Source organism: Triticum urartu, chromosome 4A, assembly GCF_056163025.1.
Source record: "Triticum urartu cultivar PI428250 chromosome 4A, HENAU_Tu73, whole genome shotgun sequence".
Classification (NCBI taxonomy): domain Eukaryota; kingdom Viridiplantae; phylum Streptophyta; class Magnoliopsida; order Poales; family Poaceae; genus Triticum; species Triticum urartu.
In genome coordinates, this window is record NC_141876.1 from 528,340,473 (window position 1) to 528,411,561 (window position 71,089).

The 71,089-nt window shown below is 43.9% G+C and overlaps 7 protein-coding genes across 9 annotated transcripts in view; 3 read left to right on the forward strand and 4 right to left on the reverse strand.

Moving 5' to 3' along the window:
- Positions 1-16,005: 16,005 nt before the first annotated feature.
- LOC125552523 (Tryptophan/tyrosine permease) lies at positions 16,006-24,171 on the reverse strand. Of its 3 annotated transcripts, none has more exons than XM_087518777.1 (3): positions 22,696-24,171; positions 21,270-21,366; positions 16,006-19,092 (listed from the first exon to the last, which is right to left on the reverse strand). In XM_087518777.1, exons 1-2 carry the CDS (start codon positions 24,060-24,062, stop codon positions 21,273-21,275), a joined length of 1,461 nt encoding a protein of 486 aa, XP_087374903.1. In that variant the 5' UTR covers positions 24,063-24,171; the 3' UTR covers positions 16,006-19,092; positions 21,270-21,272. The 3 variants fall into 3 exon arrangements, with proteins under 3 accessions (XP_087374903.1, XP_048572073.1, XP_048572074.1); XM_048716116.2 differs by lacking the exon at positions 16,006-19,092 and adding an exon at positions 19,115-19,543; XM_048716117.2 differs by lacking the exon at positions 16,006-19,092 and adding an exon at positions 19,554-20,677.
- Positions 24,172-27,817: 3,646 nt separating this feature from the next.
- Positions 27,818-28,482, reverse strand: LOC125552522 (trypsin/alpha-amylase inhibitor CMX1/CMX3). Its single transcript, XM_048716115.2, has one exon. It carries the CDS (start codon positions 28,422-28,424, stop codon positions 27,984-27,986), a length of 441 nt encoding a protein of 146 aa, XP_048572072.2. The 5' UTR covers positions 28,425-28,482; the 3' UTR covers positions 27,818-27,983.
- A 517-nt stretch (positions 28,483-28,999) lies between these two features.
- On the reverse strand, positions 29,000-40,413 carry LOC147976413 (sodium/hydrogen exchanger 1-like). Its single transcript, XM_087518778.1, has 5 exons — positions 39,942-40,413; positions 39,536-39,645; positions 36,703-36,849; positions 30,247-30,400; positions 29,000-29,489 (listed from the first exon to the last, which is right to left on the reverse strand). Exons 1-3 carry the CDS (start codon positions 40,063-40,065, stop codon positions 36,745-36,747), a joined length of 339 nt encoding a protein of 112 aa, XP_087374904.1. The 5' UTR covers positions 40,066-40,413; the 3' UTR covers positions 29,000-29,489; positions 30,247-30,400; positions 36,703-36,744.
- On the forward strand, positions 30,261-33,356 carry LOC147976414 (uncharacterized). The gene is made up of 11 exons (XM_087520851.1): positions 30,261-30,423; positions 30,516-30,665; positions 30,741-30,869; positions 30,953-31,018; positions 31,093-31,170; positions 31,259-32,197; positions 32,281-32,358; positions 32,448-32,525; positions 32,630-32,886; positions 32,975-33,226; positions 33,315-33,356. The coding sequence occupies exons 1-11, from the start codon at positions 30,261-30,263 to the stop codon at positions 33,354-33,356; spliced, it is 2,232 nt and encodes a 743-aa protein (XP_087376977.1).
- LOC147976415 (uncharacterized) lies at positions 34,373-36,079 on the forward strand. Its single transcript, XM_087520852.1, has one exon. The coding sequence runs from the start codon at positions 34,373-34,375 to the stop codon at positions 36,077-36,079; it is 1,707 nt and encodes a 568-aa protein (XP_087376978.1).
- A 584-nt stretch (positions 40,414-40,997) lies between the features above and the next one.
- LOC147976416 (uncharacterized) lies at positions 40,998-42,572 on the forward strand. Its single transcript, XM_087520853.1, has 7 exons — positions 40,998-41,054; positions 41,140-41,432; positions 41,517-41,703; positions 41,770-41,889; positions 41,960-42,186; positions 42,259-42,334; positions 42,417-42,572. The coding sequence occupies exons 1-7, from the start codon at positions 40,998-41,000 to the stop codon at positions 42,570-42,572; spliced, it is 1,116 nt and encodes a 371-aa protein (XP_087376979.1).
- A 28,347-nt stretch (positions 42,573-70,919) lies between these two features.
- The window catches only part of LOC125554077 (UDP-glucose flavonoid 3-O-glucosyltransferase 7-like), a 1,921-nt gene continuing 1,751 nt past the window's right edge, over positions 70,920-71,089 (reverse strand). The window contains exon 1 of the mRNA XM_048717689.2: positions 70,920-71,089. This exon is cut by the window's right edge and continues 1,751 nt beyond it. The gene's annotated coding sequence lies outside the window, so the exon portion shown is untranslated.

Here is a 71,089-nt window from a genome sequence, read left to right on the forward strand (position 1 = left end):
TCATATCATGCATACGCTGTCTTGCATTGCATAGTTTAGACATCATATACACAATATTCAACATCATATTCTTAGTTCAGACATCATATCGAATGCCCTCTGTTTAGCATATAAATCACATATGTGAATTAAATGATGTGATCCTGATTACTTAGATAACATGTAGGTGAATTATGTCATGCGATCCTGTTTAGTTATTCATCATATCTTTGAATTATGTTATGCTATACTATCCAGTTTAGATAGACATCATATATGTGAAATTATTTCATGCTATCCGTTTTAGTTAAACAATATACATGTCAACTATTTCATGCCCTCTTTTTTCCACACTATCTATTGCATCTGTCTCTCATACAATGTCTGTACATTCAACTATGTTTCCTGTTTATCAGCCATTTGAATTGGAGCGGGTGATGCCAGTATCTAGCGGACTAAAAATACGGTCTTCAAATAAAACAGTGCTACCTCTTGGTGGAGATAGCACCCCGGTTGTACATGCACAAGAACCAACCCTACCACACATAACCCAAACTCTCGTAGATTGTACCCCTACTGCGATGGACAGAGAACCAGCTTCACCCAATCTAACCCCAACCCCAGCCGATAGTAACCCAGTTCCTGTTGACACAGCACCATCTCCATCACAGAGCTCCCAAACAAGAGCAGTTAGTAAGGCAGCTCCAATGCCCAAAGGGCCAGTACTATCACCGCGAACCCCAACTCCACCAGTTAGTACGCCTATTCCTGTGGAGGAAGCACAACCAGCTAGTCGTAGTTTAGCATCTAGCGCATTTGATGTTGTTAAATCGTATGTGTGTATCTTCCCATCTTGGAAATATTATACTGAAGATGAAGGAAAATGCCAGTTGCAGGTGTTTGTCCAGGAGTTATGTGTAAGTAATGTTATTCATGGCAATTACTTTGCTTCGTCCCATACATCCTACCTCCATGATGGTTATAATACAACAAATTTTCCCATTTTTCTCTATAGAGAAGGGCCGATTTGGAAACTCAGGATGAGGTAACCTGTGCTAATACCTCTGCTTTGGAAACTCAGGATGAGGTAACCTGTGCTAATACCTCTGCTATCTTCAAGAATGCTTGGTGGCAGTATCGGAATTACCTGAAGAAAACGTACTTCACCGGCAAAGAAACTCATCAAATTCCCTTACGTTCTCCTGAGACACATTTACTGGACGATGACTAGGAACGCCTTGTTCTGTACTGGTCCTGAACTAAGAATGTGGTAAGGTCTATGAGCTCATTTTCTATTTTTAAGCATTATATTCTTGCGTCTTACTGTACTCTGTTCATGTAGAACAAGTGCATAAACCCGAAGAACAACTATTCTAATTTAAGATTCCATTGCTACCATAGGACATAGATATATGTTTGTTTGATGCTTTTATTATGTACTAGTACTTGGCAATAGAAGACTTGGTAGTTTAATCCTGTCCACCTTACTAATGAACTAGTTCACCGAAATGAGTTTCATATACTAGTACATGCTAAACTTGTTATGTGTCTGCTTGTTTCTTCTTTTAGAATGCTGACAGAATATTGGGGAAGAGTGCCTTATTAAGAAACGGTAAAGGAAGTAATGCAGATAAGGTTCAGGATAGTGACACATCCTGTCTTGGTTTAGTGTTGGAGTTACTGGCCACTACCGCTTGCACAAGCTATTCAAACTCACTGTCTGAATCAGTTCGATTTCTTGAGTCTCAACTACAAGCTGAAAGACATCGATCAGCTGTGCTGCGACAAGAAGCGGAAGGACTGCGGAAGTCCCTGGAGCATTCAGATGCATACTTTCTGGTGCAACAGCAAGCGTTGGAGGATTTTAGCGCCAAATACGACAAAGCTAATCAGCTTGCTAAGCTTATTGCCAGCATGGTGGATACCCAGGATAACATTTCTTGAGCTCTTCTGAAGTTGTTTCAGTTATGCTCTTGTTTTGCTGCCACGTTTATTTGCACTGGTGGCCAATTTTGATGGCAAGTGTATATGATATGCTGCTTTGTTCCCTATATTTGCACTGGTGGCGAACTTTGATGCCCAGTGGATGTAATATGTGTAATAGCCGTGATAGCCTAGCGTTAGTTGCTTGCTTATTTATTTTCTTGTTGTCTTGTTTATTCGTTTGCTTGTAGTCATTGCAGTTCTTTTTCCGCGGTTAACTAGTGGATGCAATAACCTATTTTTTAAAACTAGGCCACAATAATCATGGGCTAATATTTACTGTAGTGACACTGGGCCTCCTACGGGCCGTAGAAACAGTGGGCCTTCTACGGGCCATAGAAACAGTAGGCCTTCTATGGGCGCAGAAACAATGGGCCTTCTACGGGTCGTATCATCAATGGGCCTTATACGGTCCGTATGATCGATTGGCCAAACATGGGCCAATAACAGGCTGCATTATGGCCGTAAACGGGCTAGAGTTGGAATCGTCCATTCATGGGCCGACCGTAATGGGCCATCGTTAATAGGACGTATTTGATGACGCTGTGAAAATGGCGCAACGTATTAATGGACCACAAACGGGCCGACTGTAACCACGGGCTAAATTTGGCCCATAAGCAGAAAATGACAGTAACGGGCCGTAAGTAAATGAATGCTGGAAATGAGCCCAAGAATAAATGGGCTCTGAGAAGGCCGAAAGATAACATGGGCTGGAAACGGCCCAACGGAATAACAGGCCGTTAATAGGTATAAAGTGATACACTGTTCATTACGGGCCAGTTTCACCACGGACCGTTAACGGGTGTAAAGTGATACACTGTTCATTACGGGCCAGTTTCACCACGGGCCGTTAATAGGCCAAGAGTTACATAGGGCCTCATATGGGCCGAAAGACGTCATGGGCCATACATGGGCCAGAAGTGAAAACGGGCTGGAATCATATTAGATGGCCCAGATGACGCTACTGGGCCTAATTCGGATAGGGCGTAACGGGCCTTGGGTTAGCGGGCTGTAAATGGGCTATATGCGAACAGGCCGTTAACAGGCTTTCCATGGGCCGGCCCGCCACCTTTTGACCAAGTCAAACGGTCCGGCCTTTTCACAGGAATGGGTCTCTATTGGGCCATGCCATGTGTCGATGTATCATAGGCGCCTTCCGTCCAATGAGTGGTTGACATCTGTCCCAACGATGAGCCGACACGTGTTTCCTCCAGCCAATGATGATTTTACACGTGGAAAATCCCCATTGGTCAGGGCTGTTAACGGGTTATTGGATCCAAAACCCGACCCGATAACTTAACGGCGTTCCGTTACGGTGGATGCCACATGTTGGTCACCCTTGACGAAAGCACTTCTGTGACGCGCAATTTATCGTCATGGAAGTGGACACTTCCGTGATGATAATTTTGGTAATGTCATGGAACACTTCTACGACAACACAGGTATGACTATCTTGATTCTGTCATAAATTTGTCATGAATGTACATGCATGACAAAAAAGCGACCTACTCTGACAAACACGTATGTAGTGTATGAAGGTATAGTGGACTCATGTGGAATAACTTTGGGGTTTAAGGAGTTTGGATGCACAAGCAGTATTCCCGCTTAGTACAGGTGAAGGCTAGCAAAAGACTGGGAAGCGACCAACTAGAGAGCGACAACAGCCATGTACATGCATTAAAATTAATAAACATTGGGTGCAAGCATGAGTAGGATATAATCCACCATGAACATAAATATCGTGAAGGCTATGTTGATTTGTTTCAACTACATGCGTGAACATGTGCCAAGTCAAGTCACTTAAATCATTCAAAGGAGGATACCACCCCATCATACCACATCATAACCATCTCAATAGCATGTTGGCACGCAAGGTAAACTATTATAACTCATAGCTAATCAAGCATGGCACAAGCAACTATGATCTCTAATTGTCATTGCGAACATGTTTATTCATAACAAGCTGAATCAAGAACGATGAACTCATCATATTTACAAAAACAAAAGAGGTCGAGTTCATACCAGCTTTTCTCATCTCAGTCAGTCCATCATATATCATCATAATTGCCTTTCACTTGCACGACCGAACGATGTGAATAATAATAAGAGTGCACGTGCATTGGACTAAGCTGGAATCTGCGAGCATTCAATAAACAGGAAAAGACAGGGCAATATGGGCTCTTTTGTCAGATCAACAATAATGCATATAAGAGTCATTTCAACAATTTAATTATGGTCTTTTTCTATCGACCCCCAAAGAAAAGAAAATAAATAAAACCATTTACACAGGAAAGCTCCCAACAAGCAAAAGAAGAACGGGAAATATTTTTGGGGTTTTGTTTTTAATTATTACTACAGCAAGAAAAGTAAACTACTACTAATTTTTTTTGGATTTTCTTAAGATTTAACAAACACACAATAAGAAAGCATAAAAGGAAATAAACTAGCATGGATGATACAATGAAAAAGTATGAGCACCGACATCTAGCAATGAGTGTGTGTGAACATAAATGTAATGTCGGTGAGAAATACATACTCCCCCAAGCTTAGGCTTTTAGCCTAAGTTGGTTTATGGCCACGGCTGGCCTGGCTGATATCCATAATAATAGTTGTTGGGTCGTACTGTGATGTGGAAGAAGAAGGCTCCGATTGCCACTGGCTGGCAATCATCTTCAGATCCCACTGATAGTTAGACTGTCATGAAGGATCAAATTGTGGTTCCGGTTCTGGCTCCTCGGCTGGTGCAAGGTTCCGGTAGGCGTGAATAGCCGTCAATGGAAGAAGGTACGTGCCTACAGTCAAATCAAACAAAGAAGGAGCAGGAAAGGTAATAGTCTCAGGATGATGTTTATTAAAGAACAATTGATATTTAAGCTCTCCTGCCCTATTCTTAATAATAAAATCATGTGCCACCATACTTTTATAATCTAGATAAACATGAGGCAACACTTTTTCTTCCTTCTCAGCATGCCTAATAGGTATGTTAAAATGTGTAGCTAGGCGTGTAGCATAGATGCCTCCAAAGATGGGCCCTTTGTATGGTTCAGACTTAACCGTTTAGCAATAATACCGCCCATACTAAAAGTGTTATCACTGTATAAACCTTGGAGCAAAATAATAATATCAGGGATACTAAGGTTTCCACAGTTTCTGCGACCAATTAAGCAACGACTAGCAAATAATGCAAAGTAACGTAAGACAGGAAAATGTATGCTAGTGATTCATGCATCGGAAACCTTCCTAGTTTCCCCTACAGTGATAGTATCAATAAATCCCTCCACATCATCACGATCTGGTTCTTCTGTCTTGCCCTCAAAAGGGACTAAACAAATCCGACAAAAATCATAAAGTGACATCTCCTTATGCTCATCATATAAATGAAACTCCACCGTAGGTGGTGAGTTCCTAGAATGAAAATAAAAGTTTTACACAAAGGTATTTGTGAGTAAGAGATACTAATCGCATTGGTCGTGGAGGAAAGCGGTGAGGCCTGCATTATGAGCCAATTCATGAAAATCTTCATAAATCTCGGCTGCTCTCAAGAAATCCTCGGAAGGCCATTCACACGCCTGAACCTCTGCGGTGTGCGGCAAATTATACTTAGGCTTCGGTGCCTTTTCCTTCGAGCTTTGGCTCGATGAGCCCCTCAATAATCTCCTCATCATTTTCTGAAAAATTCTGAATTTTTTAGTAACTTCAAAATAAAAGTAAACCAAACTCAATAATATTGATAGCAACCACTCCTACAAGTGCCTAGGGCCTATATCATGCATCAAAACTACTTTTGACCATATAAATTTGACATGCAAGCTCAAGAATAGGGTCACCTAAGCAGCAAAAATTTGTAATGAATAAAGCATTAGAACAAAAACTAATTGGACCAATGGAGGAGTCACATACCAAGGAACAATCTCCCCAAGCAGTTTTGTGAGAGGTGCTTTGAGCAAGGAGATCGAAAATGGCAGCAAAGAGGGCCGGAACTCGTGCTTGAGTTGGTTTTTTGCGTTTGTGGGAGGAAGAAGAAGAGGATGGGTGCAGGAATAGGTGGAGGAGGGCCACCGTGGGCCCACGAGGCAGGGGGCACACCCTAGGGGGGTGGGGGCGCCCTCCACCCTCGTGGCAAGGTGGTTGACCCCCCTATGTGTTCTTTGTTCCATAAATCCTCAAATATTCTAGAAAAAATCATATTTAATTTCCAGGGCATTTGGAGAACTTTTATTTTCGAGGTATTTTTTTATTGCACGGATAATCAGATAACAGACAGAAAATTATTTATTTTTACTTTATTTTAACTAAATAACAGAAAGTATAGAGAGGGTACAGAAGGTTGTGCTTCTAGTTTCATCCATCTCATGCTCATCAAAAGGAATCCACTAACAAGGTTGATCAAGTCTTGTTAACAAACTCATTCCGATTAACATGAAACCGGAGAAATTTCGAATAACACTAGGTTACCTCAACGGGGATATGCACATCCCCAATAATAAGTATATCATATTTCTTCTTGACACTAGGAAGAGGAAATTCAAACCCTCCAAATATAATTGATGGAATTTTTCTGATAGAATTGATACTATGAACTTGAGGTTGTTTCCTCGGAAAATGTACCGTATGCTCATTACCATTAACATGAAAAGTGACATTGCCTTTGTTGCAATCAATAACAGCCCTGCAGTATTAAGAAAAGGTCTTCCAAGAATAATAGACATACTATCGTCCTCGGGAATACCAAGAATAACAAAGTCCGTTAAAATAGTAACGTTTGCAACTACAACAGGCACATCCTCACAAATACCGACAGGTATAGCAGTTGATTTATCAGCTATTTGCAAAGATATTTCAGTAGGTGTCAACTTATTCAAATCAAGTCTACGATATAAAGAGAGAGGCATAACACTAACACCGGCTCCAAGATCACATAACGCAATTTTAACATAGTTTCTTTTAATGGAGCATGGTATAGTGGGTACTCCTGGATCTCCAAGTTTCTTTGGCATTCCACCCTTAAAAGTATAATTAGCAAGCATGGTGGAAATTTCAGCTTCCGGTATCTTTCTTTTATTTGTAATAATATCTTTCATGTACTTAGCATAAGGATTGGTTTTAAGCATATCAGTCAATCGCATACGCAAAAAGATAGGTCTAATCATTTCAGTAAAGCGCTCAAAATCCTCACCATCCTTTTTCTTGGATGGTTTGGGAGGAAAAGGCATGGGTTTCTGAAACCAAGGTTCTCTTTCTTTACCATGTTTCCTAGCAACAAAGTCTTTCTTATCATAACGTTGATTCTTTGATTGTGGGTTATCAAGATCAACAGCAGGTTCAATTTCTACATCATTATCATTACTAGGTTGAGCATTATTATGAACATCATCATTAACATTTTCATTAGGTTCATGTTCATTGCCAGATTGTGTTTCAGCATCAGACATAGAGATATCATTTGGATTATCAGGTGGTTCAGCAATAGGTTCACTAGAAGTTTGCACAGTTCTATCATTTTTCTTTTTCTTCCTTTTAGAAGAACTAGGTGCATCAATATTATTTCTCTGAGAATCTTGCTCAATTCTCTTAGGGTGGCCTTCAGGATACAAAGGTTCCTGAGTCATTCTACCAGTTCTAGTAGCCACTTTAACATCATAATCATTTTTCTTACTATTCATCTCATTGAGCAATTCCTTTTGAGCTTTAAGTACTTGTTCTACTTGAGTGGTAACCATAGAAGCATGTTTGCTAACAAGTTTAAGTTCACCTCTAATATTAGCCATATAATCACCCAAGTATTTAATCATATCAGCATCTTGTTTTAATTGTCTACCAAAATAAGCATTGAAGTCTTCTTGCTTAAACATAAAATTATCAAACTCATCCAAACACTGACTAGCAATTTTAGTAGGAGGGATTTCAGCTCTATCATATCTATAGAGAATTTACCTTTACTACCTGTGTCGGGTTATCGAGGTCTGGAGGTTCTTCAATAAGTAAAGGATCAAGATTATATGTTTCTTCGGCAAGCGGTAAATTAAGACCATGTATTTCTTCAATAGGAGGTAAATTTTTAACATCTTCAGCTTTAATACCTTTTTCTTTCCTAGATTTCTTTGCCTCTTGCATATCTTCAGGACTGAGAAATAGAACACCTCTCTTCTTCGGAATTGGTTTAGAAATAGGATCATTAATTGGAGCAGGAGCTGGCTCAGGAGGTGCCCAATTATTTTCATTTGTCAACATATTATTCAATAAGATTTCAGCTTCATCTGGTGTTCTTTCCCTGAAAAGAGAACCAGCACAACTATCCAGGTAATCTCTGAAAGCATCGGTTAGTCCATTGTAAAAGATATCAAGTATTTCATTTTTCTTAAGAGGATGATCAGGCAAAGCATTAAGTAACTTGAGAAGCCTCCCCCAAGCTTGTGGGAGACTCTCTTCTTTAATTTGCACAAAGTTGTATATTTCCTTTAAAGCAGCTTGTTTCTTATGAGCAGGGAAATATTTAGCAGAGAAGTAGTAAATCATATCCTGGGGACTACGCACACAACCAGGATCAAAAGAATTAAACCATATCTTAGCATCACCCTTTAATGAGAACGGAAATATTTTGAGGATATAAAAGTAGCGAGATCTCTCATCATTAGTGAACAGGGTGGCTATATCATTTAATTTAGTAAGATGTGCCACAACAGTTTCAAATTCATAGCCATGAAAAGGATCAGATTCAAGTAAAGTAATTATATCAGGATCAACAGAGAATTCATAATCCTTATCAGTAACACAGATAGGTGAAGTAGCAAAAGCAGGGTTAGGTTCATCCTAGCATTTAGAGATTGCTTATTCCATTTAGCTAATAACCTTTTGAGTTAATATCTATCTTTGCAAGCTAAAATAGCTAAAGAAGCTTCTTGATCAAATAAATAACCCTCAGGAATAACAAGTGATTCTTCATCATCACTTTCATCATCATAATCAGATTCAATATTTTCAATCTCTCTAGCCCTAGCAAGTCGTTCCTCGAGAAAATCACCAAGTGGCACAGTAGTATCAAGCATAGAAGTAGTTTCATCATAAGTATCATGTATAGCAGAAGTAGCATCATCAATAACATGCGACATATCAGAACGAATAGCAGAAGCAGGTTTAGGTGTCTCAAGCTTACTCATAACAGAAGGTGAATCAAGTGCAGAGCTAGATGGCAGTTCCTTACCTCCCCTCGTAGTTGAGGGATAAATTGTTGTCTTAGTGTCTTTCAAATTCTTCATAGTGTCCAGCAGATATAAATCCCAAGTGACTCAAATAATAGAGCTATGCTCCCCGGCAACGGCGCCAGAAATTAGTCTTGATAACCCACAAGTATAGGGGATCGCAACAGCTTTCGAGGGTAGAGTATTCAACCCAAATTTATTGATTCGACACAAGGGGAGCCAAAGAATATTCTCAAGTATTAGCAGCTGAGTTGTCAATTCAACCACACCTGGAAACTTAGTATCTGCAGCAGAGTGTTTAGTAGCAAAGTAATACGATAGTGGTGATAACGGTAACAAAAGAGTAATGAAAGCAAAGTAATATTTTTGGTATTATGTAGTGATTGTAACAATAGCAACGGGAAAGTAAATAAGTGTAAACCAGTATATGGAAAGCTCGTAGGCATCGGATCAGTGATGGATAATTATGCCAGATGTGGTTCATCATGTAACAGTCATAACATAGGGTGACACTGTAACGCCCACGATGCGGCTACATCTCCCATGTGTCGAAGCACGACTTAGAGGCATAACCGCATTGTAAGCAATGTCGCAAGTGGGGTAATCTTCACACAACCCATGTACTGAATAAGGGAAAGAGATACATAGTTGGCTTACACTCGCCACGTCACGCAATAGCATAAATATATCATTACATTCATCCAGATACAATCAAGGTCCGACTACGGAACCAAAATAAAGACAACCCCAAATGCATAATGTCCCCGATCGCCCCAACTGGGCTCCACTACTGATCTTCTGGAAAGGAAACGTAGTATCGTCCCGAGTCCTCGTCGAACTCCCACTTGAGCTCAGTCGAATCTCCACGAATGGTATCATCGGTCCCTGCATCTGGTTTTGGAAGTAATCTGTGAGTCATGGGGACTCAGCAATCTCACACCCTCGTGATCAAGACTATTTAAGCTTATAGGTAGGGTAAAAGGTATGAGATGGAGCTGCAGCAAGCACTAGCATATATGGTGGCTAACATACGCAAATGAGAGTGAGAAGAGAAGGCAAAGGCATGATCGATAAACTATGATCAAGAAGTGATCCTAGAACAACCTACGTTCAAGCATAACACGAGACCGTGTTCTCTTCCCGGACTCCGCCGAAAAGAGACCATCACGGCCACACACTCTGTCGATTCATTTTAATTAAGTTAAGTTTAAGGTTTTCTACAATCGAACATTAACAAATTCCCATCTGCCCATAACCGCGGGCACGGCTTTCGAAAGTTCAAATCCCTGCAGGGGTGTCCCCACTTAGCCCATCACAAGCTCTCATGGTCAACGAAGGATATTCCTTCTCCCAAGACAATCCGATCAGACTCGGAATCCCGGTTACAAGACATCTCGACAAAGGTAAAACAAGTCCAGCAAGACCACCAGCTGTGCCGACAAATCCCGATAGGAGCTGCACATATCTCGTTCTCAGGGCACACCGGATGAACACTACGTATTGTTTGGGAACGTAGCAGAAAACAAAAATTTTCCTACGGTTTCACCAAGATCCATCTAGGAGTTCATCTAGCAACGAGTGATTAGATGCATCTACGTACCTTGTAGATCGTGAGCGGAAGCGTTCAAAGAACGGGGATGAGGTAGTCGAACACGACGTGATCCAAATCACCGGAGATCCTAGCACCGAACGGACGGCACCTCCGCGTTCAAAACACGTACAGTCAGCGTAACGTCTCCTTCTTCTTGATCCAGCAAGAGGGAAGGAGAGATTGAGGAAGATGGCTCCAGCAGCAGCACGACGGCGTGGTGATGGTGAAGCTGCAGTACTCCGTCAGGGCTTCGCCAAGCACTATGGAGGAGGAGGAGGTGTTGGAGAGGGAGAAGGAGGCAACCAAAGGCATGGATGAAAAGCCCTCCTTCCCCCACTATATATAGGAGGGCCAAGGGGGGGGCGCCGGCCCTAGGAGATCCAATCTCCTAGGGGGGTGCGGCCAAGGGGGAGGAATCCTTCCTCCCCAAGGCACCTAGGAGGTGCCTTTCCCTCCTAGGACTCTTCCTCCTTGAAACCCTAGGCGCATGGGCCTCTTGGGGCAGGTGCCCTTGGCCCATGTAGGCCAAGGAGCACCCCCTACAGCCTATGTGTCCCCCCAGGATAGGTGGCCCCACCCGGTGGACCCCCGGGACCCTTCCGGTGATCCCGGTACAATACCGATAACCCCGAAACTTGTCCCGATGGCCGAAACAGGACTTCCCATATATAAATATTTACCTCCGGACCATTCCGGAACTCCTCGTGACATCCAGGATCTCATCCGGGACTCCGAACAACATTCGGGTTACTGCATATACATATCCCTACAACCCTAGCGTCACCGAACCTTAAGTGTGTAGACCCTACGGGTTCGGGAGACATGTAGACATGACCGTGATCGCTCTCCGGTCAATAACCAACAGCGGGATCTGGATACCCATGTTGTCTCCCACATGCTCCTCGATGATCTCATCGGATGAACCACGATGTCGAGGATTCAAGCAACCCCGTATACAATTCCCTTTGTCAATCGATATGTTACTTGCCCGAGATTCGATCGTCGGTATCCCAATACCTCGTTCAATCTCGTTACCAGCAAGTCACTTTACTCGTACCGTAATGCATGATCCCGTGACCAGACACTTGGTCACTTTGAGCTCATTATGATGATGCATTACTGAGTGGGCCCAGTGATACCTCTCCGTCATACGGAGTGACAAATCCCAGTCTTGATCCATGTCAACCCAACAGACACTTTCGGAGATACCCGTAGTATACCTTTATAGTCACCCAGTTACATTGTGACGTTTGGTATACCCAAAGCACTCCTACGGTATCCGGGAGTTACACGATCTCATGGTCTAAGGAAAAAATACTTGACATTGGAAAACTCTAGCAAACGAACTATACGATCTTGTGCTATGTTTAGGATTGGGTCTTGTCCATCACATCATTCTCCTAATGATGTGATCTCGTTATCAATGACATCTAATGTCCATAGTCAGGAAACCATGACTATCTGTTGATCAACGAGCTAGTCAACTAGAGGCTTACTAGGGACATGTTGGTGTCTGTTATTCACACATGTATTACGATTTCCGGATAACACAATTATAGCATGAATAAAGACAATTATCATGAACAAGGAAATATAATAATAATGCTTTTATTATTGCCTCTAGGGCATATTTCCAACACGTACAACTAAATCCAACTCTCAAGTTACCCCGAGGTGGTGCTGCAAGTGGCTCTGTTTTGGACCAACACTCAGAGGAGCACTGGCCCGGGGGTTTTAAAATAAAGATGACCCTTGAGTCCACGAAACCCAAGGGAAAAAGGCTAGGTGGCGAATGGTAAAACCAAGGTTGGGCCTTGCTGGAGGAGTTTTATTCAAGGCGAACTGTCAAGGGGTTCCCATTATAACCCAACCATGTAAGGAACGCAAAATCAAGGGTCATAATACCGGTATGACGGAAACTAGGGCGGCAAGAGTGGAACAAAACACCAGGCATAAGGACGAGCCTTCCACCCTTTACCAAGTATATAGATGCATTAAAGTAAATAAGATATAATAATGATATCCCAACAATGAACATGTTCCAACAAGGAACAAACTCCAATCTTCACCTGCAACTAGCAACGCTATAAGAGGGGCTGAACAAAGCGGTAACATAGCCAAACAACGGTTTGCTAGGACAAGGTGGGTTAGAGGTTTTACATGGCAATATGGGAGGCATGATAAGCAAGTGGTAGGTATCGTAGCATAGGCATAGCAATAGAGCGAGCATCTAGCAAGCAAAGATAGAAGTGATTTCGAGGGTATGGTCATCTTGCCTGCAAAGTTCTCCGAGTTGACGTTAGCTTGATCCTCGTAAGCGTACACAACGGGTTCCTCGAACACGTACTCGTCTCCCGGATCTACCCAAAGCAAGAACACAAGCAAAAGGGAGACACAATCAACAACGTGCAATGCACAATCAACATGATGCAAAACATGACATGATATGCGGGATGTGATATGCGGTGCACATGCATGTTTCGGAAAGGAAAGATTGAACCTGGCCTCAACTGGGAAAACCAAGAGTGCCACTGGAAAGATGAGTTGATTTTGGTCGAAATCAATATAAAGATCACCGGAATCGGATGCAAGGTTTGCAAATGGCAAGCAAAACAAATATGGCACCAATCTGCGATTAACAGCACGAGGCCATCTAAATGCATCATGAAAAATAAGCTACATCACTCTAACACAACAACAAAGCACATGGCAGTGATCCACTCAAGATGCTTGACAAAAGATGAACACTGAGCTACAGCTAATTCACACAATAGCAGGTTCAAACAAGCATGGCAAAAGTGCAAAAGATAACAGGTTACAGACTTAGTGAAAATAATAACATGTCAGGAATTTAACATCAGAAAGCAATGTTTAGAGTAAGATAACAACATGCTACAGGAACATATCATGGCAAGGAAAAGCATGGCATGAAGCTACTCAAAGAATACAACAAAAGTCCCTTACTGACCATAAGCCAAAAGGGATCAGAAAATACAATGGCAACCATGTGAACATAGCAACGTTCGTTAACAGATTCAGACTTAGCAGAAAACTGGAACATGGCAAAACAGATTCACATAGGCATGTTTGCGAGCTCGATGCACTCACCACAAAGCATGGTATGACAAACTATGCATACACCCAGCAAGTAGACATGGCATAGAAGCTAAACATGGCAAGAACAACCTCATAGCATGCACGGATCAACTACAACAACCTCGGCAAAATTGCTTAACATGTAAACAATCTGCCAGGAACATTTTATAGCAAAAGTAGAGCTCGATTGAGTCAAACTAGGGTGCTCCATAATTGCAAACAAATACATGGATGTATAGAGCATAACAATATCTCCAAAACATCCTTACTGATCATGCTCAAAAGAGGCATGGATCACTCTGTAGCAACAAGAATACATGGCATAAAAATATCAACAGGGCAAAGACTTAGAAGATTTCTAAGTCCCTGAAATCAGCAACATTATGAGAGCTACTTTGCATGCTTGTGCTAGTCACCACAAAGATCACAAAAATACATGGCATACAACCCTGTAAAGATGGCATGGCATACTTCAAAACACATGTAGGGCTCAAGTTCATAGGATGCACACATTAATCATGGAAAAAATGACAAATGTCCAATTACTGATAAGAATCTGAAACTAACATTGCATAGCACTCTTGCAACAGCATTTAGGGCATCAAGATGAACTCAAATGAACATGATGCAATGGAATGAAATGAAGTACTCATCGAGACGAACAATTTGATATGCTACACGCCCAAAACGGAGCCACAGATGCAAAGTTATGATGCGATGAAGGATGCTAAATATTACTGGGACTAGGGCAAAAATTAGGTCAACCTCCCAGATCTAGATCGGGGCGGCGCGTCTCCCGAGGTTCGACGTCGAACTCGCCGGAGATGGAGATGGTGGTGGCCGGAGCTTCGAGGGGGGGCCGGAGGAGCTCGCCGGGGCGGTGAGGAGGCGCTCGCCGGCGCCGGTGGAGACGGCGCGGGCGGCGGCCGGAGCGTCGAGGCGGCGGTGGGCGAGGGCGGCGGCCGGGCGGCGAGCGGCGGCTGGCGGGGCGGCGAGCGGCGGCGGGGCGGCGCGGACGAAGCGGTGAGGCGCGGGCGAGCGAAGGCGGCGGCGGACGCGCGCGGGCCAGGGAGGGCCCGCCCTAGGCTCGGCGGGCCGGCAGCGGAAGGAGGCGGCCGGGCGAATGACGGCGTGCCACGTGGTGGCGGCGGGCCGGACACGTCCGGCCCGAAGCGGACGCGTCCTGCGGCGAGAGGTAGGAGAAGACTAGGGTTAGGGTAGAATGGATCCGGAATTTCGGGGGGAGTTGCCTTTTTATAGGTAGAGGAGCTAGGAGGCTCCAAATTGAGCACGATTTGCGGCCACGCGATCGTGATCGAACGACCGAGATGATGGAGGGGGTTTTGGTGGGTTTTGGGCCACTTTGGAGGGGTGTTGGGCTGCAACACACACGAGGCCTTCTCGGTTCCTCGGTTAACCGTTGGAGTATCAAACGAAGTCCAAATGGCACGAAACTTGACAGGCGGTCTACCGGTAGTAAACCAAGGCCGCTAGGCAAGTCTCGGTCCAATCCGAGAATGTTTAACACCCGCACACGAAAAGAGGTAAAAGGGGACACCGGAGGACATAGGAGCGCCGGAATGCAAAACGGACAATGGGGAAAATGCTCGGATGCATGAGACGAACACGTATGCAAATGCGATGCACATGATGGCATTATATGAGATGCATGACAAAGACAAAAGCAACACGAAGACAAAAACCGAACAACGAGGAATATCATAATTTAGTGCCGGAAATGGCAATAGTTGGAAAACAAATATGGCATGTTACATATGGGGTGTTACAGATACAGAACTAGCTCCAATTCATCAATGTAATGTAGGCATGTATTCCGAATATAGTCATACGTGCTTATGGAAAAGAACTTGCATGACATCTTTTGTCCTACCCTCCCGTGGCAGCAGGGTCCTAATAGAAACTAAGGGATATTAAGGCCTCCTTTTAATAGAGAACTGGGACAAAGCATTAGCACATAGTGAATACATAAACTCCTCAAACTACGGTCATCACTAGTAAGTATCCCGATTATTGTCACTTCGGAGTTAACGGATCATAACACATAATAGGTGACTATAGAGTTGCAAGATAGGATCAAGAACTCTCATATATTGATGAAAACATAATAGGTTCAGATCTGAAATCATGGCACTCGGGCCCTAGTGACAAGCATTAAGCATAGCAAAGTCATAGCAACATCAATCTCAGAACATAGTGGATACTAGGGATCAAACCCTAACAAAACTAACTCGATTACATGGTAAATCTCATCCAACCCATCACCGTCCAGCAAGCCTACGATGGAATTACTCACACACGGCGATGAGCATCATGAAATTGGTGATTGAGGATGGTTGATGACGATGACGGTGACGGATTCCCCTCTCCGGAGCCCCGAACGGACTCCGGATCAGCCCTCCCGAGAGGTTTTAGGGCTTGGCGGCGGCTCCGTATCGTAAAACGCGATGAAATCTTCTCTCCTATTTGTTTTCTCCCCGAAAGCAGATATATAGAGTTGGAGTTGGAGTCGGGAGGTCTCCAGGAGGCCCACGAGGTAGGGGGGCACGCCCCCCACCCTCGTGGACAGGGTGTGGGCCCCCTGGTCTTCATCTTTGGCGAGGATTTTTTATTATTTATTGTAAGATATTCCGTGGAGTTTCAGGTCATTCCGAGAGCTTTTGTTTTCTGCACATAAAACAACATCATGGCAATTCTGCTGAAAACAGCGTCAGTCCGGGTTAGTTCTATTCAAATCATACAAGTTAGAGTCCAAAACAAGGGCAAAAGTGTTTGGAAAAGTAGATACGATGGAGACGTATCAGTCACCAGTGATGATGTAACAAGGACATGTTGAGTCTTGGTACGAGGAACTACAAAGTAGTGCAATGTGTCAAAAGTTGCTCAAAAATAACATGCTAATGATTCGATGATAAGCTCCTCATAATTTTTTATATATGTTAGAATTTTTATTTAAGTACATCTAATCATAAACTATAAACCACTATCAAGATATTGTTTTAGATGAAGCGCTTCAGACATATCTACAAAGCTATTTAAGGACACATACATAGATAGATAAACTATTTTCATCAGGGTATTGTAAATGAATCTTCTAAAGCATGCAATTTGTGTTTTCTTATTTTCTCACGTTTATGGGGATTAGATTTAAATATCTTTTTAAGACTTAATGTATCTATCGTAACTTTCACTATAAAGACATTTCAAAATTAGAACAAGATATGCTATTAATAATAGCATCATTATCATCCGGTCAATTATCGTTATAAGTTGTCAAAAGGCATATTAACTACAATGTCGATGTCATAAAAATGAATTATAAGTAAGTATAAGAGTTCAGTACAAATGTTTAATTTACTTGGAATAATTTAGGCTTGGCATCGTCGACGAGGATCACGGGCATATCGTTCAGGATGTCAAATCCATGAGTGCATGCAAGATGCCATTGTCGACAGCTTCATCTTATCAAAACATTTCTCCTTCACTAGTTGTACCATCCTCCTTCATGTAAGGCGGTGGCTCAACTGTGTATCCTATTCATCCCCAACCCCGCCAACAAGAGTGGCATTGACAGAAGCAGTAACTGATTGGCTAAAGAACGAACATTAGTGACTGTAAATGATGTTGTGCTTCAAAATAAAATAAAAATATAGACAATACTATAAAAATAAGAAACAACAAATGATCGGAGAAAATGTTAAAAGAGAGAGAGAGAGAGAGAGATGTCGTATGTAATTTGGTATTTCTATTGTTTGATCCTATGTTGATTATTTTTTACAGGCCTTGCCTTGGACTTCTTGGATCTTGTTGTTTTGCCTAATCTGTTGACTCTCGATCATCATCATGTGGGATACATTTCTCTCTTGTGTCTTGCTATGTGTGCATATTTCCCAGCATAATACTACTTTTCGGTGTTTTCTTATTTTGTGCTTGTGGGACATTTCCTGGTTACTCATTGAATTGTTATACTCGTGTTTACTTTGTGTTGGTCACACGTGAATGTGCGTGTTCAGCTGCATCTTCTTTATTCTCAGTTGGGAGCCTTGGTATGTACTCCCTCCGTAAAGAAATATAAGAGCGTTTAGATCACTTTACAGAGGGAGTAGTTTTTAGTGTTCTATCATGCCCGTGCACTTGTGCGTGTCATTTCTTTGGTTATTCTTACCTAGTGACTAATTATTGTGTAAATAGTGGTGCCACTCAACAAATGATACATTAGTTGCGGGTGTCTTGGATATTTGGTTTTCTTTCTCTTGTCTTTGTTGTTTCCATGGCCGGATGGCCATGTTATACATGTGTTTGTAGTGTTCATTGCTTGACAACATGTTATTATGCAGTCCCTTGTGTGTATGTCTGATGTCACGTGTGGACCTAGTCGCCGCCCTTTGCCTGGTCCTACTCCTAGGTCATATTATGTGCCTCCCACCACTGGCGATTTTGGCTTTCGCGAAGAAAGAGCAGGGATTCTTTTGTTGATCTTGCGTTTGTTCATTTTATGTGCTTCTATATATTGTCATCTCTTCATTTGGTCACCCTTGCCTTTTGCGATAGGGGATGATCGGCTCGGCTACAATTTCTCCCTCCATCCATGGCAGCTAGAAATCACAAGCGCCATAGGTTGGGTCTTGATCTTCTCGGGTGTGGTTATGAAGGTGATGTTCTATCGTTTAGGTCTCCTATCAGTTTGACATGTTGCTGTTCCGTCTTACTGTTTATTCCTACAGTTTGTCTAATTCACATCTAAATATTTTTTAAGGATGTCACATCTAAGCTTCTACAAATATATAATGCAGCAAAAAAAAACTAGAACAAAAAAATAAACCATAAACAGAATGAACATCAGCTTAGATGTGACATCTAGATGTGTTGTAGATAGACCCTTATTTATATATATGTGTGTAGTATTGTGATATGGTTTCCCGTGAAAAAAAAAGTATTGTGATATGGTTAGTGGTATATATGAAAACTGCAGCTTATGAATGCCTCCCTCCACAGCTCCACTGCTCAGATTCCGTTCACCTTCACAAGTCAGAACCTATGATTTTCACAAGCTACAGGCTTTTCACCTGCGCCCAGTGCAAGTCGTTCTACATGGAAATGGTGCAGAGACTTCAAATGAACTCATTGGATCCTAAAATCAAGAGGTGGTACTGTATCTGAATAAAAATGACGTACAGGGAGCATCGCCGCTTCAACCGAAATCTGGCACCTCATCTTACTCCGTACCTATGAACATGACAAGGGCATCTTGTCAGCCAATAGGGTTTCTTTTTTTGAAACAACGGCAAAAGCTTTGCCCTGTTCATAATTAAGACGAGCAGCTATACAGAACCGGCAACCGACCCACAGAGTACTACTCTCGCGGCATGATCGAACTCAAAGGTTTGGCGCCCGCAACAAACCCCTAGCCTGGCCTCCTCCTTAATCATACCAATTTCTACACTTGGCATAGATGAAATGCTCCTATAAACTCTCGCATTGCGCTCATTCCACACTTCCCACAACACAGGCATGAGGATGGAAACAAGCCCCTTCCTAACAGCACCACCATTGTCATTGATATTAGCCAGGGCGCGCCACCATTCCTCAACCGAAGTGAAATTGCACCACTCATCCATGTGCAGCTCAACGAGGTCCAGTAGGGTTGGAAACAGAGATATTCAGGGTAGTCAGTCACCTAGAACAAGACATAAGATCAGCCAGCATGCCGATTTTGGGTTAGGCAACAACCATATCAAAGAACTAGCACATTCATGCTTACATGTACAGCACACTTGAGCAAACTAGCTTAGAATGTGGCCTGGTGATTGTTCAATACTTTTCCAGGAGCCAAAATGCAGACAAGCTTATCTGGATTTTTTCTAAACTAAATAATCATTTAAAAATTATTAGACCCTTACCAAGCATATTTGCAAGCATGGCCTTTTTAGCTACACAAAATGGTCTTATGTTGCACAAGAAAAACTACTGCACCATGAGTTTAGACCTGGGTCAATGCATAAAAATACACCCTCTGTTCCTAAATATAACACGTCTTTGGAGTTTAAATTGAACTGAAAAAATGTTTTATATTTAGAAACAGAGGTAGTAGCTACCAAGCTTTCTGGCCATCCAAACCCATACTGTCGTGGAGGGACACATAGGGCGGGGTAGGGCAGCCACCCGACCTAACAGGCATAGCAAATATTCCCTACTATTCTGCTTCTATGCCATGGCCACAGGCCAGCTTGAGTTCAGGATGGCGACATTGCTGACTCAAAGGTCACCAGGACACAAGACAGACGACCGATGAGCGAAGTGTCAGGGCCTGAGCAGCTGGGCTTTACATGTTTAAGGCACATGAGAGTTAATCAGGCTAGGCTTTGCTGATATTCCTTTACGCTTAAACAGCAATGAAGCTTTCATATAGTTAAAAATCGATGAAATGTCAAAAATGTAGTACAAGCTTGGTGAGGTATTTTTGCATGTGCTAATTTCATTTCAATATGTTTCTACACGGATTTGTTGTCATAAATCTAACATCAAATACTCTTATTAGTATGTATAAAACTACAATCATGATTTCACCCTACCAAAATTTCATACCATCCTCTGCCACTGTCCATCAACATGGCCAAAATGGTTAGTTTGTCAACAAAAGTTTGGTGATACAGCATCATTTTTATTTCAAATAATAGTTACATAATACAAATAAACCCATTAATGGTGAGGACAATATAGTCGAGCTTTCAAGCACCAATCAACTACAAGATGGTTAATTTCTCTCCCAAAACAGACTTCTTTCGCTCATTTAACGGAATGATGGTCAGGCCTGGATCAACATTGCAGAGATGTACTGAGTATGTACTTGATGTAATAGACATATATAAAGACACTCGGTTTACTGATATAGTAATCACGAGTACAAATAACATAGCTAGTGACCTTGAAGTCCTAAATGAATCAAAGTTGTCAGAAGAACTCCAGTGGTAAGAGAGAACACCAGACACAAGGGTTCCTAAAAAATTGGTCTGACCGAATGTTGCTCTAAACACTGCATGAAGTAGCCTTGGCGGTAAGGAGTCACAAGAGAATCCGTCAAAAAAAAGTTTCTCTGCCGTGTGGATAATTCAGTAAGTGGGAATTTTACCATCCAAGCTCAACAATATTGAATTTACTTTTTTATTTGTACTGCAAACGTTTGATAACATTTCCCCTCTAATTTTACTGGAAGAAGTCTTTTGATTACTCTGGTTAGTTCTGCAGACAGTTGCAATGATAACTTCACGATTTTAGTTTGCACGCCCATGGAAATTATGAAACAGAAACTTCAGCTGGTCAAACTCTGAAGAATTATATTTGTGACTTGCTCAGCACTCATGAGCTGTATGATAAGAAAACAAATGTGTACCTCAGATGCTTACCTTTTAATGCCGGAATGCTAGGATAACCGCAACGATGAAAAGTACCAAGAGAACAGCATTCCCACCAGGCAAAATATCTTCACATGAACCAGGTGACCTGGAGGATGAAGAAGCAAACAAAAAATGTTGAACAAAATGAAAGTTTACAGTTTAGATACTTGAAATATTGATGCTAACCTACTCTTTTGAAGTTTTTATATAATAAATTATATCATCCTTCACAAGATTAAATATTTCTTGCACATAAAATGACCGCTATCACATAAATTAGTATATTATATCTTACATGATTTTACTCACACACGTAATGACAAAAAGGTCATCGTGTGCTCTGAAAGCTGGAGGCAAAAAATCGACAGTTTGACTACAGAACGAATAAAGACAAACGATTGCATAACTGAAACTGATAAATCGATAGTGGTTCCACAAACTATACAGCGTCTGTTTAGAGGAATGACATGTTCATATCCAGAAAAGAGGTAGAGGAAACGGCTGGAGAAGTGTGTGATTGCATTATGCTAGATGTCTTATTGTCAGGCTAATCTGAGTAGTACTAAATGTCCTGTAGAAAATTTTAAAGGGGTAGCATGGTTTCAGACAAAAAAGTGTAGCAGTGTTGAACTACATTGTTTGCTGGTCAAGCTGGAGGGTCTGGGCACAGACATTCAGACAATTTCCCTATTTGCAGCCTTATACTTTTACTATCTCCATAACTTTATCTTCTCATCAAATCACATATAGCCAGAAAATTTCTACGTTACACCAAATTTTGATGGTTGTCTTGACATTCAACGAGCTGCAGATCTATTTACTCTATGTTAAGTTGAACAAATAAAGCTATGTCATAAAAAAAAAGTACCTGTAGCTGTGTGGAAGCTCAACAGGTCCAGAGTATTCATACTTTTGTTTGCAAGTTATAGAACCAACCACTCTCCAACTTTATACACAAATGTTACTAGAACACATGCCGAACTTATCTAATTAATACAGAAGGAACACAGCAGTTATAAGGATCTTCCTGTGGAAACAAGGATGACACAAAGCAGAAAGTCTCGAAACGTGAAGTATAAAAGGGGACTAGCACAAATCAACAATTCTATCTTTACTGCTAAGAATTGGAGACATTTGAGTCAGTTAAACAAAGACTGAACTGTTGAACATAAGACAATTGTGAGCACTTCAAGAAAGACTTAATTAAGTTGCTTAGTCCCCATTCAGCAATGCCGACAGATATTAGCAAAGGTACTGAGCATAAGTTAGCACCCCTGATTACATATTTAAGTACTCTGCACTTCGTTTCCCATTATTTCAGCATGTATATATGACCATTGCTGGTTGGTTTGGATTTTATATTTTTACCAATGCTGCTAACTATATACAGTAGTATATATATTCTTTATAAGAAATATGGCCTAATGAACATTACCTCTTTTTCCGTGACCGATGAATCCAGGCCATCACAGGAGGCAGGATCCCAAACAAGAAGCAGTTTGCATAAACCCCGGCGAAATCTAATGCCTTGGCAAACGCCGTTGAAAAGAATGATACAATAAATATGGGAATGATCAGCACTGCCAATGTAAGAACCACCTCGTTCCTGCCATGATCACCACCAGCATCGGACAACTCCACACTTCCTTGCGTCGGAGAAAATCTGTTAACAATCAACTGCAAAGTGTCTTCCAGCTGCTTCGGGAAGCTGACTGCATATCCTATCAAGCTCGTCGCCAAAGCAGCGAACGCGAAGCCTCGAACGGGAGCCAATGCCGCTGGATTCACCGAGAGAAGAAGCTTAATAGGGTCATCAAACCTTGCACTGCCGGTCGCGCCTGCCAATCCGAGAATGACCGCATTCCATGACAAAACCATGACCAATGGTACAGCACCCCCAATGAGAATTGCCCTGCGTGCATCATACACCGAGTCACCTACAATCTTGCAGATGAATGGCGTGATCACGTGGAACCCAAGCGTGAGCACGGTGACCGGAATGGCCGGCAAGATGGCACCAGGGCTCCAGCACGCGTGGCCAAGCGAATTCAGCATGCTGCTCCGGCCGACGGAGACGCCTGTCACCACAAGCGACGTGATCGAGACGAGCATCAGGCCGCAGAGCACGCGGTTGACGCCGTCGACGGCCTTGAACGGGAAGAAGGCGATGAGCACCCCGGCGAAGCACGGGAAGAGCGCGTTCGCCAGGGCCGGATTCAGCGCGGGGAAGAGCTGGGAGACCAGCGAGCCGATGCCGGCTACGCAGGCGACCATCAGGGAGAAGCTCAGCGCAGCGTAGACGACGGCGACGACGCCGCCGAAGGTTGCCCCCAAGGTGCTCGACGCAAGTCCCGTGAAGCTGACCTCGTCCACGCCCCCGCTCTCCATGGCCGCGAAGCTGAGCTCGGCGACGAGGACGATGGAGGACACGACGTAGGCCCAGGAGAGCAGGATGGCCACGGTGGAGGGGGCCGGGCCGGAGCGGATGGTGGCCGACGGCAGCGCCAGCATGCCCGGCCCGACCGCCGTGCCGATGATGAGGCTCACCGCCGCCCAGAAGCTCTTCTTCTCGCCGCCGCCGGAGACACTGGCCTCTACGAGGGGTGGCGGCGGTTGGGCGGCATCGGTGCTGCTGCACCGCCACCGCCATTGCCGCCTTGGCAGTGGCCATGGCCGTGGTGGGGGGTTCTTGGATGCGAGGACTGGGGCTCTGGGCGTTCTTGGCCTGAGAGGGCGGTGTCCACTGGGAGAGGGGACGGCGGTGAGCGGTGAGAAGGTGAGGTGGCGGCGGCAGAGGAACATGGCTGCTGTAATTTGGCAGGTCAAAGGTAGGTTTTTTCCGCAATGGCAAGGTGAAACACTGCGGCTTGGAGTTCTCCTTTGACTGCTGATGAAGACACTCAGAGAGGGATTGGGGAGGCAGGTGATTTTTATCTTTTATTTGGCGCTGGGACGCGTCGGTCGGATCTGATTGACTGAGCCGTGGAGCGTCACCTTCTATTGTTGGCCCTGTGTTGCAAAAAAAAATCTGCAACATAAGTCATGTTGCAGAAAAATTTACAACATAGGTTAAGTTATATAGATTTTTTTTTCACATAGGTCTTGTTATTTTTTTTTACAACTAAAGGTTTTATATAGTTTTTTTTGCAACAGAGGTCTTGTTGCAGTTTTTTTGACAATAGAGATCTTGTTGTAATTTTTTATTTTTATTTTTTAACAAAGGTCTTGTTACATCTCTTTTTGCAACAAAGACATTGATACAAATACTCACTATAGCACCGGGATTATTCCTGGATTTATTTCAAAAAAATTGGCGATGCATGTTCAGTGGGAATAGACGTTCTCGTCGACTACGAGGGGCATGTGGTGAATTTGTCAATTTCAAGATGATATGTCGGCTTAGTTTTCTCGGATGTGCTCATAGGGGTAGGGCTTGCGTATGTGTTCATAAAGATGAATATATGCGTGTATATATGAGCGTCTGTGTTTATACCGTGTTCTAAAAAACTCACTATAGTGGATCAATGACACGCGTCTCACGGAAGAGACGGTGGATGCTTGCGTACAATCCGCCAGCTGAAGCCAAGCATTTTCCTTTTGTTTATAAGAGCACTTCTGTCAAAAACCCCTCCATGTTGTATGTGTAATGCATGTCACGTTTGGTACTCCCTCCAATTTAAATATGGCGGGCCAGATCTGAAACCTCTCCAATGGCGATCAGCAAGTGGGGCGCGGTTGCTGGGTTGGCCGAGAGGGGCTCCGTGCTCCCGTAGCGTGCTCCTTGCTTGCGAGGTTTGGTCCGTGGGCTTGCAGGGTCTGCTATTTTCTAAGAGTGGCATGCTTTCCTACAGAGGTGTGGGACTTCAGCAAAAACTGTGTAAGGCCTTCGCCATTGCGGCAATGATGAGTCTGTGGACGTCGTTCTCCTTCTCGGAGGCGTTGCTTCCATGCCCATCATCTCTAGGTCTTCCCACAACCTTGTTTTTGCTATGGTCGCCCTCCCTCAACGTCCACCTGTGTGGTGCCTTTGTGTGTGCAGCAATGCCAAGGTTCGCTCTATAGGGCCCTCGTGAAGCCGTCGGTTTATCTCATTGTGTTCTTGGCTTCTTTTAGACAACGTGCTTCTTGGTTGGGAAGACCATCTTGAGACCTGAGGTTTGCTAGGATCGTTGCCACAAGGGTTGTTGGAGGCATCATCCACTTGCCAAGGTCCATCGAGTATAACCAGTGGTTGTCTACAATCGCCTCCAGCGTTGGAGGTTGGGTGAAAGTGCAACTATTCCTAGATGGTTTTCGTAATTCCTAACAATATATAGCTCATTGAGCTAACATTATTCCAAGATTAATATTTCAGGAAAAGCTCAATGAATGGCATAGCATAGATGAGAAAAGTGGATCTCTCAAAATTCTAAGGACAAAAAGTTTGGCTCAAGCTTGAAGCTCAAAACTCTACATTTTATATTTTAGTGATCCAAGATCACATTGAGTCTATAGGAAAAATCAATACTATCAAGGAGGGATGAGGTGTTGCTTAATGGCTTGCTTGCTCAAAATGCTTAGTGATATGCTCCAAAACCCTCAACTACCTTCCCACATCCACATATGACCTAAACCAAAAGTCAAAGTCGGCCCCACCGATTCTTTCTATCTGGCGCCACCGAGTTTTAAATGTCATAGTCACTGCCACAAACCCTAGGCAAATCGGTCTCACCGATAGGGATCTCGGTCTCACCGAGATGGGATTGTAATCTCTCTGTTTCCCTTTCGTAACGTTTCGGTCTTACCGTGATGAGCGATCGGTCGCACCGAGATTGCAATGCAAACTCTCTGTTTCCCTTTTGTAACATTTCAGTCTCACCGAGATGAGCGAATCGGTCCCACCGAGTTTACCTGACCAACTCTCTGGTTAGCTTATTACCAAAATCGGTCCCACCAAGTTTGTGTAATCGGTCATACCGAGATTATGTTATGCCCTAACCCTAACCATATCGGTCCTACCGAGTTGCATCTCAGTCCCACCGAAAATCCTAACGGTCACTAGGTTTGCTGAATCGGTCCGACCGAGTTTAACCATTCGGTCCCACCGAGTTTGGCAAATTGTGTGTAACGGTTAGATTCTGTGTGGAGGCTATATATACCCCTCCACCCACTCTTCATTCATGGAGAGAGCCATCAGAACATACCTACACTTCCAATATACATTTTCTGAGAGAGAACCACCTACACTTGTGTTGAGGTCAAGATATTCCATTCCAATCATATGAATCTTGATCTCTAGTCTTCTCCAAGTTGCTTTCCACTCAAATCTTCTTTTCACCAAATCCAAATCCTATGAGAGAGAGTTGAGTGTTGGGGAGACTATCATTTGAAGCACAAGAGCAAGGAGTTCATCATCAACACACCATTTGTTACTTTTTGAAGAGTGGTGTCTCCTAGATTGGCTAGGTGTCACTTGGGAGCTTCCGACAAGATTGTGGAGTTGAACCAAGGAGTTTGTAAGTGCAAGGAGATCGCCTACTTCGTGAAGATCTACTGCTAGTGAGGCAAGTCCTTCGTGGGCGACGGCCGTGATGAAATAGACAAGGTTGCTTCTTCGTGGACCCTTCGTGGGTGGAGCCCTCCGTGGACTCGCGCAACCGTTACCCTCCGTGGGTTGAAGTCTCCATCAACGTGGATGTACGATAGCACCACCTATCGGAACCATGACAAAAATATCTGTGTCTCCAATTGCGTTTGAATCCTCCAAACCCTTTCCTTTACATTCTTGCAAGTTGTATGCTTTACTTTCCGCTGCTCATATACTCTTTTGCATGCTTGCTTGAATTGTGTGGAGATTGCTTGACTTGTGCTAAGATAGCTAAAATCTGTCAAGAACTAAAATTGGGAAAATGCTAGATTTTTATTTGGTCAAGTAGTCTAATCATCCCCCTCTAGACATACTTTCGATCCTACATTGAGGCATCAGTAAAAGCCTAGCAGGACCTTGTTCTTGTCGACGATGATGTTCATGGATACCGTTCTTCTCCTTGGAGATGTCATTTTATTTGCCTCTCCTCCTTCAAACTACCACTTCCTTGTACAACCTGGATCGTTGCTTCGTATTCTCCTTAGGAGCGGTGCCCCGAGCTCTCCTTTTGTTCCCGTTCTTAGTTTAGCGAGTGTTGCTTGGTTTCTGTTTATAAGGCCTCTGGCTTTTAGCCCCTTTGTACTTATATTGTAAAGCTGGAATCCCCAGCAGGGTTGGTGTGCGTGTGAGCTACCTTTGTATGTTGTTCGGGCTTTGCTTTATGTATAAAGTAAGACGAAAGCCTCTTTCAATAAGATAAGCTCACCATGCGAAAAAGAGGTGAGAGTAATCATCAGTGTACACATAACGAAACAACCAAACTTTGCATCTAGGCAGCACAAACAAGTAACCAAACGCAGTGCTTGCGTTTCTTCTCTCATGTAACTTGTGACTTTGCGGGCAACCAAACGACGTGCACAACATGGACTAGAGGTTGTATTATATTACCCCATACACACTCAACCGAGACACTCTGGGGAAACACAAAAAATAGCACGGCAATCAAACACACCATAAGCTTTTCTGCACTAGTATAACCTCCACACCTTAACAAAAGACTAACATCATCCTCTCGGATGCTCTTTGTTGCCATATTTTTCGCACATGCGCCCATGGATCGAGCAACAGGTTTATTCACGCTCGAGCTATTTATAAAGTTACACGACCACTTCAGGTCCAGGATATTCGGACGGGCAGTAATGGTACCGCCCGAAGACGGTCTCCAAGTTGCACTCCTCCCGGCCGACGATGCCCGCGATGAACTCCCTCGTCAGCTTTTTGCATCTGGACATGTCCTGGAGGAGGCTGCCCTTGACCACGCCCTCCTTAGTCACTCTCCCGTCCATGAGGATGCGCAGCACCTCGCACCGGCACAGCTCCGGGACCTTGGACAGCTCGTCGCAGCACCGCCTATTCTGCCTCTCGGCGGAGAGGTAGTAGCCGCATGTTTGTCTGACCGCGTACTCGCGGCAGGCGTTAAGCGACTCGTATGTGATCTCCCGCCCTGGAACGCATCGGTCCCTGAAGCTGGCCGACGCCGCGGCAAGTGCGGCGAGCAGGACGGCGGTCGAGAGGAGGAGCTGGTGCTTGAACGGCATTCTCAACTCTCGTCCTTTTCAAGTAGATGGATGGGGTGTTGTTGGATCTTGGCTGGATGCATTGCATGTTTATATACTGAGATGAGAGAAAGGCTAACTAATTACGTAGTTGTGCCTTCTGCCCTTTTTTGCTTTCGTTGGAGTCCCGCGTAGTGGAAACTTGGATGTCATGTACGATAAAAGGCTAACTAATTAATCCTTTTGATAACAGAATTTGTTCATGTACGATAAAAGACTCATGTGATCTAACACTAGCACTTCAAGTATACCTTTATTTCGTTTATGTGTGGATTGAGATCATGCTTTTTAAACCAACCAAATTTTGTTTTTATTTGCAGTCAGCAATCACGTGAGAAGATGAGAAAAAAAAATATACACCTACTAGAATTTGAAGCTTTATGGCAACATAATTTGGAGGAAAATGTGGGTTGGGGTTTGAGTGGAAGGCATGACTTATCTTATCACATGTGCTCTATAGTTGTATCCATGATTTATATGGCATTATTTTCTTCTATGTTTACTTCTTATGTGATCCAACACTACCACTTTGTGTGAACTTTCATTTGGTTCGTATGTGTAGATCAATCTATATCTATATCTATACTTCCACACCGGAAAGTGCACACGGGATAACCCCCCACGTCCGATCAAACCCACTTAGTTACATCCAACTGTCCACGTTACATCTAGCAAACTACAATCAGATCTACGGTTCAAAAGAAATGTTCTGCCGGCAGACTCTCCCGTCCAGGATGCTACAGAGCCCAACGATGACCCTTCCAGGGAATTTAACATACGTCCACAATCAACGCAGCCACCATACCACAAAACTCCACGATCAACGCCACCATCAGTCCACGAACCTCGCCTCGGCCATCAGCCCCGCCGTCCTCGCCCCTGGTCTCCGCGACGTCCTCGACCCGCTGGACATCCTCCACCCAACTTGCTGCCTCTCCTCACCCCGGCATCTTCGCCACGCCGCCCTCGCCCCAGGCGTCCGCGACGTCCTCCACCCGGTGGACGGCCTCCAGCCGGCGTGCTGCCCTACCTCCGGTGTCATCACCCCTGCCAGTGCACAGGTTAGATCAGATTAATTTGCAAGGTGGAAGATGAGGCAAAAGATAGATGTAATTGCTCTTTTAATCTGGCATTCTATAATTTGTACTCTGAAATGTCATACTTAAAGTACAATCATGATCAGCATGTCAAACTGAGTTGCCAAAGGGTTGAAATTCACAAAAAAATCATTGAGAAGACAATATGGCATCCTCTCAGCGTAGTGGAGTACGTGCTCCCTTTCAGGATGTGACGAACAATAGCAATTCAGGTAAATATACAGTTATCACCTACTCTTGCCTACTTATATCTTGTAAATCCAGCATATGTCATTGCCCCGCAGGTCAACCAACAGATCCAAAAGAGCGGAAGAGACAAAGGGAAAGGGAGAGGTATGCACTAAATAGGGATGCAATATTAAAAAACGACAGGAGGCAAGGGATCGTAAGAAGGCTACCACCGCTATTGTAACTGGAACCAACACTCCATCAAAGCCATCCGGGGCCATGTCACCTGGTTACTCCATTTTACCTGTCCTTTATCATGCATGTCGTGAATGACAAGTAAAATCATGTTGATTAAGTGTTATTTCTGACAGATTTAGACACTGTGGAGAGGCCAAGTGTGCAGTCTGCTATCACCCACCAACAACACACAACAGCCACTGAAGGTCATGTGTTGTCCTACAACTGATATTTGTGTGTCACCCACCGGCGTTTGTGTGTCAACAACTGATACTGTACATACAATTATGATGCAGGCATACCTGTTGATGTGATAATGAGTGATCTAACTCCACTTCATGGTCCAGCTTCATTAAGAACACCAGATACAGCCGTTTCTAACAAAGAAAATGTCAACAATTTTGACTCTGGCGTTGGGTCCTCCCAACTGACTGTGTTACGACCGCCACTTCAAGCCTACAGAGGAAGCAATTCATATGGTAGTCAATTGTGGCTCATATTAACTATCATACCGAGTAAAAAACAATGGTTGTTCAATTTGTCTTATACCTAATTATCACTTGATATACAGAAGCAAAACAAGCACTCAAGAGGCAGAGGGAAAATGCCAGGTATGAGCAACATAAGCAAGGGATATTGCAAAGCCTACGTGACAAGCGGAGGCGAGCCAAATCGTCAACAATAGTCCTTACAGCTGGAGAACAAAATCAATCCGATACAGGTGATGCACAGTACATAAAACACTTTTTATCCAAACTTTGATTTCCTAACTGACAGCCACTCAATGTTTCTGTAGCTGATGAAGATTGTGATTGGCTACACACAAATGATACGTATCGGATACAAAACTCTCGAAGGAGGATGAGCCCAGACAACATACTTACTGCGCCGTCATGTGGACACAATCCCATCGACACTTATAATGGTGCTTTAATTGACTACTACTTGGTTCATTCCTTTCATTCATCGCTCAGTCTTGCCCATTTTACAAGCTGAATATTCTGTCAGGCAACGACCACGGCAATGATGCATATGGAATACTGGAGCCAGATGGCAACACAAACAATATTGATGGTTCGCATTAATGCATACATGGTTCTGTCTTTAATATACGATATCTTCTACAAACTAATATTTGCCTACTACAGAATGTTGTGGAGACGGAAACCTTCTACAAGCTGAATACCTTGAGCCTGATGAAGAAGCTAGGATGTTCGCCCACCAAGGTACATTATTGCTATGATGAGTTACCATATAATATAATATTGTCATTTCTGTAACAAATGGTGCCTGAATATTCAAATTTTGTTCCAGATATTGAGTTTGAATCCTACCGAGTTGAACGACGTCACACTGATGGAACACACACAAATGATCCTCATGCTATGGTGTACATGAACCTATCCAAAAATCACCACGTCCTTAGAAAAGTTAGGGACTGCCTCCACTGTGGAGCATTGCGGTTTCAGTATGAGGGACCTGCATTTTGTTGCAGAAAGGGGAAAGTAGGTTTGTTTACACCTGAGGTTCCGGATGAGTTGAAACGGCTGTTCACAAGTCAAGGTGATGACGATGCTAAATATTTTCGAGACAGCATACGGTATTTCAACTCTCACTTCTCATTCACAAGTCTTGGAGTCACCCTTGATTGTCGAGTAAGCACTGCGGCAGGAACCGGCGTATATACCTTTCGTGCATGTGGGGGGTTGTACCACGCTCTTGATGATCTGGTGCCGGCTGATAATGGTCCTAGGCATTTGCAGCTCTATATTTATGATACAGATCATAACTTGGTGCACAGGGCTAAGAGGTCTCCAGATCTGAATATAGAACTCATACGTAAAATTCTGCTAATACTAGAGCCGAACCCTTATGCACAGGCTTTCAAGAGCCTTGGGTCCGTTCCAAATCTAGATGAGTACAAGATCTCACTAAACACAGATATCAAGTTGGATCAACGTAGGTATAATGCCCCAACGACTTCTCAGGTGGCAGCTATATGGGTTGAAGGGAGCGACCCACAAAATTGTTTTGACAGGAGTGTTGTTGTGCATGGCAAAAAAGGCGACCGGCCCCTGTACAGTAGAGCATACTATGGGTGCTATGATCCATTGTCATATCCACTGTTTTTCCCACGTGGGGAGACAGCTTGGAATCGCTGGATGCCGTATGTTCAGGAACACAATGACACAAACCAATATCCGGCGCATTATTCAGATCCGCAAGAAAACCGGGCCTCTGAATTACATACAGGTATTCTATTCATTATTGTTGTGTTATCTACATACTATCTTTATAAATATAATAACATTTGTCTTCGTTCACCTATCGAGCAGATGAAAACTTGATGGGTGGAAGGGAACAAGTTGGCAACTTTGGGCCAGATGAAGACCGAGTCACTGATTTACATGCAGGTATGATGTTCATTATTAAATTGTTATGGCATTATCTACTTACTGTGTTGGTGAATAAAAACTTGTGTCTTGCTCCCCCAACAAAACAGAAGATAATTTGATTAATGAAAGGGAACAAGTTGGGAATTTTGTGCCAGATGAAGACCATGCCAATGATTTACATGCAGGTGCCGTTCATTATAGTGTACCACTTATTCTTAATAAACAAATCTTATGTTGTTAATCATTATGATTCCAGCCATTATACTTGTATTTATATTCGATATTGTAGATGATAATGAGGATAACCAAGATGAGGATTTTGGTGACAATGAGGTGAATGCAACACAATCCAGGAAATTTGTTAGTGCGAGGGAGTACTACTGCTTCAAGCTACAGGTCAGGAAGAAGCTTTTTAACATAGTCTTGTTCGGTGGACGCCTTTTCCAACAGTGGGCTGTTGACATGTATATCAAGATTGAGACTATGAGGCTGGACTGGTACTCAAAGCCAGAGAATCAAAAGGTTATACGAGCTGACCTCTACCAGGTATCGTGCTTGCGTTTATACTAATACATCCTACTACATCAACATTTTGAAAAACATGCCTTTTCCATGACCAAGTATACTGTTACAGGGTCTTGTTGACACCATCGTTGCCGGCGAGTCACGTGGTGATCGGATTGGTAAGAGAATCGTGCTTCCACGCACGTTTCCTGGTGGTGATCGCGACATGCAGCGAAGGTTCCTCGATGCAATGGCAATAGTCCAACGGTGGGGTAAACCGGATTATTTTATCACGATGACTTGCAATCCCTACTGGGAGGAGATAACACTTAATCTGATGCCTGGACAACTGCCACAAGACCGTCCAGACCTGGTGGCAAGGGTATACAGGGCTAAACAGCGAGATATGATGGACTTGCTAATTAAGGGTAAGCATTTCGGACAAGTCGCAGCTTATGTACATGTCACAGAGTTTCAGAAACGAGGCCTCCCTCATGAGCATATACTTTTAATCATGAAAGCAAATAGCAAGTTGGCAACCCCGGATGACTATGATCGGGTGATATCCGCAGAGATACCTGACAAAGAGAAACACCCAGTTCTGCATGAGCTGGTCGTCAAACACATGCTGCACGGACCCTGTGGTGAGTTGAAAAAAAGTTGTCCGTGCATGATTGATGGACAGTGTAGGTTCCATTATCCGCGAGATTTTTGTGATGCCACACAACAAGGGAGAGACTCTTATCCCATCTATCGGAGGAGGGACGATGGGCATGGAGTTAGGATCAGAGGAGCCAATTTGGACAATAGATGGGTGGTCCCTTACAACCCTTGTCTGCTTATGCGATACAACTGCCACATTAATGTTGAAGCATGCTCGAGCATCAAGGCAGTGAAGTATTTGTTCAAGTACATCTATAAAGGCCATGATCGGACGTCATTTGCTTTTGAGCAGGACATAATCAATGATGGTGGAATCATCAATGAAATCCGACAATATAGGGATGCACGCTATGTATCTCCTCCAGAGGCTATTTACAGGATTTTTGGTTTTAAAATGTTTGGTGTCAGCCCATCAGTGCTGCAGCTCCAACTTCATTTGCCAAATATGCATACAATTGCATTTAAATCTGGTGAAAATCTAGAAGATGTTGTCGCTCGACCATCTTCATCTAGGTCCATGCTTACCGAGTACTTTGAGATGATCCGGAAGATTCCGCGAGCACGGAAATTGTTGTACAGAGAGTTTCCAGAGCATTATAGATGGATAGCTGGAAAAAAGAAGTGGCAGAAGAGAAGAAATAACAGATCGCAGATTGGAAGACTTGTCTACGCACACCCTGCTGAAGGAGAGAGGTACTACTTGCGTGTGTTTCTAAGTCATGTCCGAGGTGCCACTTCATTTGATGATTTAAAAACAGTAAATGGCAACATGTGCACTTCCTTCAGAGAGGCATGTGAACACTTAGGCCTCATTGAGCACGACAAGACTCTTGATGATTGCATGACAGAGGCGGCCACATTTCAGATGCCTTGTGCCCTAAGACGGTTGTTTGCGACTATATTGGTTTTTTGCGAGGCAACAGAAATCCGACAATTGTGGGAGAAACATCTACCATCAATGTGTGAGGATTACCGTCTTAATGAATCAAATGAGTCAATACTTGAGCAGATGGTCCTTAGAGATATTAGGGATATGTTGCAATCCATGGGAAAGGATATTAAAAACTATGGACTTCCGGATCTGATAGAGACCGATGGTTCTTATGACGGTGAGTACAGAGAGGTAACAGAAGAGAGGCAAATCACCGCGGACATAGAACATCTAGATCTATTTAGCAGTTTGAACAATGAGCAGTTGGCTGGTTTCAATGACATAATGGATCATGTGATGAACAAAAAAAGCCAGATATTCTTTGTTGATGGTCCAGGAGGCACTGGGAAGACGTACCTGTACAAGGCATTGCTTGCTAAGGTGCGTTCCATGGGCCAAATGGCGATTGCAACTGCTACATCTCGTATTGCAGCATCGATAATGCCTGGAGGACGGACAGCACACTCTCGGTTCAAAATACCAATCAAGCTCACTGACAATAGTATGTGCAGTTTCACAAAACAAAGTGGTACAGCGGAGTTGCTTAGACAGGCGTCCTTGATAATTTGGGACGAAGTCGCTATGACAAAACGTCAAGCAGTTGAGACGCTTGATAGATCACTACAGGATATAATGGAATGTTCTTTGCCGTTTGGAGGAAAGGTTGTCGTCTTTGGTGGTGATTTCAGGCAGGTCCTACCTGTTGTGACACGTGGGACAAGAGCGCAGATCACGGATGCTACACTTCTGAGATCCTATCTTTGGGAGAAGACCCGCAAGATACGTCTCACACGCAATATGCGGGCACAGGCTGATCCTTGGTTCTCGGAATACCTCCTAAGGATAGGCAATGGAACTGAAGAGACAATTGGCGACGACTATGTCCGTCTCCCTGACGACATTGTCATTGGCTATACCGAGGATGAAAAAGCTATTAACATGCTCATCGAAGATGTCTTCCCATCGTTGCATGCCAATGCTACATCCAGAGAGTACATGAGTGCACGTGCTATTCTATCGACCAAGAACGATCATGTCGATGACCTGAATGACAAGATGATCTCCAGGTTTCCAGGTGAAGAAAAGTTATACCATAGTTTTGACTCAATCGAGGATGACCTACAGAATAATTACACAATTGATTTTTTGAACTCGATCACACCAAATGGCTTGCCCCCACATGTTTTGAAATTAAAGGTCAACTGCCCGGTCATTCTGCTACGGAACCTCGACCCTCATAATGGTCTATGCAATGGAACACAGCTTATGATCAGAGCCTTTCAGGATAATGCAATCGATGCAGAGATTGTTGGTGGTCAGCATGCTGGAAAGAGGGTGTTTATACCTAGGATCCCAATGTCGCCCTCGGAGGACATCTCACTTCCTTTCAAACTTAAGAGAAAACAGTTCCCCATCCGTCTGAGTTTTGCGATGACAATTAACAAGGCACAGGGTCAGACCATCCCAAATGTTGGCATTTACCTTCCCAAGCCAGTATTCTCACATGGTCAGCTATATGTTGCATTGTCAAGAGGAGTGTCGAGAGAGACAACACGGATTTTGGCCAAGCCAAACAAGGATGTCGATAAATCCGGGAAAAGCACCAAGAACATTGTCTACAAAGATGTTTTGGAGAGATGAGGCAAGTGCATTATTCCAATATTTCTTTTCCCCTACTATGTTTGTGTTGAAAACCAACTTATGAAAGAAGCTCCTTAGAAGTTTATCATTTTAGTAGCCGTAAGTCCTGCCATGCACTAATCACTTCATAATTTCTGCTGATTCAGGGTTGAAAAATATTTCGTGTTCAGGAGAATTGAGGCTTTAATGTGGTTATATTGGTCTCCAGATGTGCCAACTTGTAAACCTATTTCAAATAGAAGAAGATGGTGGAATGATGCCACGTCATGGTGTCAGATCATCCATAATAAGGAACACTTTGTGTTGTATATTCGGTACTATCTAAATTTAGCAGCCAGAATTCTGTTCTATTAAAGATGTTCTTGAACGCCTAAGTGCTATGCTCTCTGATATATTTGTAATGAAAACTGGAAGAATCTATGACATTCATGGAATATATTGAAGTTAAAAGGCGTTATTACTACTATGTTGCACATATGTTGTTCCCGAATCTATAGCAGATGAGCTCACATGCTTTGTTTTTACAGAAAAAAAATCGAAAGAATATACTATATAGAATTCAGAAAAGAAGATAAGGCATGTAACATGCTAAAATGCTGGATAACCATAGTGGGCGAGAATACCTCCTCCAACATGCGTCAAACCAGTTGAAAATATTCCTCCTATTAGGATTCCAGCTTCTTCATCGATTCACTATGCTGCCCCTTGGCTAGCTTGCTCATCACCAACACGTAGCAGGTACGTCGCCTGTTGGTAGTCCCCGCAGTTGCCTTAATTTCAAAAACAAAAAATTAAGTTTGATAAATATTTAAAGGGTGTGCCTTCTCTGAATTATTACACAGCCTGCAGTTACAGAAGGAAGGTGGGCCACACCCAATATTTATGCAGATAAAATGCACTACGGAAATAACTCCAGTAATTTTGGCAAACTGGGGTATAAAAAAAGCACAAGATAAGATTCTGGGCGTCAGATAAATCCGGGGATGATAGCAATCAGGAGTCCCCAATTATCGCGATAGTAGTTTCCTTTCTCCCACGATTCTGCCTTATTTCCTTTCTCTCACGATTCTGCCTTATATTTCCTGATACCATTACTTTAGACCCCTCCTCCACCCCCCTCACGATCTCTCAGCCGCATCCCAACAAACTGCCACAACAAGTCTCTCCACCGCGCCGCACACATCAGCCCTTGGTGAAGCACCATCATCGTCCATGTCGGCGCCATCGTCATCGGTGCCCCATGCGGGTCAATCTCCAACCAGATCCGGTACTATTGCCGATGCCATTGACACGGTAATGACATATTATATCTCTCTTCTTCCTATACAAGGTTTTCTATCTAGAAATGTCATGCTTGGGTTTTCAGGAAAACATCAACAAGGTAGCAAAGGATGAGGATATAGATAATATGCAGATTGAAGATGTAAAGAAAGACGAGGATACAAACACCGAGGCGACAGAGGTGATACAAGAAGAATCTACTATGGAGGATACAGAGAATATGCAGGTTGAAGAGGTGATAACCGTACAAGAGGATACAGATCCCGACTCCACAAAGGCTACACAAGAGTCCATTAGGGAGGGTCCACTAAACATGCTTTTTGATGCTGTGATAACCAAGGATGGATATACAATCCCCGAATCAACAGAGGCAAGTTTTCTTTCCACATGTCTAACGCCAAAGATCAGTTTGTAATTATCTTAGTACAATATCATTACAAAAATATATTCACGCTCTTATAATATTATACTACCATGGGTTTCAGCTACCTAGCGATGACGAAACAAGTGAGATACTCAACAATAATGAAGTGGAGGAAAATAATTGCATGGATAGCCCAGAATATACACCTATTCTTGAAGAAAACATAGCAAACAGAGAGGATGAAGATTCTGAGCATACACAGGTGACTTTCCTTTTCCAACTATATCTTCCCAAATTATTCTAATTATATTATATCCTACACACGGGTAATTCATTCAATATTGTTCTCAGAAACTAACCCACAACGAAACAAGTCAACAAATGGTGGCAGCTCAGGATGAGGAATTGGCACAAACACGGGACACGGAAGGGCTTCAGACTATAGAGGACGAGCTAACAATGCCCGTGCATATAAATAAACATAAACGACGGCATAACAAGCCTAAGAAGGCACAAGACTATGTTGTTTCTCCACAAGGCATGGAACAAAACATTCAATGTCCTTGTACTGCTACATTATTGTTTTTGTGTTATTATCATTACATGTTATCATTGCCATCATGACAGATTATGCCTACAGTGGCGATGATTGGTCTGTTATAGAAAATATCCGGTCTGAACCAAGCAAAGAAAGAAATTTAGTGAGCATCGGTGACGCATTTTTGAAAAAAAAGACATTTACTATCTCTTGTAACTCCCGGAGAATGGGTTGGCGACGAAGTGAGTATATTATTATTATTATCGCATTACGACTAGAAGATCCTATTTGATTATCAGTATGTGTCATCTAATATACTATGTATGCTTTTAATTGTAGGTCATAAGTACGTACATAAATTGCATGACTGCTACGGAGCATCTACAAGTAAGGTCAGGTGGAAGTGTGTTCTTAGAGAATGCATGCATCTCAAAGATGATAAAGATCGGTAGCTATCTGCCCTCAGATGACATGGATGCTGCACCAGCATGGGTACTAAACAGAGCCAAAGCGTATTTGGAAAATGATATGGTTAGTCTTTGTGTCCTACATAATTGGATGAATTACAGCTACAATGACCGATTCATCCACGTACGAGTACAACTAAAATAATCATTTTCTTCAGGTATACTTTCCAATAAACATGGAGGACGTTCACTGGTACCTATGTGTTATAAATGCCAGAAAAAAATGTGTCCAGGTGCTCGACTCGCTAGGCCCATACATGAGCCGCAAGGACTCACTGATACGGTCTGCACTTCATCCTACTGCCCCATCTTTTCTAATAAGCTTTTTTTTCTTATTTCTCACTTGTGATGCTTATACTTTTTCCATTTTTTGGTACACCAGCTAGAAGGACTGGAGGATTTATTCAAATATGCATCCAAGCACATGGAATTAAAATCCGATAAGTGGACTGATCTAGATGTTACAACATGGAAAAGAGAAGAATATATTAAGAGCAGTCTTCAGAACGATGGGTATGCCTCCTAATATAACTCAGAGCATTTATGCTTAACAGGGTACATTTGGTATGCTATTATTTTTATTTTTACCCTGCATAGCATTCCTAAAGCACATTTGATCAACAGATTTGGTATGCCAATGCAATTCTTTACCTTATTGTATGACAATGCAATTCACACAACACCTCTCATTAGATCTGGCCTATATAATGGTGCTCAAGGCGATACATTTCATTAGGCTGCATATTATACATTTGAACAACGAATATGTTACTACACATATGGAAAGAAGCAGATATATAGCATACCTGTATATGTGTTCCGCTAACAATCTTCCAAATCTCTATATCCAATGCATCCATGCCAACATAGAGAAACAGAAACATCTCACAAATGAATGACAATGTGGTGAAGGTGCCTGTTGTGCATACAATGGCATAAGCATCAGCAAAGTTCAGATGTCAAAAAATGGACTCACATGTATTTCTGATAGAAACAGTGCAGATACCAACTTGGTTGCGACACTACAACGTCTCAAAAAGCAAAGACTCAACATCAATTAGAGCTAGCTGATAGTGAAAAATTAAGCCACCCAATATTCAAATCCACAAATTAAGAAGCTTTATCACAACATGGTTGCCTAAAAAATGTCACCTGACTAAATCCCCACTGATAATTGTAGGTGCGTTAACAACATCTAATCGAACAGCATACCTTCAGCAACCGAACACCTACGCGAGCTGCGAACTCCTTCCCGGAGAGACTGTGTGAGGTCGGCGCACTGGATCTCGGTCCAATTCAAGATGCCTGCTCCCGCATCGTGTCCAGCATCTCGCATCTCGATCTGCTCTGCGGCAGTATGATGGCGGCGGCAGAGTCGATCTAGGGAAGATCCACGGGGTTGGCGGCGAGACAAGTCCGCGGTGGTGAGAGGAGGCGGCGGGGCGAGGCCGTGGTGGGGATAAGAGCCGGCGAGGCGAGGCCGTCGTGGGGATAGGAGACGGAGTGAGGCCGTGGTGGTGGTGGTGGTGGTGGTGGTGCGGGGAGGGGGAGGGGGGCAGAAGACGTCGTGGCGGGAGAGGATGCGTCCTGCTCGAGAGAAGGCAGCCGGCGGCGTGCGCCCTGCTCCACACAAGGCGGCCGGCGGCGTGCGGCGGAGAAAGCAAAGTGAGTGTCTCTCACCGTCTCACCACGCACACATACTGTTGTGAGAAAACGACTGCTCCACATTAGTGTGCGGGGAGACTGAGATACTTTGCACCAGCTGCTCTTTTTTTTAATTTTCTTTTCGCCCGAAGCTCCTCATTAGTGTTCCTCTGGTTGCTCTCTTTCCTTTTGCAATGCAACCTCTGGTTTCTTTTGCGTGGCCAAATTATGTCGCCGAATGGATCATCGGCCGTGTCCCTTTTGTTTTATTTTTAATATCTATGATCGACAACCCATTTGATGAAGGAATAATTATATGGGTTCCTCTCAAAGAAATTATGCATTGACAAATTCATTTTTTTATTGATAGCCTTTTTGTTCAGTTGATTTATAATAAAAAATATGTGTTGACAAATTCAATTATTTTATTGATAGCCCTTTTGGTCATTTGATTTAAATTAGCGGCAAACGTTGTTCAATTCCTTTTTAATCGAGCGTGTCCGATATGACTTGTGGTTCGGTCAACATCATTTTATAATACTAATATTTTAGTATTAATATAATATTTTTGTTATTAATCATATCAAAAATTTGTAATCATCCAGGTCATCTTGTGGTCTCTGGATGTTAAATTACATGGAGTACTTCACGGGAGATAGTCTGTCTGACACTCCCGAACAGGTATAATTTGCATCATATCATGATACTAATTATTTCGTATTTTATCATTATTTGAAAATTAAATCTTGTTAGTACTTCACTTTAGGTTCATATGACAGATTTTAGAACAAAATTAGCTGTCATTTTAGTCGGCTCGGAATTCAATGATGATGATATAAGAAACCGAGACTTGGATGATGATGAAACCAACACGGATCCCACCGATTGTATGATCGTCGAAAGACCTCCTAACAAACCCAAAGCATCCAACTCATCATCACAAGTTGAGCTCATCTCGCAATCATTTATCCTTTCGCCGTTTGTCACTCCAACAAACGACGACTTAATGGATGAACTTTGCTTGTTCATCAGCATGGTTGATGATATCCCTTTGCTAGAGTAAGACACATTTTTCCAATTCTTTTTTTTCTAATAAATTATTACTCATGTATAATTATAATTGACAGAATTCCCATTTCACAGGAGCGAATGGGTGAAAAGCTCTCAACCTTATCCTATTAGTTTGAACTTGAGACAATTAAAGAACATATTAAAGAATGATGAGTACATGGATGCTGATTGTTTTAACATGGCTGTGAGGATACTAGCATGCCACGACGTCCAGCTTGCTAGAGACGTCACAACACACTATATGGATCTACGATTCTGTGTAAGTTATTATAATCACATTTTACAGTTTGCCTCATTCTACTCATGTTTTCTTACATTACTGTAGTCCATGTCCCAGTATGCACGAGTCCCAAGTCATCATGATGGTATGGACATTGCTATGTTGGCACAACTATTTGATAGATGGCCTAATAGCAATGAGTATCATATCTCAGAATGTGATACGGTAAGATTTCAATTCAAAGTCATTGTTTATTTGGTCCTAATAAATGATAATGAATGATGCGTCATTGCAGATTTTATTGCCTTGTGATATTCTTGGACTATTTTTGTTCATCTTGGACCAACAAAAAAAAGTTGTTTCTATTTTGGACCCGCTTTCAATACCTACTTTCGGAAAGCATATACTTAAAACTATGGTCAACGATCTAAACCTTGCACTTCAAACTGCAAACCCTGCCTTTAAGGACGACATTTTGAAATGGGGATGCAAAGTTCCTGTTGTTCCCACAAATCCATACGGGTAAGAATATTGTCAATACATCACACTCTTAATTGATTCATTCAACTCACATGTAACATTTCATACATGCAGTCCCCTATCTGGTTATTTGATTTTCAATTTAATGCACTCATGGCATGATGGAACACTACATTTTCCAGTACCCAAGGTAAGTATTTCACACCATGCTCATTTCTACACACGTTACTCATGTTTTTTTCTAATAACAATGTTATATAATGCATATGTAGGATGATTTTGAACTGAGGAAGCGCTTTTTGGTTCATATTTTGAAGTATGAAGAAAATGAAGTTCTAGACAATATCCCAGTCTTAGAACGAAGCATTATAGATCGAATCAAAAGATGGACCTTCCAGAGAGGATCATCATCAAATGATGATTACTAGATAATGTTGCTTAGTTGTTATTTTTAAGTATTTTTGTAATAAGTAACAATTACAATACATTTATGTGATCGTTAATTTTATGTGAAGACATGTGTATTGGTCGTGTGTTACATGCACGAGTTTTTTCATTTTTGTATTTCGAATTTTGGAATCACAACATTTCAACAATGAAAATCTTTCACCGTCAAACAAGACCTATGACTTAATCTAAAATAAATTATTACATTAAAAATTGAGTATGACAGCACATTTAAATGTTTCGGTACAACAATACAAAAGTTCATGTTTTTATTTTAGTTTATTAGGATACGTGTGTTGCATGTGCACGCTTACTAGTGAGAAAAAATTATACACCTGAATTAGCTAACACAACGGGAACCCAATATTGTTGGAAATATGCCCTAGAGGCAATAATAAATTAGTTATTATTATATTTCCTTGTTCATGATAATCGTTTATTATCCATACTAGAATTGTATTGATAGGAAACTCAGATACATGTGTGGATACATAGACAACACCATGTCCCTAGTAAGCCTCTAGTTGACTAGCTCGTTGATCAATAGATGGTTACGGTTTCCTGACCATGGACATTGGATGTCATTGATAACGGGATCACATCATTAGAAGAATGATGTGATGGACAAGACCCAATCCTAAGCCTAGCACAAGATCATGTAGTTCGTATGCTAAAGCTTTTCTAATGTCAAGTATCATTTCCTTAGACCATGAGATTGTGCAACTCCCGGATGCCGTAGGAGTGCTTTGGGTGTGCCAAACGTCACAACGTAACTGGGTGGCTATAAAGGTACACTACAGGTATCTCCGAAAGTGTCTGTTGGGTTGGCACGAATCGAGACTGGGATTTGTCACTCCGTGTAAACGGAGAGGTACACTACAGGTATCTCCGAAAGTGTCTACCGGTAACGAGATTGAACAAGGTATCGGGATACCAACGATCGAATCTCGGGCAAGTATCGTACCGATAGACAAAGGGAATTGCATACGGGATTGATTAAGTCCTTGACATCGTGGTTCATCCGATGAGATCATCGTGGAACATGTGGGAGCCAACATGGGTATCCAGATCCCGCTGTTGGTTATTGACCAGAGAACGTCTCAGTCATGTCTACATGGTTCCCGAACCTGTAGGGTCTACACACTTAAGGTTCGGTGACGCTAGGGTTGTAGGGATATGTATATGCAGTAACCCGAATGTTGTTCGGAGTCCCGGATGAGATCCCGGACGTCACGAGGAGTTCCGGAATGGTCCGGAGGTAAAGAATTATATATAGGAAGTGCTATTTCGGCCATCGGGACAAGTTTCGGGGTCACCGGTATTTTACCGGGACCACCGGAAGGGTCCCGGGGGTCCACCGGGTGGGGCCACCTATCCCGGAGGGCCCCATGGGCTGAAGTGGGAAGGGATCCAGCCCAAAGTGGGCTGGGGCGCCACTTTCCCCTAGGGCCCATGCGCCTAGGATGGGGAAACCCTAAAGGAAGAGTCCTAGAAGGGGAAGGCACCTCCTAGGTGCCTTGGGGAGGAGGGATTCCTCCCTTGGCCGCCGCCCCCCTAGGAGATTGGATCTCCTAGGGTCGGCGCCCCCCCCCCTAGGCCCCCCTATATATAGTGGGGGGAAGGGAGGACCTCTCACCCTTGCCTTTGGTGCCTCCCTCTCCCTCTCCAACACCTCCTCCTCCTCCATAGTGCTTGGCGAAGCCCTGCCGGAGTACTGCAGCTCCATCACCACCACGCCGTCGTGCTGCTGTTGGAGCCATCTTCATCAACCTCTCCTCCCCCCTTGCTGGATCAAGAAGGAGGAGACGTCGCTGCTCCGTACGTGTGTTGAACGCGGAGGTGCCGTCCGTTCGGCGCTAGGATCATCGGTGATTTGGATCACGACGAGTACGACTCTATCAACCCCATTCTCTTAAACGCTTCCGCGCGCGATCTACAAGGGTATGTAGATCCACTCCTCCCTCGTTGCTAGATGACTCCATAGATAGATCTTGGTGACACGTAGGAAAATTTTGAATTTTTGCTACGTTACCCAACAGTGGCATCATGAGCTAGGTCTATGCGTAGTTTCTATGCACGAGTAGAACACAAAGTAGTTGTGGGTGTTGATTTTGTTCAATATGCTTACCGTTACTAGTCCAATCTTGATTCGGTGGCATTGTAGGATGAAGCGGCCCGGACCGACCTTACACGTACTCTTACGTGAGACTGGTTCCACCGACTGACATGCACTAGTTGCATAAAGGTGGCTAGCGGGTGTCTGTCTCTCCCACTTTAGTCGGATCGGATTCGATGAAAAGGGTCCTTATGAAGGGTAAATAGCAATTGGCATATCACGTTGTGGTTTTTGCGTAGGTAAGAAACGTTCTTGCTAGAAACCCATAGCAGCCACGTAAAACATGCAAACAACAATTAGAGGACGTCTAACTTGTTTTTGCAGGGTATGCTATGTGATGTGATATGGCCAAAAGGATGTGATGAATGATATATGTGATGTATGAGATTGATCATGTTCTTGTAATAGGAATCACGACTTGCATGTCGATGAGTATGACAACCGGCAGGAGCCATAGGAGTTGTCTTAATTTATTTATGACCTGCGTGTCAACATGAACGTCATGTAGTTACTTTACTTTATTGCTAACTGTTAGCTGTAGTAGTAGAAGTAATAGTTGACGAGACAACTTCATGAAGACACGATGATAGAGATCATGATGATGGAGATCATGGTGTCATGCCGGTGACGATGATGATCATAGAGCCCCGAAGATGAAGATCAAAAGGAGCAATATGATATTGGCCATATCATGTCACTATTTGATTGCATGTGATGTTTATCATGTTTATACATCTTATTTGCTTAGAACGACGGTAGTAAATAAGATGATCCCTCACTAAAATTTCAAGAATGTGTTCCCCCTAACTGTGCACCGTTGCGAAAGTTCGTCGTTTCGAAGCACCACGTGATGATCGGGTGTGATAGATTCTTACGTTCGAATACAACGGGTGTTGACGAGCCTAGCATGTACAGACATGGCCTCGGAACACATGCGAAACACTTAGGTTAACTTGACGAGCCTAGCATGTACAGACATGGCCTCGGAACACAAGAGACCGAAAGGTCGAGCATGAGTCGTATAGAAGATACGATCAACATGAAGATGTTCACCGATGTTGACTAGTCCGTCTCACGTGATGATCGGACACGGCCTACTTGACTCGGATCATGTAATCACTTAGATGACTAGAGGGATGTCTATCTGAGTGGGAGTTCATAAGATGAACTTAATTATCCTGAACATAGTCAAAAGGTCTTCGCAAATTATGTCGTAGCTCGCGCTTTAGTTCTACTGTTTAGTTATGTTCCTAGAGAAAATTTAGTTGAAAGTTGATAGTAGCAATTATGCGGACTAGGTCCGTAAACTGAGGATTGTCCTCATTGCTTCATAGAAGGCTTATGTCCTTAATGCACCGCTCAGTGTGCTGAACCTCGAACGTCGTCTGTGGATGTTGCGAACATCTGACATACACATTTTGATAACTACGTGATAGTTCAGTTAAACGGTTTAGAGTTGAGGCACCGAAGACGTTTTAAAACGTGGCGAAACATATGAGATGTTTCGAGGGCTGAAATTGGGATTTCAGGCTCGTGCCCACGTCAAGAGGTATAAGACCTCCGACGATTTTCTTAGCCTACAAACTAAGGAGAAAAGCTCAATTGTTGAACTTGTGCTCAGATTGTCTGAGTACAACAATCGCTTGAATCGAGTGGGAGTTGATCTTCCAGATGAGATAGTGATGTTTCTCCGAAGTCATTACCACCAAGCTGCTAGAGCTTCGTGATGAACTATAATATATCAGGGACATATATGATGATCCTTGAGATATTCGCGATGTTTGACACCACAAAAGTAGAAATCAAGAAGGAGCATCAATTGTTGATGGTTAGTGAAACCACTAGTTTCAAGAAGGGCAAGGGCAAGAAGGGATACTTCATGAAACGGCAAATCAGCTGCTGCTCTAGTAAAGAAACCCAAGGTTGAACCCAAACCCGAGACTAAGTGCTTTTGTAATAAAGGGAACAACCACTGGAGCAGAATTACCCTAGATACTTGGTAGATAAGAAGGCTGGCAAGGTCGATAGAAGTATATTGGATGTTTTATGTTAATGTGTACTTTGCTAGTACTCCTAGTAGCACCAGGGTATAAGATACCGGTTCGGTTGCTAAGTGTTAGTAACTCGGAATAAAAGCTACGGAATAAACGGAGACTAGCTAAAAGGTGAGATGACGATATGTGTTGGAAGTATTTCCAAGGTTGATCAAATATCGTACGATCTCTCTACCATCGAGATTGGTATTAAAACCTAAATAATTGTTATTTGGTGTTTGCGTTGAGCATAGACATGATTGGATTATGTATATCGCAATACAGTTATTCATTTAAGGAGAATAATGGTTACTCTGTTTATTTGAATGATACCTTCAATGGTCTTGCACCTAAAATGAATGGTTCATTGAATCTCGATCGTAGTGATACACATGTAAATGCCAAAAGATATAAGATAGTAATGATAGTACCACCTACTTGTGGCACTGCCACGTAAGTCATATCGGTATAAAACGCATGAAGAAGCTCCATTTGATGGATCTTTGGGCTCACTCGTTTTGAAAAGTTTGAGACATGTGAACCATGTCTATTGGTGTATATGCATGAAGAAACTCCATGCAAATGGACCGTTTGGACTCACTTGATTTTAAATCACTTGAGACATGCAAATCATACCACATGGGCAAGATGACTGAAAGCCTCGGTTTTAGTAAAATGGAACTAGAAAGCAACTTGTTGGAAGTAATACATTTTGATGTGTGCAATCCAATGAGTGCTGAGGCGTGTAGTGGATATCGTTATGTTCTTACTTCACAAATGATTTGAGTAGATGTTGAGTACATTTACTTGATGAATCACGAGTCTGAATTATTGAAAGGTTCAAGTAATTTCAGGGTGAAGTTGAAAGATCGTCGTGACAAGAGGATAAAATATCTATGATATGATCATAGAGATGAATATCTGAATTGTGAGTTTGGCACAGAATTAAGATATTGTGGAAATTGTTTCACAACTAATACAGCCTGGAACACCATAGTGTGATGGTGTGTCCGAACATCATAACTGCACCCTATTGGATATGATGCATACCATGATGTCTCTTATCGAATTACCACAATAGTTTATGGGTTAGGCATTAGAGACAACCACATTCACTTTAAATAGGGCACCACGTAATTCCGACGAGATGACACCGTATGAACTATGGTTTAGAGAAACCTAAGCTGTCATTTCTTAAAAGTTTGGGGCTGCGACGCTTATGTGAAAAAGTTTCAGGCTGATAAGCTCGAACCCAAAGCGGATAAATGCATCTTCGTAGGACACCCAAAACAGTTGGGTATACCTCCTGTCTCAGATCTGAAAGCAATAAGGGATTGTTTCTAGAATCGGGTCCTTTCTCGAGGAAAAGTTTCTCTCGAAAGAATTGAGTGGGAGGATGGTGGAGACTTGATGAGGTTATTGAACCGTCTCTTCAACTAGTGTGTGGCAGGGCACAGGAAGTTGTTCCTGTGGCACCTACACCAATTGAAGTGGAAGCTTATGATAGTGATCATGAAACTTCAGATCAAGTCACTACCAAACCTCGTGGGATGACAAGGATGCATACTACTTCAGAGTGGTACGTAATCCTGTCTTGGAAGTCATGTTGCTAGACAACAATGAACCTACGAGCTATGGAGAAGCGATGGTGGGCCCGGATTCCGATAAATGGCTCGAGGTCATAAAATCCGAGAGAGGATCCATGTATGGAAACAAAGTGTAGACTTTGACAGAACAGCTCGATGGTCGTAAGGCTGTTGAGTGCAGATGGATTTTAAAAGGAAGACGGGCAATGATGGTAAATGTCACCATTAAGAAAGCTCGACTTGTCGTTAAGAAGTTTCCCGACAAGTTCAAGGAGTTGACTGCGGTGAGACTTTCTCACTCGTAGCGATGCTAAGAGTCTGTTGAAATTATATTAGCGATTACTGCATTATTTATGAAGTCTTGCAGATAGGATGTCAAAAACCATTGTTTCCTCGATGATTTTCTTGAGGAAAGGTTGTATGTGATACAACCGGAAGGTTTTGTCAATCCTGAAAGATGCTAATAAGTATGCAAAGCTCCAACAATCCTTCTAAGGACTGGAGTAAGCATCTCGGAGTTGGAATGTATGCTTTGATAAGATGATCAAAGTTTTGGGCGTATACAAAGTTTATGAGAAACTTGTATTTCCAAAGAAGTGAGTGGGAGCACTATAGAATTTCTGATGAATATATGTTGTTGACATATTGTTGATCGGAAATGACGCAGAATTTCTGGAAAGCATATAGGGTTATTTGGAAAGTGTTTTTCAATGGAAAGCCTGGATTAAGCTACTTGAACATTGAGCATCAAGATCTATAAGGATAGATCAAAACGCTTAATGGTACTTTCAAATGAGCACATACCTTGACATGATCTTGAAGGTGTTCAAGATGGATCAGTCAAAGAAGGAGTTCTTGCCTGAGTTGTAAGGTATGAGGTTAAGACTTAAAGCTCGACCACGGCAGAATAGAGAGAAAGGACGAAGGTCGTCCCCTATGCTTAAGACATAGGCCCTACAGTATGCTATGCTGTGTACCGCACCTGAAATGTGCCTTGCCATGAGTCAGTCAAGGGGTATAAGAGTGATCCAAGAATGGATCACAAGACAGCGGTCAAAGTTATTCTTAGTAACTAGTGGACTAAGGAATTTTCTTGATTATGGAGGTGGTAAAAGAGTTCGTCGTAAAGGGTTACGCCGATGCAAACTTTGACACTAATCCAGATTATTCTGAGTAGTAAACTGGATTCATATAGTAGAACAGTTATTTGGAATGGCTCCAAATATAGCGTAGTAGCTGCATCTACAAGATGACACAGAGATTTGCGAAGTACATACGGATCTGAAAGATTCAGACCCGTTGACTATAACATCTCTCACAAGCATAACATGTTCAAACCCAGAACTCATCGAGTGTTAATCACATGGTAATGTGAACTAGATTATTGACTCTAGTAAACTCTTTGGGTGTTAGTCACATGGGGATGTGACCTTGAGTGTTAATCACATATCGATGTGAACTGGATTATTGACTCTAGTGCAAGTGGGAGACTGTTGGAAATATGCCCTAGAGGCAATAATAAATTAGTTATTATTATATTTCCTTGTTCATGATAATTGTTTATTATCCATGCTAGAATTGTATTGATAGGAAACTCAGATACATGTGTGGATACATAGACAACACCATGTCCCTAGTAAGCCTCTAGTTGACTAGCTCGTTGATCAATAGATGGTTACGGTTTCCTGACCATGGACATTGGATGTCATTGATAACGGGATCACATCATTAGAAGAATGATGTGATGGACAAGACCCAATCCTAAGCCTAGCACAAGATCATGTAGTTCGTATGCTAAAGCTTTTCTAATGTCAAGTATCATTTCCTTAGACCATGAGATTGTGCAACTCCCGGATACCGTAGGAGTGCTTTGGGTGTGCCAAACGTCACAACGTAACTGGGTGGCTATAAAGGTACACTACAGGTATCTCTGAAAGTGCCTGTTGGGCTGGCACGAATCGAGACTGGGATTTGTCACTTCGTGTAAACGGAGAGGTATCTCTGGGCCCACTCGGTAGGACATCATCATAATGTGCACAATATGATCAAGGAGTTGATCACGGGATGATGTGTTACGAAACGAGTAAAGAGACTTGCCAGTAACGAGATTGAACAAGGTATCGTGATACCAATGATCGAATCTCGGGCAAGTATCGTACCGATAGACAAAGGGAATTGCATACGGGATTGATTAAGCCCTTGACATCGTGGTTCATCCGATAAGATCATCGTGGAACATGTGGGAGCCAACATGGGTATCCAGATCCCGCTGTTGGTTATTGACCGGAGAACGTCTCGGTCATGTCTACATGGTTCCCGAACCTGTAGGGTCTACACACTTAAGGTTTGGTGACGCTAGGGTTGTAGGGATATGTATATGCAGTAACCCGAATGTTGTTCGGAGTCCCGGATGAGATCCTGGACATCACGAGGAGTTCCGGAATGGTCCGGAGGTAAAGAATTATATATAGGAAGTGCTATTTCGGCCATCGGGACAAGTTTCGGGGTCACCGGTATTGTACCGGGACCACCGGAAGGGTCCCGGGGGTCCACCGGGTGGGGCCACCTATCCCGGAGGGACCCATGGGCTGAAGTTGGAAGGGATCCAGCCCAAAGTGGGCTGGGGCGCCACTTTCCCCTAGGTCCCATGCGCCTAGGGTGGGGAAACCCTAAAGGAAGAGTCCTAGAAGGGGAAGGCACCTCTTAGGTGCCTTGGGGAGGAGGGATTCCTCCCTTGGCCGCCGCCCCCCCTCCTAGGAGATTGGATCTCCTAGGGCCGGCGCCCCCCCTAGGCCCCCCTATATATAGTAGGGGGAAGGGAGGACCTCTCACCCTTGCCTTTGGTGCCTCCCTCTCCCTCTCCAACACCTCCTCCTCCTCCATAGTGCTTGGCGAAGCCCTGCCGGAGTACTGCAGCTCCACCACCACCACGCCGTCGTGCTGCTGTTGGAGCCATCTTCATCAACCTCTCCTCCCCCCTTGCTGGATCAAGAAGGAGGAGACGTCGCTGCTCCGTACGTGTGTTGAACGCGGAGGTGCCGTCCGTTCGGCGCTAGGATCATCGGTGATTTGGATCACGACGAGTACGACTCCATCAACCCCGTTCTCTTGAACGCTTCCGCGCGCGATCTACAAGGGTATGTAGATCCACTCCTCCCTCGTTGCTAGATGACTCCATAGATAGATCTTGGTGACACGTAGGAAAATTTTGAATTTTTGCTACGTTACCCAACAAATATATGGATGTAATCAATGTGTATAAGGCAATATTGTAGAAATCATCTTCATGGGATGGATCCTAAAAGTCGTCTACATATTAGAGAACATCAGGAACAACTAGAGGCTAAAGCGCGCTTCGCTGTGACATTCTTCTGCTGTAGCGTTCACATTTTCCCCTTTCCTGAGAGTATTGTTTTTTGGTGCTGTGTTACGGGGTTAGTTTTGTTTTGTTTTTTAGGTCGGATGAGTTCTTATTTTCCTTTGCATTTATTGCGTCATCCGTGTCCTTCAATGCAGTAAGTAAACACGAGGGGCAATCTCAGAAGAAAAAAAGAAAGGCATGAGGAGAAGGGTGTTGTTCGGTGTGCAACTCTCATGGTCTTACACACACTAGTAGAAAAGGTACCTAATGTGAAGCACATTAGTACCGGTTTATAACTGAACCGGCATTAATGTGACCATTAGTGTCGGTTCAAACGGCTATGCATTAGTGCCGGTTTGTGTTGAACCTTTAGTATCGGTTCGTGCCATGAACCGGTACTAAAGGGGTGGTGGCAGGCTGGCGTCAGGCCAGGGCCCCACGAGCCCCTTTAGTGCCGGTTTGTGACACAAACAGGGACTAAAGGTCTAACCTATAATCCCGGTTTGTATCACAAACCGGCACTAAAGGGGTCTTAACCTATAGTCCCGGTTGCATACACAAACCGGTACTGGTCAAACTATGGTCAAGCTACTTATTCAAGAAATATTGGTGTTACTAAATAATTATTTCAGTTTTTTGAATTTTGGTCAAATATGGTCAAACTACTTATTCAAGAAATATTAGTGATACTAAATAATTATTGTTTTTTAGGATAATAGTTTCAAACTGAAACGATGAAACGTGTGACCTAATGCTCAAGCTAAACTTCTGAGGGTTAATAGGATTGACAGCTTACTATTGTTAGGAAAACAACAAGTGCGGACATGGAAACTAGGGGGAATAGAACTTGAAAGTTAAGCGTGCTCAGGCTGGAGTAGTGAGAGGATGGGTGACCGGTTGAGAAGTTAGACGATTTGAAATGAGTGATTCACACTTGAGCAGTTATGAGGGGTGGTTAGAGACTAAATCGTCAAATAATTCAGAAAATTGAAAATAAAAAAAAATCCAAAAAAACTTTTTATACCAGTTGGTGTTACCAACCAGAACTAAAGGTCCCCCATACCACAGCACGGGCTCGCGCCACGTGGTGGGCCTTTAGTGGCGGTTCGTGCTGAACCAGGACTAAAGGGGAGGGGGGCCTTTAGTCTCCATCCTTTAGTGCTGGTTGCAGAACCCGTACTAAAGGCTCTTACGAACCGATAATAAAGCTCCGTTTTCTACTAGTGACATTCCAATCTTGGTTGCAAGGTGGGGTCTTTGATGACCTTTGTATTTACTTTCGTCAAGTGTTGTTGTTTGGGCGTGATGGTGTGCTATAAGCGTCACGGGCTGCACTAGACCATATCAATGGCATGACCCTTGAGTGTGAGCCTGACAGCCTCCCCAACCAGTCTATCAACTTATGTGTGGGGCCCAAGCGTCGCTTCTCAGCGATCGTGCACCACTGTATTTTCAGGGAACTTAGTATACATAATTATACTGAACATACAAAGTGTCGAAAGTGCTATTGTGAGCTCGGGCTCAGATGATCTCGAATGAACAGTAAAATCCAAAATAATTGTAAAAAAGTTCAAAAAATAATATTAAATGTTTCGGCAAGAAACATTGATATTTTTCCTACATGCATGCAAATTTCTGAGACATAATAACATTTGTGGAGGTGTGGACAAAAAAAATTCGCCATGAAATTTTGCATGTGTGTAGAAAAAACATCAATATTTCCTTTAAAAAATCAGAGTTTTTTTAACTTTTTTAAATTTTTTTGGGTTTTACTATTCATTCAAGATCATATGAGCTTGGGCTCACATACTCCACGTCCCACAAAGTGTTGCCCATATAAGGTGAAGTGGGGACATGAAAGAATAGAACTAAAACTGAATGCAGCTGCACATTTTTAACCAAAAGAGAGCAGTGAACAGAGTGAACTTGGCTAGCATCTGATTTACAAAATAAAAATGTATGTATACGTTATGTCTGTCGTTTCAGCACAACACTGCATCATCTTCACTAACCATTCTTAAGGCTTCAGATGACCAAGTAGGTGGCAATTTTTTGAGAAAAAAAAATCTTGTATGCAATGGACTGTTACACCTAAGTCCCGGTAACTTCTAAAATGCTAACATTACAACATAATTGGCTCGACCAAAGTAGAATTTCCACTTAAGAACATGGCAATAGAAATATCTGGACGTCAAAATCATGTCAAGCCCATTGAAAACAACAGTGTTGTACAAGAAGTATAATGAAAATTACACACATGTATTTTGTATAATATGATCTTCTCTCGAAGGAAAATCCAAATCGGTAGCCATCCAATTTTTAGTATATGCCAAATGTTAGCTGCAATTTTTTAGTGGAAAAGCTTAAACTATTTGACCTGTGCAAAAAAAAAAACAATTGAACGGCAAATGTTACAATTCATTTAATTTTTTTAAACTAACGAAGCACTGCTATTTCGTTTTGAATTAAAATTAGTAGGCACGCTTGTTAGTCTATCATGAACATCCAAAAACATACTTTTATTTTAAATTTACTGTTCATTCAGAAGCATCTATTTTGTACTAACTTTGTATAACCTTGTACTAAAGTTAGCACAAAGGTTTTTTTTTTAAAACAAGGCAAAAGACTTGCCATTTTCATTAATTAAGGAGAAGGTTTAGACAAGAGCTGCAGAGCGGCAAGAAAGAAAGATTACTCTCGCGACATAAGCGCACTCAGGTGTTTGGCTCCCGCCAACGCCCAAAGATGGGCCTCCTCTTTGATCTTGGCAACAATAATGGTGGTCGGTGAAGCCGTGTTGCGAAAGACTCTTGCGTTTCGCTCCTTCCACATTTCCCACATGACAAGCATCAGAACAGAGGCAGTGGCTTTCTTGATGTGCCCTCTAGAGTTTATCGTCTTAAGCCACCAATCTTGAACCGTGTCTTCATGGCGCCAATTCAGTGGCGAGTGGTCCTGCATGCCAAGCCAGGCGACCACCGCATGCCAGACATGGGTAGTGAACCTGCACTGGAAGAGGAGATGGAAGGCGGACTCTTGGACTTGTTTGCATAGGGGACAAAGTCCACAGTTTGGCCATCCTCGCCGTTGTAATCGATCCGCCGTCCACACACGGTTTTGGATGATAAGCCAAGTGAAGACCTTGCATTTTGGGGGAGCCCAACTCCTCAGATTGTGGGAGCAGCTGGGCGGAGAACTAGGCCCTCGAATTGTGCCATGTACGCTGTAGCCGCCGAATATTCACCAATGGAAGTGAATTTCCAGGAAATGGTGTCCTTCGTTTCCGGATTGAGAGCAACTTCAGTAACCAACTCCCATAAGACCGCAAACTCCTCGATATGTGCCAAAGTGAGCCCCTGTGAAAAGTCAATTTGCCGGACCCAGAAATTGTTGTCAAGAGCCTTACTAACCAAGCATGCCTTCTTTTTGGATATTTCGAAGATTTTAGGAGTGATATCTTTAGGTCGGAGGCCATTGAGCCAAGATGACTCCCAGAATTTTGCTTTTTTGCCATCACCAACGGTCACAATCGTGGATGCTGAAAAAAGATCTCTGTCAGTATCAGTACAAGGCGTTTCCATCCCCATCCAAGTTTTTGGGAGGGTCGGCCCATTCGAACCAAAGCCAACGAAGACGAAGGGCGGTTGCAAATTTCTCGAGATTGAGCACACCCAAGCCACTGAAGATCTTGGGCTTGCAAACATGCTCCCAATTAACCTTACACTTTCCACCAGACACCTTGTCACAGCTAGCCCAAAGATAAGCACGTCGCAGACTGTCAATCTTTTTCCACACCTCAGCTGGGAGCTCCATCGGCGTGAGATGGTAGATCGCAATGGCTGTGAGGACAACTTTGACCAAAACAATGCGTCTAGGGGTCGCAACATGCATAGCCGACCAAGGCGGCAGCTTGCCCGCAATCTTGTCCTCAAGATACTGAAAGTGTATGCGCTTGAGTCTAGTGACCAACAGGGGAAGGCCAAGGTACCGCAAGGGGAAAGATGTTCGGACCGCCTGGAAAGCCTGAAGGATGTCATCAAGGTCCAAGTTGGCACAACGGATGGGCACAACTAAGCTCTTGTTGCAATTGGTGACTAATCCAGTGACTTCACCAAAGGCAGAAAGCGTTGAAGCGAGGAATTGTATATCTTCCTTAAAAGAAGCCACAAAGATGGCCGCATCATCAGCGTATAAGGAGGCCCGGATGGGGTTGCCACGGAGTGGATGGAGGTTGCCTTGCGCGGTAGCCTTGGCTAGGATATGGTGCAGGGGATCAATGGCAAGGACAAAGAGCAGAGGGGAGAGAGGATCCCCCTGCCGAAGCCCACATCCGTGCGTGATTGGGTCGCCAGCAACACCATTGAGAAGAACTCCGAGGAGGCCGTGGAAAGGAGAGAAGATATCCAATCACATAACCGGCTTGGGAAGTGATGGTGGCGCAGCAAGTCCATAAGGCAGTGGCGAATCTAGCATGAAAATGAAGGGTAGGCTCAAACATCAAGTTCTAAGCCTAATTAGCAATTGCATTGTGATTCTTGCATGTAAAGCACATAAATATAATTGTTAAGTGGTATGGTTAGCTGAAATAATGTTTGTGGAGGGTAGGCTTAAGCCTGATGAAGCCCACCTAGTAGACTCGCCATTGCCATAAGGTAACCCCACCTAACCGAGTCGAAGGCTTTCTTGATGTCTAGCTTGAGAAGCAAAGTAGGGGATTTGGTACGGTGGAGTCTGCGGGCCAAGTTGCGGACATACATGAAGTTGTCGTGGATACTTCTTTTCTTAATGAAGGCACTTTGTGTGTTGGAGACGAGCGCGGGCATGTGAGGGGCTAGCCGAGTAGCCATCATCTTAGCTATGATCTTTGCAACTGCGTGAATGAGACTGATAGGCCGAAAATCAGAGATGTCTTCAGCCCCATCTTTTTTTGGGATGAGGGCAATGTTGGCTGATTTGAGCCAATGGAGGTTGTTCACATGCAGATTGGAGAAATTATTGATCACAAGCATAATCTCGGTCTTAATGATGTCCCAACATTATTTGAAGAAAACTCCAGTGAATCCGTCCGGGCCCGGAGCTTTGTCTCCTGGGAGCTCTTGGATCGCCAAACGGACCTCCTCTTCGGTGAATGTGTTGGAAATATGCCCTAGAGGCAATAATAAAATGGTTATTATTATATTTCTTTGTTCATGATAATTGTCTATTGTTCATGCTATAATTGTGTTATCTGTAAATCGTAATACATGTGTGAATACATAGACCACAACACGCCCCTAGTGAGCCTCTAGTTGACTAGCTCGTTGATCAAAAGATAGTCATGGTTTCCTGACTATGGACATTGGATGTCATTGATAACGGGATCACATCATTAGGAGAATGATGTGATGGACAAGACCCAGTCCTAAGCTTAGCTCAAAGATCGTGTAGTTCGTTTGCTGTAGCTTTTCTGAATGTCAAGTATCATTTTCTTAGACCATGAGATTGTGCAACTCCCGGATACCGTAGGAGTGCCTTGGATGTGCCAAACGTCACAACGTAACTGGGTGACTATAAAGGTACATTACAGGTATCTCCGAAAGTGTCTGTTGGGTTGGCACGAATCGAGACTGGGATTTGTCACTCCGTATGACGGAGAGGTATCTCTGGGCCCACTCTGTAATGCATCATCATAATGAGCTCAATGTGATCAAGTGGTTGATCACGGGATCATGCATTACGGTACGAGTAAAGTGACTTGCCGGTAATGAGACTGAACAAGGTATTGGGATACCGACGATCGAGTCTCGGGCAAGTAACGTACCGATTGACAAAGGGAATTGTATACGGATTGATTGAATCCTCGACATCGTGGTTCATCCGATGAGATCATCGTGGAGCATGTGGGAGCCAACATGGGTATCCAGATCCCGCTGTTGGTTATTGACCGGAGAGGCTTCTCGGTCATGTCTGCATGTCTCCCGGACCCGTAGGGTCTACACACTTAAGGTTCGGTTACGCTAGGGTTGTAGAGATATTAGCACACAGTAACCCAAAATTTGTTCGGAGTCCCAGATGAGATCCCGGACATCACGATGAGTTCCAGAATGGTCCGGAGGTAAAGATTCATATATAGGAAGTCCAGTTTCGGCCATCGGGAAGGTTTTGGGGGTCACCGGTATTGTACCGGGACCACCGGAAGGGTCCCGGGGGTCCACCGGGTGGGGCCACCTATCCCGGAGGGCCCCATGGGCTGAAGTGGGAGGGGAACCAGCCCCTAGTGGGCTGGTGCGCCCCCCTTGGGCCTCCCCCTGCGCCTAGGGTTGGAAACCCTAGGGGTGGGGGGCGCCACCCTTACCTTGGGGGGCAAGGCACCCCCTTAGCCGCTGCCCCCCCTAGGAGATTGGATCTCCTAGGGCCGGCGCCCCCCCCTAGGCACCCTATATATAGTGGGGGGAGGTAGGGCTGCGCACCCAAGCCCCTGGCCTCTCCCTCTCCCTCCCGTGACACTCCTCCGTCTCCCAGCGCTTGGCGAAGCCCTGCCGAGATCACCGTTGCTTCCACCACCACGCCGTCGTGCTGCTGGATCTTCATCAACCTCTCCTTCCCCTTGGTGGATCAAGTTGGAGGAGACGTCTTCCCAACCGTACGCGTGTTGAACGCGGAGGTGTTGTCCGTTCGGCACTTGGTCATCGGTGATTTCAATCACGTCGAGTACGACTCCATCAACCCCGTTCTCTTGAACGCTTCCGCTCGTGATCTACAAGGGTATGTAGATCCACTCCTCTCTCCCTCGTTGCTAGATGACTCCATAGATTGATCTTGGTGATGCGTAGAAAATTTTAAAATTCTGCTACATTCCCCAACAGTGGCATCATGAGCTAGGTCTATGCGTAGTTACTATGCACGAGTAGAACACAAAGTAGTTGTGGGTGTCGATATTGTCAATTTGCTTGCCCTTACTAGTCTTATCTTGATTCGGCGGCATCGTGGGATGAAGCGGCCCGGACCAACCTTACACGTACGCTTACGTGAGACCGGTTCCACCGACTGACATGCACTAGTTGCATAAGATGGCTGGTGGGTGTCTGTCTCTCCCACTATAGTCGGATCGGATTCGATGAACAGGGTCCTTATGAAGGGTAAATAGAAATTGGCAATTCACGTTGTGGTTTTGGCGTAGGTAAGAAACGTTCTTGCTAGAAACCTATAGCAGCCACGTAAAAACTTGCAACAACAATTAGAGGACGTCTAACTTGTTTTTGCGGCAAGTGTTTTGTGATGTGATATGGCCAAAGGTTGTGATTAATGATGAATGATATATGTGATGTATGAGATTGATCATGTTCTTGTAATAGGAATCACGACTTGCATGTCGATGAGTATGACAACCGGCAGGAGCCATAGGAGTTGTCTTAATTTATTTATGACCTGCATGTCAACATAAACGTCATGTAATTACTTTACTTTATTGCTAAACCGTTAGCCATAGTAGTAGAAGTAATAGTTGACGTGACAACTTCAAGAAGACACGATGATGGAGATCATGATGATGGAGATCATGGTGTCATGCCGGTGACAACGATGATCATGGAGCCCCGAAGATGGAGATCAAAGGAGCAAATGATATTGACCATATCATGTCACTATTTGATTGCATGTGATGTTTATCATGTTTTACATCTTATTTGCTTAGAGCAACGGTAGCTTAAATAAGATGATCCCTCTTAAAATTTTCAAGAAAGTGTTCCCCCTAACTGTGCACCGTTGCGAAGGTTCGTTGTTTCGAAACACCACGTGATGATCGGGTGTGATAGATTCTAACGTTCGAATACAACGGGTGTAAGCCAGATTTACACACGCAATACACTTAGGTTGACTTGACGAGCCTAGCATGTACAGACATGGCCTCGAAACACAAAAGACCGAAAGGTCGAGCATGAGTCGTATAGAAGATACGATCAACATGAAGATGTTCACCGATGTTGACTAGTCCGTCTCACGTGATGATCGGACACGGCCTAGTTAACTCGGATCATGTTATACTTAGATGACTGGAGGGATGTCTATCTGAGTGGGAGTTCATTGAATAATTTGATTAAATGAACTTAATTATCATGAACTTAGTCCAAAATCTTTACAATATGTCTTGTAGATCAAATGGCCCGCGTTGTCCTCAACTTCAACGCGTTCCTAGAGAAAACCAAGCTGAAAGACGATGGCAGCAACTATACGGACTGGGTCCGGAACCTGAGGATCATCCTCATAGCTACCAAGAAAGATTATGTCCTAAAAGCACCGCTAGGTGACGCACCCGTCCCACAGAACCAAGACGTTATGAACGCTTGGCAGACACGTGTTGATGATTACTCCCTCGTTCAGTGCGTCATGCTTTACAGCTTAGAACCGGGGTTCCAAAAATGTTTTGAGAGACACGGAGCATATGAGATGTTCGAAGAGCTGAAAATGGTTTTTCAAGCTCATGCCCGGGTCGAGAGATATGAAGTCTTCGACAAGTTCTTCAGCTGTAAGATGGAGGAAAATAGTTCTGTCAGTGAGCACATACTCAAAATGTCTGGGTTGCATAACCGCTTGACTCAGTTGGGAGTTAATCTCCCGGATGACGCGGTCATTGACAGAATCCTTCAGTCGCTTCCACCGAGCTACAAGAGCTTTGTGATGAACTTCAATATGCAGGGGATGGAAAAGACCATTACTGAAGTATTTTCAATGCTGAAATCAGCAAAGGTAGAAGTCAAAAAGGAACATCAAGTGTTGATGGTGAATAAAACCACTAAGTTCAAGAAAGGCAAGGGTAAGAAGAACTTCAAGAAGGACGGCAAGGGAGTTGCCGCGCCCGGTAAGCAAGCTGCCGGGAAGAAGCCAAAGAATGGACCCAAGCCCAAGACTGAGTGCTTTTATTGCAAGGGAAGTGGTCACTGGAAGCGGAACTGCCCCAAATACTTAGCGGACAAGAAGGCCGGCATCACGAAAGGTATATGTGATATACATGTAATTGATGTGTACCTTACTAGTACTCGTAGTAGCTCCTGGGTATTTGATGTTGGAAATATGCCCTAGAGGCAATAATAAAAGCATTATTATTATATTTCCTTGTTCATGATAATTGTCTTTATTCATGCTATAATTGTGTTATCCGGAAATCGTAATACATGTGTGAATAACAGACACCAACATGTCCCTAGTGAGCCTCTAGTTGACTAGCTCGTTGATCAACAGATAGTCATGGTTTCCTGACTATGGACATTGGATGTCATTGATAACGAGATCACATCATTAGGAGAATGATGTGATGGACAAGACCCAATCCTAAACATAGCACAAGATCGTATAGTTCGTTTGCTAGAGTTTTCCAATGTCAAGTATCCTTTTCTTAGACCATGAGATCGTGTAACTCCCGGATACCGTAGGAGTGCTTTGGGTATACCAAACGTCACAACGTAACTGGGTGACTATAAAGGTAGACTACGGGTATCTCCGAAAGTGTCTGTTGGGTGACATGGATCAAGACTGGGATTTGTCACTCCGTATGACGGAGAGGTATCACTGGGCCCACTCGGTAATGCATCATCATAATGAGCTCAAAGTGACCAAGTGTCTGGTCATGGGATCATGCATTACGGTACGAGTAAAGTGACTTGCCGGTGACGAGATTGAACAAGGTATTGGGATACCGACGATCGAATCTCGGGCAAGTAACATATCGATTGACAAAGGGAATTGCATACGGGGTTGATTGAATCCTCGACATCGTGGTTCATCCGATGAGATCATCGTGGAGCATGTGGGAGCCATCATGGGTATTCAGATCCCACTGTTGGTTATTGACCGGAGAGCCATCTCGTTCATGTCTGCTTGTCTCCCGAACCCGTAGGGTCTACACACTTAAGGTTCGGTGACGCTATGGTTGTGAAGATATGTATATGCAGTAACCCGAATATTGTTCGGAGTATCGGATGAGATCCCGGACGTCACGAGGAGTTCCGAAATGGTCCGGAGGTAAAGAATTATATATAGGAAGTGCTGTTTCGGCCATCGGGACAAGTTTCGGGGTTATCGGTATTGTACCGGGACCACCGAAGGGGTCCCGGGGGCCCACCGGGTGGGGCCACCTGTCCCGGGGGGGCACATGGGCTGTAGGGGGTGCGCCTTGGCCTACATGGGCCAAGGGCACCAGCCCCACTAGGCCCATGCGCCTAGGGTTTCCATGGGGGAGGAGTCCAAGTGGTGGAATTCACCTCTAGGTGCCTTGGGGGGGAGGGAATCCTCCCCTTGGCAGCCGCACCTAGGAGATTAGATCTCCTAGGCTGCGAACCACCCCCCTTGGCCCTCCTATATATAGTGGGGGAGAGGAGGGACTTCATACACCAGCCCCTGGCGCCTCCCTCTCTCCCCGTTACGTCTCCTTTTCGTAGTATAGGCGAAGCCCTGCTACTGTGACGCCCTGCATCCACCACCACGCCGTCGTGCTGCTGGATCTTCATCAAACTCTCCTTCTCCCTTGCTGGATCAAGAAGGAGGAGACGTCTCCCGTCCCGTACGTGTGTTGAACGCGGAGGTGCCGTCCGTTCGGCGCTGGTCATCGGTGATTTGGATCACGTCGAGTACGACTACATCATCACCGTTCTTTTGAATGCTTCCGTGCGCGATCTACAAAGGTATGTAGATGCATCCGATAGCTCGTTGCTAGTTGAACTCCTAGATGATCTTGGTGAAACGAGTAGGAAATTTTTTGTTTTCTGCAACGTTCTCCAACAGTGGCATCATGAGCTAGGTCTATGCGTAGTTCTTCTTGCGCGAGTAGAACACAATTTGTTGTGGGCGTAGATTTGTCAACTTTCTTGCCGCTACTAGTCTTTTCTTGCTTCAGCGGTATTGTGGGATGAAGCGGCCCGGACCAACCTTACACGTACGCTTACGTGAGACCGGTTCCACCGACTAACATGCACTAGTTGCATAAGGTGGCTGGCGGGTGTCTGTCTCTCCCACTTTAGTTGGAGCGGATTCGATGAACAGGGTCCTTATGAAGGGTAAATAGAAGTTGACAAATCACGTTGTGGCTTTAACGTAGGTAAGAATACGTTCTTGCTAGAACCCTAAATCAGCCACGTAAAAACTTGCAACAACAATTAGAGGACGTCTAACTTGTTTTTGCAGCAAGTGGTTTGTGATATGATATGGCCAAAGTTGTGATGAATGATGAATGATCTACATGTGATGTATGAGATGTTCATGCTATTGTAATAGGAATCACGACTTGCATGTCGATGAGTATGACAACCGGCAGGAGCCATAGGAGTTGTCTTTATTCTTTTATATGACCTGCGTGTCATCAAGAAACGCCATGTAAATTACTTTACTTTATTGCTAAACGCGTTAGCCATAGTAGTAGAAGTAATAGTTGGCGAGCAACTTCATGGAGACACGATGATGGAGATCATGATGATGGAGATCATGGTGTCAAGCCGGTGACAAGATGATCATGGAGCCCCAAGATGGAGATCAAAGGAGCTATGTGATATTGGCCATATCATGTCACGTTTATTATTTGATTGCATGTGATGTTTCTCATGTTTTGCATCTTGTTTACTTAGAACGACGGTAGTAAATAAGATGATCCCTCATGACAATTTCAAGAAGTGTTCTCCCCTAACTGTGCACCGTTGCTACAGTTCGTCGTTTCTAAGCACGCCGTGATGATCGGGTGTGATGGATCCTTACGTTCACATACAACGGGTGTTGACGAGCCTAGCATGTACAGACATGGCCTCGGAACACATGCAAAACACTTAGGGTTGACTTGACGAGCCTAGCATGTACAGACATGGCCTCGGAACACAGAAGACCGAAAGGTCGAGCATGAGTCGTATAGAAGATACGATCAACATGAAGATGTTCACCGACGTTGGCTAGTCCGTCTCACGTGATGATCGGACACGGCCTAGTTGACTCGGATCATGTAATACTTAGATGACTAGAGGGATGTCTAATCTAAGTGGGAGTTCATTAATAATTTGATTAGATGAACTTAATTATCATGAACTTAGTCTAAGATCTTTGCAATATGTCTTGTAGATCAAATGGCCAACGTAGTCCTCAACTTCAACGCGTTCCTAGAGAAAACCAAGCTGAAAGACGATGGCAGCAACTATACGGACTGGGTCCGGAACCTGAGGATCATCCTCATAGCTGCCAAGAAAGATTATGTCCTACAAGCACCGCTAGGTGATCCACCCGTCCCACAAAACCAAGACGTTATGAACGCTTGGCAGACACATGCTGATGACTACTCCCTCGTTCAGTGCGGCATGCTTTACAGCTTAGAGCCGGGGCTCCAAAAACGTTTTGAGAGACATGGAGCATACGAGATGTTCGAAGAGCTGAAAATGGTTTTTCAAGCTCATGCCCGGATCGAGAGATATGAAGTCTCCGATAAGTTCTTCAGCTGTAAGATGGAGGAAAATAGTTCTGTCAGTGAGCACATACTCACTATGTCTGGGTTGCATAACCGCCTGTCTCAGCTGGGAGTTAATCTCCCGGATGATGCGGTCATTGACAGAATCCTCCAGTCGCTTCCACCAAGCTACAAGAGCTTTGTGATGAACTTCAACATGCAGGGGATGCAAAAGACCATTCCTGAGTTGTTCTCAATGCTGAAATCAGCGGAGGTAGAAGTCAAGAAGGAACATCAAGTGTTGATGGTCGATAAAACCACTAAGTTCAAGAAAGGCAAGGGTAAAAAGAACTTCAAGAAGGACGGCAAGGAGGTTGCCGCGCCCGGCAAGCAAGCTGCCGGGAAGAAGCCAAAGAATGGACCCAAGCCCGAGACTGAGTGCTTTTATTGCAAGGGAAGCGGTCACTGGAAGCGGAACTGCCCTAAATACTTAGCGGACAAGAAGGCCGGCAAAACAAAAGGTATATGTGATATACATGTAATTGATGTGTACCTAACCAGTACTCGTAGTGACTCCTGGGTATTTGATACCGGTGCCGTTGCTCATATTTGTAACTCACAGCAGGAGCTGCGGGATAAACGGAGACTGGCGAAGGACGAGGTGACGATGCGCGTCGGGAATGGTTCCAAGGTCGATGTGATCGCCGTCGGCACGCTACCTCTACATTTACCTACGGGATTAGTTATAAACCTCAATAACTGTTATTTAGTGCCAGCTTTGAGCATGAACATTGTATCGGGATCTCGTTTAATTCGAGATGGCTACTCATTTAAATCTGAGAATAATGGTTGTTCCATTTATATGAGAGATATGTTTTATGGTCATGCTCCTATGGTGAATGGTTTATTCTTTATGAATCTCGAACGTAATACTACACATGTTCATAATGTGAGTACCAAAAGATGTAAAGTTGATAATGATAGTACCACATACTTGTGGCACTGCCGCCTTGATCACATAGGTGTCAAACGCATGAAGAAGCTCCATACAGATGGACTTTTGGAGTCTCTTGATTATGAATCATTTGACACGTGCGAACCATGCCTTATGGGTAAAATGACCAAGACTCCGTTCTCAGGAACAATGGAGCGAGCAACCGACTTATTGGAAATCATACATACTGATGTGTGCGGTCCAATGAGTGTTGAGGCTCGCGGTGGCTATCGTTATGTTCTCACCCTCACTGATGACTTGAGTAGATATGGGTATATCTACTTAATGAAACACAAGTCTGAAACCTTTGAAAAGTTCAAGGAATTTCAGAGTGAGGTTGAAAATCAACGTGACAGGAAAATCAAGTTTCTACGATCAGATCGTGGAGGAGAATACTTGAGTCACGAATTTGGCACACACTTAAGAAAATGTGGAATAGTTTCACAACTCACGCCGCCTGGAACACCTCAGCGTAACGGTGTGTCCGAACGTCGTAATCGCACTCTATTAGATATGGTGCGATCTATGATGTCTCTTACCGATTTACCGCTATCTTTTTGGGGCTATGCTTTAGAGACTGCTGCATTCACTTTAAATAGGGCTCCGTCGAAATCCGTTGAGACGACACCGTATGAATTATGGTTTGGGAAGAAACCTAAGCTGTCGTTTCTAAAAGTTTGGGGATGCGATGCTTATGTCAAGAAACTTCAACCTGAAAAGCTCGAACCCAAGTCAGAAAAATGCGTCTTCATAGGATACCCAAAAGAAACTATTGGGTACACCTTCTACCTCAGATCCGAAGGCAAGATCTTTGTTGCCAAGAATGGGTCCTTTCTAGAGAAAGAGTTTCTCTCGAAAGAAGTAAGTGGGAGGAAAGTAGAGCTTGATGAAGTATTACCTCTTGAACCGGTAAATGGCGCAACTCAAGAAAATGTTCCTGAGGTGCCTGCACCGACTAGAGAGGAAGTTAATGATAATGATCAAGATACTTCTGATCAAGCTCCTACTGAAATTCGAAGGTCCACAAGGACACGTTCCGCGCCAGAGTGGTACGGCAACCCTGTCTTGGAAATCATGTTGTTAGACAACGGTGAACCTTCGAACTATGAAGAAGCGATGGCGGGCCCGGATTCCGACAAATGGCTAGAAGCCATGAAATCCGAGATAGGATCCATGTATGAAAACGAAGTATGGACTTTGACTGACTTGCCCGTTGAACGGCGAGCCATAGAAAATAAATGGATCTTTAAGAAGAAGACAGACGCGGATGGAAATGTGACCATCTATAAAGCTCGACTTGTCGCTAAGGGTTATCGACAAGTTCAAGGGGTTGACTACGATGAGACTTTCTCACCGGTAGCGAAGCTAAAGTCCGTCCGAATCATGTTAGCAATTGCCGCATTCTACGATTATGAGATATGGCAAATGGACGTCAAAACGGCATTCCTTAATGGTTTCCTTAAGGAAGAATTGTATATGATGCAGCCGGAAGGTTTTGTCGATCCTAAGAATGCTGACAAGGTGTGCAAGCTCCAACGCTCGATTTATGGGCTGGTGCAAGCATCTCGGAGTTGGAACATTCGCTTTGATGAGATGATCAAAGCGTTTGGGTTTACGGAGACTTATGGAGAAGCCTGCGTTTACAAGAAAGTGAGTGGGAGCTCTGTAGCATTTCTCATATTGTATGTGGATGACATACTGTTGATGGGAAATGATATAGAATTCTTGGAAAGCATAAAGGCCTACTTGAACAAGTGTTTTTCAATGAAGGACCTTGGAGAAGCTGCTTATATATTAGGCATCAAGATCTATAGAGATAGATCGAGACGCCTCATTGGTCTTTCACAGAGTACGTACCTTGACAAGATATTGAAGAATTTCAAAATGGATCAGTCAAAGAAGGGGTTCTTGCCTGTATTGCAAGGTACGAGATTGAGCACGGCTCAATGCCCGACCACGGCAGAAGATAGAGAAAAGATGAGTGTCGTCCCCTATGCCTCGGCCATAGGGTCTATCATGCATGCTATGCTGTGTACCAGACCTGATGTAAACCTTGCCGTGAGTTTGGTAGGAAGGTACCAAAGTAATCCCGGCATGGAACACCGGACAGCGGTCAAGAATATCCTGAAGTACCTGAAAAGGACTAAGGAAATGTTTCTCGTTTATGGAGGTGACGAAGAGCTCGTCGTAAAGGGTTACGTCGATGCTAGCTTCGACACAGATCTGGATGACTCTAAGTCACAAATCGGATACGTGTATATTTTGAATGGTGGGGCAGTAAGCTAGTGCAGTTGCAAGCAAAGCGTTGTGGCGGGATCTACATGTGAAGCGGAGTACATGGCAGCTTCGGAGGCAGCACAAGAAGCAGTCTGGGTGAAGGAGTTCATTACCGACCTAGGAGTCATACCCAATGCGTCGGGCCCGATGACTCTCTTCTGTGACAACACTGGAGCTATTGCCCTTACCAAGGAGCCCAGGTTTCACAGGAAGACCAGGCATATCAAGCGTCGCTTCAACTCCATTCATGAAAGTGTTCAAAATGGAGACATAGAGATTTGTAAAGTACATACGGACCTGAATGTAGCAGATCCATTGACTAAACCTCTCCCTAGAGCAAAACATGATCAACACCAGAACTGCATGGGTGTTCGATTCATCATAATGTAACTAGAATATTGACTCTAGTGCAAGTGGGAGACTGTTGGAAATATACCCTAGAGGCAATAATAAAATGGTTATTATTATATTTCTTTGTTCATGATAGTTGTCTATTGTTCATGCTATAATTGTGTTATCCGGAAATCGTAATACATGTGTGAATACATAGACCACAACACGTCCCTAGTGAGCTTCTAGTTGACTAGCTCGTTGATCAAAAGATAGTCATGGTTTCCTGACTATGGACATTGGATGTCATTGATCACGGGATCACATCATTAGGAGAATGATGTGATGGACAAGACCCAATCCTAAGCTTAGCTCAAAGATCGTGTAGTTCGTTTGCTGTAGCTTTTCTGAATGTCAAGTATCATTTCCTTAGACCATGAGATTGTGCAACTCCCGGATACCGTAGGAGTGCCTTGGGTGTGCCAAACATCACAACGTAACTAGGTGACTATAAAGGTACATTACAGGTATCTCCGAAAGTGTCTGTTGGGTTGGCACGAATCGAGACTGGGATTTGTCACTCCGTATGACGGAGAGGTATCTCTGGGCCCACTCGGTAATGCATCATCATAATGAGCTCAATGTGATCAAGTGGTTGATCACGGGATCATGCATTACGGTACGAGTAAAGTGACTTGCCGGTAACGAGACTGAACAAGGTATTGGGATACTGACGATCGAGTCTCGGGCAAGTAACGTACCGATTGACAAAGGGAATTGTATACGGATTGATTGAATCCTCGACATCGTTGGTTATTGACCGGAGAGGCTTCTCGGTCATGTCTGCATGTCTCCCGAACCCGTAGGGTCTACACACTTAAGGTTCGGTTACGCTAGGGTTGTAGAGATATTAGCACACGGTAACCCAAAAGTTGTTCAGTGTCCCGGATGAGATCCCGGACGTCACGATGAGTTCCGGAATGGTCCGGAGGTAAAGATTCATATATAGGAAGTCCAGTTTCGGCCATCGGGAAGGTTTTGGGGGTCACCGGTATTGTACCGGGACCACCGGAAGGGTCCCGGGGGTCCACCGGGTGGGGCCACCTATCCCGGAGGGCCCCATTGGCTGAAGTGGGAGGGGAACCAGCCCCTAGTGGGCTGGTGCGCCCCCCTTGGGCCTCCCCCTGCGCCTAGGGTTGGAAACCCTAGGGATGGGGGGCGCCACCCTTGCCTTGGGGGGCAAGGCACCAGCCGCCGCCCCCCTAGGAGATTGGATCTCCTAGGGCCGGCGCCCCCCTAGGCACCCTATATATAGTGGGGGGAGGGAGGGCTGCGCACCCAAGCCCCTGGCCTCTCCCTCTCCCTCCCGTGACACTCCTCCGTCTCCCAGCGCTTGGCGAAGCCCTGCCGAGATCACTGTTGCTTCCACCACCACGCCGTCGTGCTGCTGGATCTTCATCAACCTCTCCTTCCCCCTTACTGGATCAAGTTGGAGGAGACGTCTTCCCAACCGTACGTGTGTTGAACGCGGAGGTGCTGTCCGTTCGCACTTGGTCATCGGTGATTTGAATCACGTCGAGTACGACTCCATCAACCCCGTTCTCTTGAACGCTTCTGCTCGTGATCTACAAGGGTATGTAGATCCACTCCTCTCTCCCTCGTTGCTAGATGACTCCATAGATTGATTTTGGTGATGCGTAGAAAATTTTAAAATTCTGCTACGTTCCCCAACAGTGGCATCATGAGCTAGGTCTATGCGTAGTTACTATGCACGAGTAGAACACAAAGTAGTTGTGGGCGTCGATATTGTCAATTTGCTTGCCGTTACTAGTCTTATCTTGATTCGGCGGTATCGTGGGATGAAGCAGCCCGGACCAACCTTACATGTACGCTTACGTGAGACCGGTTCCACCGACTGACATGCACTGGTTGCATAAGATGGCTGGCGGGTGTCTGTCTCTCCCACTTTAGTCGGATCGGATTCGATGAACAGGATCCTTATGAAGGGTAAATAGAAATTGGCAATTCACGTTGTGGTTTTGGCGTAGGTAAGAAACGTTCTTGCTAGAAACCTATAGCAGCCACATAAAAACTTGCAACAACAATTAGAGTAACCCAGCCATTATTGTGCTTAAGACGGTGGATGAAGTTCTTTCTCCGTCAATGATTGATTCGAAGGTGAAAAACGAGTGTTTGCATCCCCTTCTTTGAGTAACTTAATTCTCGAGCTTTGCCTTTTCCTTGCCCGCTCGAGAACCGCCAAGGCCACAACCTTTCTCTTAAGATCCTTTCTCAGGTTTCGTTCACCCGTTGATAGTGTCCTTTATTCTTGCGTGATGTCGAGACGGAGGATGATCTCAAGGGCCATGTGGAGCTGGATTTTGTGGTTCGAGAAAATGGACCTGCTCCACTTGCGAAGACACTGACTTGTTCTCTTGAGCTTGTGAAAAAGCACCTGATAGGGCTCAGAGTGGGTGGTTTCCTCATTCCAGGCATCCTGGATGATCTTCTTGAAGTTAGGCATTTTAGTCCAGAAGTTTTCAAAACGGAAAGATTTTGGCCGTTTTGGCCCCTTGTCGCTAGCTAACAGTAGCGGGCAATGGTCCGAGAGCGAGGACAACATGGCATGGAGGATGTGTGTGCCGAAATCTAGGTCCCATTCCTCATTGCAAAAAAAAGTCTAATTTGCTCAAAGTCGGGTTAGTCTGTTCGTTGCTCCAAGTGAACTTTCGATTTTGTAGATGGATTTTTTTCAGCTCACAGGAGTTAAGGGCATTTCGAAAACGCACTAAGCGAGTGCGGTCCAGATTTGCAAGGTTTTGTCCCGAGCACGATAAACTTGGTTGAAGTCTCCCGTCACTAGCCATCTAGTGCCCTGTGCAGGCTTGAGGCTCACAAGCTCTTGGAAGAAAGAGTCTTTCAGATTACTTCTTGTAGGCCCATGGACTGAAGTGAGTTTGAAGGAGATGGAAGTATTGACAATAGAAATGTTCGCAGAAATGCAAAATGTACCAACTTGGATGCCGTCCATCTTCATGTAGTCTTCATTCCAGAGAATAAGAATTCCTCCCTTAATGCAGTTGAGACATCTATTTTGAAACAGAGGGAGTACTTCCGAGAGCCAAACGGCCCTCCACATTCTGCATTCCCTACCTATCCAAACACCAACCCTAAAAAAACTACCCATACACCAAACTTCTAATCCAAGAAACCCAAAGTGTCTGATTATCTCACATTGTAGAGACACCGAATGAATTTGAACCACGTGATAAATAAAATTATATCATGTAGGCCCCGCTTAGGAAGCTGTACTTCAAATTTTTTGTGCCTTTTGTTTTGTATATATTGTGGACACGACGCGAATTGAGGACGAATGAGTTCGTAATGGAACATGGCGGTGCAGCTGCTCG

What these genes read in the sequence shown, in the direction of transcription:
- LOC125552523 (XM_087518777.1), bottom strand. Translation starts at nt 24,062, where the DNA reads ATGTTCCTCTGCCGCCGCCACCTCACCTTCTCACCGCTCACCGCCGTC. An exon ending in CATCGGTCACGGAAAAAGAG is followed by an intron (nt 21,367 to 22,695) that starts GTAATGTTCATT and finishes TTCATCCTCCAG; the next exon opens with GTCACCTGGTTCATGTGAAG.
- LOC125552522 (XM_048716115.2), bottom strand. Translation starts at nt 28,424, where the DNA reads ATGCCGTTCAAGCACCAGCTCCTCCTCTCGACCGCCGTCCTGCTCGCC.
- LOC147976414 (XM_087520851.1), top strand. Translation starts at nt 30,261, where the DNA reads ATGAGTGATCTAACTCCACTTCATGGTCCAGCTTCATTAAGAACACCA. An exon ending in CAGAGGAAGCAATTCATATG is followed by an intron (nt 30,424 to 30,515) that starts GTAGTCAATTGT and finishes CTTGATATACAG; the next exon opens with AAGCAAAACAAGCACTCAAG. An exon ending in AGTCACTGATTTACATGCAG is followed by an intron (nt 32,359 to 32,447) that starts GTATGATGTTCA and finishes CCAACAAAACAG; the next exon opens with AAGATAATTTGATTAATGAA.
- LOC147976415 (XM_087520852.1), top strand. Translation starts at nt 34,373, where the DNA reads ATGCCTTGTGCCCTAAGACGGTTGTTTGCGACTATATTGGTTTTTTGC.
- LOC147976413 (XM_087518778.1), bottom strand. Translation starts at nt 40,065, where the DNA reads ATGCGAGATGCTGGACACGATGCGGGAGCAGGCATCTTGAATTGGACC. An exon ending in TAGGTGTTCGGTTGCTGAAG is followed by an intron (nt 39,646 to 39,941) that starts GTATGCTGTTCG and finishes TATGCACAACAG; the next exon opens with GCACCTTCACCACATTGTCA. An exon ending in TTAGCGGAACACATATACAG is followed by an intron (nt 36,850 to 39,535) that starts GTATGCTATATA and finishes TTTGAAATTAAG; the next exon opens with GCAACTGCGGGGACTACCAA.
- LOC147976416 (XM_087520853.1), top strand. Translation starts at nt 40,998, where the DNA reads ATGTTAAATTACATGGAGTACTTCACGGGAGATAGTCTGTCTGACACT. An exon ending in GATGATATCCCTTTGCTAGA is followed by an intron (nt 41,433 to 41,516) that starts GTAAGACACATT and finishes CCCATTTCACAG; the next exon opens with GAGCGAATGGGTGAAAAGCT. An exon ending in TACATTTTCCAGTACCCAAG is followed by an intron (nt 42,335 to 42,416) that starts GTAAGTATTTCA and finishes ATGCATATGTAG; the next exon opens with GATGATTTTGAACTGAGGAA.